The sequence below is a fragment of the Coffea eugenioides genome, chromosome 4 (assembly GCF_003713205.1).
Source record: "Coffea eugenioides isolate CCC68of chromosome 4, Ceug_1.0, whole genome shotgun sequence".
Lineage (NCBI taxonomy): Eukaryota > Viridiplantae > Streptophyta > Magnoliopsida > Gentianales > Rubiaceae > Coffea > Coffea eugenioides.
The window spans coordinates 42,711,256-42,782,434 of record NC_040038.1 but is presented as its reverse complement, the minus strand read 5'-3'; the positions used below and the strand labels follow the sequence as shown (position 1 = coordinate 42,782,434).

At 34.4% G+C, this 71,179-nt stretch overlaps 6 protein-coding genes across 6 annotated transcripts; 1 reads left to right on the top strand and 5 right to left on the bottom strand.

Annotated features, from left to right (window-relative positions):
- The first annotated feature begins 14,503 nt into the window (after positions 1-14,503).
- Positions 14,504-21,767, top strand: LOC113769511 (plasma membrane ATPase 1). The gene is made up of 21 exons (XM_027313972.1): positions 14,504-14,898; positions 15,023-15,142; positions 15,370-15,468; positions 15,555-15,692; positions 15,782-15,916; positions 16,011-16,190; positions 16,292-16,498; positions 16,585-16,704; positions 16,802-16,921; positions 17,004-17,126; positions 17,206-17,310; positions 17,463-17,607; positions 18,119-18,283; positions 18,400-18,638; positions 18,779-18,811; positions 18,989-19,070; positions 19,466-19,626; positions 20,237-20,422; positions 20,510-20,692; positions 20,785-20,963; positions 21,398-21,767. Exons 1-21 carry the CDS (start codon positions 14,845-14,847, stop codon positions 21,492-21,494), a joined length of 2,871 nt encoding a protein of 956 aa, XP_027169773.1. The 5' UTR covers positions 14,504-14,844; the 3' UTR covers positions 21,495-21,767.
- A 441-nt stretch (positions 21,768-22,208) lies between these two features.
- Positions 22,209-25,250, bottom strand: LOC113769512 (protein NRT1/ PTR FAMILY 2.11-like). The gene is made up of 4 exons (XM_027313973.1): positions 25,017-25,250; positions 24,638-24,855; positions 23,824-24,380; positions 22,209-23,260 (listed from the first exon to the last, which is right to left on the bottom strand). Exons 1-4 carry the CDS (start codon positions 25,144-25,146, stop codon positions 22,360-22,362), a joined length of 1,806 nt encoding a protein of 601 aa, XP_027169774.1. The 5' UTR covers positions 25,147-25,250; the 3' UTR covers positions 22,209-22,359.
- Positions 25,251-30,555: 5,305 nt separating this feature from the next.
- On the bottom strand, positions 30,556-34,435 carry LOC113768561 (protein NRT1/ PTR FAMILY 2.11-like). Its single transcript, XM_027312967.1, has 4 exons — positions 34,350-34,435; positions 34,031-34,248; positions 33,321-33,877; positions 30,556-31,861 (listed from the first exon to the last, which is right to left on the bottom strand). Exons 1-4 carry the CDS (start codon positions 34,423-34,425, stop codon positions 30,958-30,960), a joined length of 1,755 nt encoding a protein of 584 aa, XP_027168768.1. The 5' UTR covers positions 34,426-34,435; the 3' UTR covers positions 30,556-30,957.
- Positions 34,436-39,923: 5,488 nt separating this feature from the next.
- On the bottom strand, positions 39,924-42,424 carry LOC113769423 (protein NRT1/ PTR FAMILY 2.10-like). Its single transcript, XM_027313869.1, has 4 exons — positions 42,343-42,424; positions 42,031-42,248; positions 41,163-41,719; positions 39,924-41,011 (listed from the first exon to the last, which is right to left on the bottom strand). Exons 1-4 carry the CDS (start codon positions 42,422-42,424, stop codon positions 40,111-40,113), a joined length of 1,758 nt encoding a protein of 585 aa, XP_027169670.1. The 3' UTR covers positions 39,924-40,110.
- Positions 42,425-47,109: 4,685 nt separating this feature from the next.
- On the bottom strand, positions 47,110-49,871 carry LOC113768316 (protein NRT1/ PTR FAMILY 2.11-like). The gene is made up of 4 exons (XM_027312616.1): positions 49,758-49,871; positions 49,014-49,231; positions 48,323-48,888; positions 47,110-48,221 (listed from the first exon to the last, which is right to left on the bottom strand). Exons 1-4 carry the CDS (start codon positions 49,831-49,833, stop codon positions 47,327-47,329), a joined length of 1,755 nt encoding a protein of 584 aa, XP_027168417.1. The 5' UTR covers positions 49,834-49,871; the 3' UTR covers positions 47,110-47,326.
- A 16,162-nt stretch (positions 49,872-66,033) lies between these two features.
- LOC113768592 (protein NRT1/ PTR FAMILY 2.11-like) lies at positions 66,034-68,418 on the bottom strand. Its single transcript, XM_027313014.1, has 4 exons — positions 68,211-68,418; positions 67,914-68,131; positions 67,182-67,738; positions 66,034-67,081 (listed from the first exon to the last, which is right to left on the bottom strand). Exons 1-4 carry the CDS (start codon positions 68,317-68,319, stop codon positions 66,175-66,177), a joined length of 1,791 nt encoding a protein of 596 aa, XP_027168815.1. The 5' UTR covers positions 68,320-68,418; the 3' UTR covers positions 66,034-66,174.
- Between the last annotated feature and the right edge of the window lie 2,761 nt (positions 68,419-71,179).

The following is a 71,179-nucleotide window of genomic DNA, read 5'->3' as shown; positions in this document are numbered from 1 at the left end:
GGGCTGCAGTCACCTCCAAAACAAAAGTAAAAACAGTTAACTCAAAAAAGGCTGCAGTTAAGAACACTGCAATAATTCGATTGGTAGCATTTGATAGAAAAGCTGCACAGTTCATTTGCTTTTCAATTTTTTTTAACAATATAAGAAAAAAGGTTAATATACAAATGGTTTGTCTAGGGCATATGTTAAAATATATTTTCAAGTGTTATATTTTTGCAAATATAAGATTAATTAGAAAAAGTAAATAAATATAAATCAGGGTATGTAAAATTAAATAAGAAAAGTATATAAATAAAAGAGAGAATAATAATTGTTAGTATGTATATATATATATATATGGTAGGTTATGTAAATATTAATGGTATTACCCTTTAGAAAAACTCTAATAAAAATCCTTCCCACTAAAAATAACTCAAGGTCCTCCTTTGAATTGGATCCATTCGCTCCTATGGCATTTGATCCTTTCCGATGAGGTACAATCAATACAAAATTAAGCCCAATTTCTCTCTAAATTGTTCATGTGAGCATACATGACACTGTGTAAAAGACTAAATTAGCCCTAAAAAATTTAGATTGACTGCACTTCAACACATCCTGGAGTCTAATAAATTAATACACATACATGATACAACTTTGGATATAAATTCCAAAAATAAAAAAGAAAAGCTAGAAGATTGAATACACGCGGGTTTCCTCATCTCTTCCACCCATAGATGGAATCCCTATAATATTTTTTTTTTCCTTCAAAAGAATGAAATCCTTGAAACTATGATTTGTTCTACATATATATATATATATATATATATATATATATATATTTTGTACACACAATTGTTGTTTGTAATGCATTCTTTAGACTCGAGGGTATAGTTTTTGGGGGTAATTTAGTGAGATATTTGTAAATCTTATACCAGCATTTTAGTGAGATATTGGGCTTACTATGTAAGCCGATTGTACGTGATTGGGAAAATAAGTCTAATCAAATTGAACACCCTAGTGTTCAAGATTGTTTCACTATTTTAATGAATTTAAAATTTTATTTAAATTTGACTTGTTTATTTGTTGAACCGAATTTAAACAATCTTTTTATTGAGTTTGACTATTATCAAACATAAAACATTGTTTAATCTTAACTTAACTAATTAACGAACTAAGATTGAATAAATTTTTATCAAGCTAAACTCAATTCGAGGATCAAATAAATTGACTATCTTTTAGGCCTACCAATTCCACATGATAAGTAATGTAACGATGGTTGAGACAAGTCATCCCACTTTGAGTAAGAAATGCCCCACACGATGAGAATCCCCCATCAATCTCACCATCAACATCTCTTCCTTGCAATATGATATGCCCCACGAGATGCAAATCTCTCATCAAACTTACCATCAATATGATTAATATACGGGTTTGATTTCAACAGTAATTATTTTACTCAAACAAAAGCACGTATACGGCAACCACCAGGTGATGATCCATTCATGGCACATGAGATGAACAAATAAGCCAAGTGGAATTCGGAATGAGATCCCCGGCAGTCACTGGTGCAGTTGAAGGTGGGAGATGAAGTGCTTTGAAATTGAATGGAGGAGATTAAATGTAGATACCAATTTTAATATATCAAAAATATTTATTATTTTTTTCATTTTATTGTGTTAGTGTCCATATTTTTCATATTAATGTCCATATTAGTCGTGCTATTGTCTATATTGTACCGTGCAGTTGATACTGACGATGACAGAAGCTTATATGTGGAGAATGGAGATAGTTTAGGATTACAGGTTCAACAGCAAACTATCGTGATTGATATGGTTTTGTTTGGGTCTGCCGAAATGGCAGTATTAAACTTTGTTAGATAACAATTAAGTTGTGACCTGCCAAATTGAATCACATCAACTATAGCTCAAACACAGCAAATTAGAATTGGCAGACTCTCAATTCCCTCCAGCAAGATTCATCCCTTTAAGTAGGTCAAGTCTTATCAAAGGTGTAAGGTTGCAATGCGTATAGTTTTTGTTTTTGGACCTCTCTTTAGTAGCTAGAGGATTTCGACATGAACTCTTTTGCTTTTCGGTAAGAAAAGGAGTTCATTTGCATAACACAACATAAGGTTTAATTAAAATTGACAATGTCCACACCTATTTTTTGTTATGATTACAAACCACAGGGCAAAAGATAGTTCAACGGCCACGGTCCTTAAAATTCTGCCAAATTAGTAATGACAAAGTTAAAATCCGTCCACCCCAGTCTTTCTTAAAATTGGCTCTAATTATTCCATAGTTATTAAATCTGGCCCGACCTGGCGGTTCAACCGGTCAATTCGGCGAATCGTCCATGAAACCAGGCCGGTTTTGTAATTGAATCGTTTGTGCAAGAGAACCGCTAACTTTTCAAGGGATCGACGGTTCAACCGACCAACTCGGTTGAACCGGACGATTTTCTAAGGAACCCGATTTTGGGTAAAAAATGTTTAGCAAATGTTGCGGTGCTGATCCGAATCTCGGATGCCAAATATAAGGGTTAAGCGCGCTTACCACTAACCCATCAGCTCATTTGGTGCTTGTTTGTCCCTTCTATATTATATATTAGAGTTTTACTCTTATTTTGTTTGGAATTTTTTAATAAAATTTTATTATTCCCTAAATTCTATAAATTATGAAATGGATTTAAAAAATAACATATTACACAATTTATTTTAAAGACAAATATTATTCTTAATAACCTTTTGCACTTAAAATTCGTAAATAAACTAGATAATTACACTTCGATAAAATTTTACACTTGAAGTTTGGTGGATTACTAATTAAATTTAGGTTTTGTTAATTCTTATTAGAATTAATGATTCTATAATAAATTGGACTAATTGAGTATTTACTATAACACAGTTTATTATAGTTTCAACCATATAAAAAATTATAAAACATAATATTTAAATATATGTAGTGACCCACCGGTTGGACCACTCACCCACCGGTTGAACCAGTAACCCGTTGACCCACCTCTTTCACCAGATTCCTCTCCGGGTTGGGTTTAATAACTATGAATTATTCTCTTGCACTAGTATACGTGTGTATCAAAAAGGCCTTAATTTAGTAGCTAAAATTGAGACCCCTGAATCTAGAGATCTTGAGTTTAAATCCACCTACTCTCTTTTCATTTTTTAAATCTTACCCCTCCCCCACTAAAAAATAAAAGTAAATCATTAAATTAAATATAGGGTCTGTCTAGCGAGTCCTCATAAGGCACCCGTTAAAATATATTTCAGACGTAATATTTTTAAAAATGTAAGATTAATTAAAAAAAAAAGTAAATGAATACAAGAGAAAATATGTAAGATTAAATAGAAAAAATATATCAATGCAATAGAGGATAATAATTGCTAGTATGCGTATATACATGATAGGTTAGATGAATGTCAGATATGTTAACGAGTGTCCAATGAGCATCTGTTAAAAAAACCCTTAAATATATACGTGGAAATGGTAAACTTTTATAAATGGTAAGAATCTGGGTAGAGCAACAGCAACGAAGAGACACATTTGTACAGTTACAAGCCGCAATTTAATTAGTTTCTCAGGCAGGTCAATCTTGTGCTCTCTTAGATTCCCTAAAACATGAGGTTAAAAAAATTACATGCATCGACCAAAAACCTGCTGGCCCTTCAATTCCGTGTAACTTATCTAGCAATAGAGTATTTACGGCTATTAAAGTTTTACGTATCCCATCTCCCAAGTTTGTTTCGACCACATTTTGACTGCATCAAGTTCATGAAAAGAAAATGAGCACTTTTATTAGTTTTGCACTAAGTCACAAGATCATAATTGGATCATAATTGCACAAAGTCACAAGATCATAATTGGATGATCTTGATGTTTACAACTAATAAATTCTGAATTTCCAATGTTCGCAATGACACACCTAGCAAGATTCATTGCACAAGAATCCACTAGGGAGAGTTCTCTATGCAACTACAAAACCCCATAATTTTAAAATGCTGTTGTGTTTGGATTGCATTTTTCGTCATTTTTCATGAAAAAATTACTGTAGCGATTTGATATATGTAAGGGAAAAAGGTGATAGGGAAATGTGATTACGAAAAACGATAATATTTTTCGACGGAAACAAGCAATCCAAACAAGGCGAAATTTGTTTTAGATGCTTAACATTAAAAGTAAAAGGACAACCATCCTCAATATTTCAGCGTTTTCATTATAGTTTTCTCGGTATAATGTCTAACTATTTCTGAAACGTGACAGCAAACATGTTCAAGTTCAACTTATATCTATTTATAAAGGCAGAAAGAAACAGAGATTACATTTTTCCTCTATTTAAAAAAATTAGCGATTGAAATCTCAGTTTTGCCCTTGAATTAGTAGGCATATGAAAAGGGCATGCTTTTTTTTTTAAAAAAAAAAAAAAAAAGAAACATCCTTTAAGAAGTAACGAAGAATGACCACAGTACAACTTCCAAATTATCAAAGATTCTTAGATAATTTCATTCAGAATATTAGCGAATGAAATGAGATAAGAAAATTTTGTTAGGGACTACTTGAGCAATTCAGGCTGCATGTGTGTTGAATAGCTAGCCCCCATAAACATGTCTTATTAGGACCGGAACGGGGTGGTGTGTTACGGCCGAAGTACGGATGGTACGTTGGATGATGTTGGGGAAAGAGACAGATGCCATGTGAAGTGATTTAAGCAAATTTGTTTGTTTGTTTGTTTGGGGGTTTCTGCTTCTGCTTTGTGGCTAAGAAGTCCGCCTCAATACCTGTGCCGGGTTTAGCTCTACCTGCCCTTCTTCCCCATATATCCTTCATTCCCCACTCTACCCCTCTACTATTTTTTTTTCACATCTAATAATTCTATTTTTTTCACATCTAATAATTCTATCCATTGAGTAAAAAAATAAAATAAAATAGGGATACATGATGCCTTATTGCTTATTGGCATATTAAACCTCTCAGTGTAAAATGTTGGTGGAGGGTGTGTATGATAGTGGCAGAGCCAGGAGCCTATGATAATGGGGGCAATAAATTAATCACTTAGATAAATAATAATACGTAGTTTAAGTTTTAATTGTTGTTATACGAAAGTAACATTAGACAGAGCTTAAATTAAGCTTGTTATCATTAGTTTCACAATTCTTTAAATTCCTATTTATTGAAATTGTATTCTTTGTTTACTTTTCAAATAGGGTACTGTAAATTGTACTTATTTTGATGCGGTCAATATGAGAGAAAATGAAAATTTCACAAATTTTAGGGTATGAAAATGTGAGACAAATTGAAAAATTGAAGAAACTCGTAAGCATAATTTTTAAAATTTTTTTATTGGTATACGGCATCAAAAATTTTACTTGGGCACTCGATAAAAACAGTGTAATATTCGAAGTCATGCTATAAATAAATAGACATTTAGCGTCTTTTTAGAGGCGTGTACAACATGTTTAAGCATATGATTGTTCTTAGCCACAACTATATATTTTTTTTAGGATAAAACGAAGTTTTCATTCATTCAAATCATAGATTACAGCTTTGATCTAGCCACAACCATTTCAAATACTTCATGTAAAACATCGTCAGTCAGCCGGCCAAAGTCCATGTATTTGTCATTTCGTTTCCATTTTTTGTCTCAAGAGCTAAAACTTAAAAGGAGTTATAGTAGTAACATTTAAGCTTAAAGGATGCAACTTGTGAACCTAACTGGTTTTCAGCTATTTACCCCCCTGTCATAGTCTTCATTATGAAAGTTTAATAATTAGAGTAGTTGAGCTGGTAAATTAAGTCCTAATATATAGAAAATGGTAGTGGCTCCCTTTTTCTACACTTGCTTGTATACAACAAATCCAAGTGTGTTTGGATTGCCAAATTATCTCAAATAATATTTCGCTTGCATCGTAAACACATTTCCCAATTCACCTTTTTATATTCCTAATTACTTTTTATCTCACATACATCACATCACAAAAAGTGCTACAGTAATTATTTCAAATAATATTTCAAATAATACTCTATTTCAAGTAATTATTCCCAAAATTGTTTCAAGTAATTGTTGATTGTTTCAAAATTGCTATTTCTAATGAGATGAGACATTTGAATTAATGCATACATATGCAACCCTATGTATGCATTGCATATGGGCTGCATCAGCTGAAATGCATAATGGATTGATTGATTGATTGATTTCTTTTCCTTAATGAATGTTAATGGAGAAATGAGGTAAATTAAAGAACTAGCAATGTTTTCCATTAAAGGCCTATTCTCGTGTGCCTTTACTTTTTAAAGTAATTGAAGAAGTGATTGCAAAAGGTCTAATAAATGCAAAAGTTATTTTACCAAAAGCTCCTCGAATGTTTTTTTTTTCCTTTAACCTTTTTTTTTTTTTTTTGGTCTCAGCTTAACAAGAAAAACAAATTCCCACATTATAAGATAAAAGGAAACAAAAACACACAAAGAAAAGCTTTCATCTTCAAAAAAAAAAAAAGAAGTTAAAATTAGCTTCTTTTCGGAGATCAAAGAAAAGGGTCAAATTATTTCTTTTCAATTAATTTGTCAAAAAAATTGTTGAAGTAAAAATTAAAAAAAAAATTCTTGAACTATTAGGTAGGAAAAAGCTTGAGGGCTGGTAAACTAATTGTGTTTGCTTATGTATTTCGTTTTCATTCAACAATTTTTGATTGTCATCAATGGAGTGATAGGTAGAGCAACATAGTATATGAGAATTACGTATTCCTAACACTTGGAAATTGAACGAGTCATAGTATTACTTTGCTGCCATCGTTAAGTCCAAAAGAGAAACAAGAAACGAAAGAAAGAAGATTCATGCATGTGCAGCATTGCCATAATCAGCAGTCCTCCTAATTAGCTTTAGACCATTTTTTTACTTGTTAAGGGAAAGATACGAGAAATTAATGGACGAAGCTGCAAATGCAAGGAAAAAAAAATAAACAGGAAAAACCAAAGAGACAGAGACCAATTAAAACCATCAAGACTATTATACACATACACACTTGATTGACCTAACAACCAAAAAAAAGGTCCACTGATAGGTCACATCCAATTTTTTGTTGAGCACGACATCAGAAAATGTGAACGCCATCGCCTACCAACATGCATGCCACTTATTTCATCAAGCAAATCACGTTCACAAACTTCAGAGAGATATTTGAAGATAATGGAAGATTGGAAGGTACGAGCAAAAAACTTGCAACCCTGGAGGAACACTCCACGTTGCCAATTGGCAGAGAATTTTCAAAACCTTTTTTTTTCTTTTTAAATTTGGCAATCTTTTTGTAAACTTGGACAACAACCATCTCCTAACATGAAGATACTTTTGTCTTCTTTTTATTCTCAAATGCTCAAGAACGTTCCTCAAATATTTTAAAGGGTAAATTTTTATGCACTGTTAACGTATATAGGTGCATGTTTTACTTTAAATTTTGATGTTTAAACTTAAATTTAGACGATGTGGTATGTATTTGCATCTGTTAGTTAAGGTATGCATTGACAGTATATGAAAAATTAATCCATATAAAAAGGCAAAAAAAGATATTAGCTTAAACTCTACCTCTTTAGATTTGCAAAATCGTTTTCTCCACTTAATTAGTTGACCATTTTGTCAGAAAGAGATGTAATCTGTAAACATCACCTCTTTTTTTTTTTTTTAACACATTTGGTGTTTAATAAATTATATATACTATAGTGTGTATCAAAATCATGGTCTTAAATCAACCTATAAAATCTTTGTTAATTATATTTACCCGGTATTAGGTCTTAGCGTTCAGTAGATCATGCCTCCTACGTACGTTGTGGGCAAGATATCTGTCTAAAAAATTCAATAGATTCAGAAAAAATAAAAGAATGAATCCATTGATTTTGCACGAATAACTAAATGTATACTACTATAAAGTAAGCAAAAAAAAAAAAAATATATTGCCGAAGTTGGTGGCTTTGTGTGGAAAGGATAAGATATTCTCCTAATTCCTAAGCATGGTTTCTAATTCCCATGTTTGACTAGTAGTGGCAGTATTGACATTAATCGATATTTCTCGACTGTAGCAAAAGCCAGTGAGGATAAGACTTGTTGGTAAGATGATGAATATATAATGGTTTGCATGAACGCCTATTATGATAGTTCTTGAAAAAGGAGTTTAAATGAAGATCATTTATTCATTTGTATGTACCAAAGGGTCAAAGAGTGTTCGTCCTTTGTTTTCAATTAATACTTTATTTTCTTTTTTTTTTTAGGTTGAAAAAAGAAAAAAAAATTACTATTTTGAAAACAAGAGAATAACACTGACTTTTATTTTGGATGTATTCACGTTTAAAGTAATTAAGCTACAAATGCAATTACTCCATAAATTTAGGGGGACAATATAACGGAAGAAAGAAAATTTTAAAATTTTAGGGAGTGCAAGTGTAAGATAAAATTAAAAATTTTTAAAAATTCTTGCAATTTAATTCTATCTCTACTCCCTCAGCTTCTTAGAAAGGAAGATAATATGGCACAATTTAATTCTATCTCTTCTTCCCCACTCCTTTATTTTTATACTAATCTTGAAAAAATTCTAAACAAAACTCTTTGCGAGAGCAAACCCTAGACTAGTATGTACGTACTCATAATAGATGAAAGTTTTTCGTTCATGATCAAGCAAAATTCCATCAAACCAAGAAAAATATATTATCATGCACTTTAAACACATACGCTATAGAGTAAGAATTGTACATACTAGTTCATATAGAATCTTCTTCTTTTTCTTCTTCTTCGGCAAGTCCATTGCAAAATCTTATTCCGTGCTCATTGTTTTTTAATCACATCCACATATGTAAATGAGATGTATGCAAGTGAAATTTTTGCTTCACATTATATGGAGGGTGGCTTCTGAAATGAGACTCCTAAAATATTATTGTTGTCTCAGACAACGTAATGTGAGGCTTATTGTCCCAATAATATGGGAACGAGTAATTGAAAGTACTTTTTTTTTTTTTTCCAAAAATGATAATTGTAGGATATCCTAATCTATCATACATTAAGGGACTGAACCACCACCGGATCAAACGGGTGCACCACGTACCCGCTTAAATTTTTTTAAACAAATCCACATTTTAATGTGGCGCAATTGAACCCTTGCCTCCCACCCCCACTAAGTCTTAAAAGCTTGATGGTGGTCACCAACCCAAAGGCTGGTGGTTAGTAATTGAAGGTACTAGATCTGTAAAAATTGTACAAAAATGAAGTTTTTTTTGTCGCGCAATCTCTGTTTCTCCATTTTTTTTTTTTTGGCTAAAAAAGTTTAGATGATTTCGCCTTTCACAATTAGTGACTCATGTCCTTTCATATGCGCGGACAAATCCTAATGATTTATTCCATTACTTGACAAATAAAAACAGATGCTTATACATCAATTTCCTTTATTCCAAACTATGCCTTTCACCATAAACAAAAGGTACCAATATGCAGTCTGGAAAAGGAATCTTATAAAAGATTATGAAGGAGGGACCAAAAACAAAGGAGCAAAAAAAAAGAAAGATGATAAAGCCTAAACGTTTCTTTTAAAAGGTACGAAAGGATGGAAATCAACATCACGGGAGCGACCTTAAAGATTTTGCGTTCAATTCAGAATCAGAATAATAAAAGTGTATCAACAGCAGCTTTCACTTTCTTGGCCTCAGTCACCAATGGATTTCTACAACTTGGCCGAATTATATGATACTGCCACCGTTGTTTAATCATACTTGGGAAATGGGATACGTACAACAAGGCAAATATAAAAGTCCGAATTGACAAAGTAGATGGACAAAGGAAAGCTGAGTTTGAGGAAAGCAAAGTCGTTCACCCAACCCTTCAACATTTTCTTATTGTGTAAAATAAAAGTTGAATCAATTGCAAGCCAGGTGGCCAACCTCCCATGCTTTCTTTTTTTTTTTTTTTTTGGTTGAATCAATTCAAAGGTAGCTTCGCTTGCTCAAAAGAAAAAGAATGGAAAATTGAATTTGGGATAGCGAATTATTTGGAATAATGACTGTAACATATCTTGTAATGTGCTGTATGTGAAATAAAAAAATGATTGGAAAAATAAAAAAAAATGCATCGGAAGGAAGCAGTGTTTATTATACAAGCAAATAATTTTTGGTCAAATAGGTATTATCCAAACACATAGAAATGTTTTTCTTTAAGATAGCCCAATATTCCTTGCTTTCTCTCCTGCACATTTCTTGTCTGTCTTTCTTTTTTGTTGGCTCCTTTGTTGTAAGTGCTTTTTAACTGTTTGAAATAGCATAAGTTTTTTTTTTTTTTAAGAGCATATTTATGCGTGAATGATTATACCACGTTTGGAGAGCTTGTAGATTCCAAAAGCTATACTTCATGTTTAACATAATAATTATTTTTTTACCAAAATTTCCAATTGTTAGTAACAGAAAACTAATGAACATAAATTTTGTTAAACGTAATTCAGTAACTATTAGAATCCATGCTCTGTACCTTTTAGCCCCCCCCCCCCCCCCCTTTATTGCAAATTACTCAAAGGTGACAAGCTAATATCTAAATTTTCCCATCTCATATCGTGGATAAAAATATTTGACATATCAAAACTAATATCCGCACTGGTGATTAAAAACTTAGAATATGAGAGGTGATGCTAATAGTAAACATTGAAGCATGAAAGCTTTTCGCCTAATAAATAAATTTTTTTTCCGAGGATTTATTACATGGAAAATTAAGTGCCCCTACAGGAATTTTTTATTTGTTGGTGGTGAGAAACACCTTTTTGTTAAAAAAAAAAAAAGAGTCTCTCCTCAAAAACACAATCTGTTTATTTACATGTAATATTTTTGTGCAAAACTTTTAATCGTATTTCGGAAAAAATTTGATATAATATAGGTATATATTATATTTTATACTATATTCGTCCCGTATTTTACTAACTATGTCCGAAGCATAGTTAATGATCATTTGTGCATTATTTTCCTAAATACCATAGTACTCTTAATTATAATGTCTTTAATTTTAGTAAACTACAAAGTTCAACATAGTTTAAGTTGTGAAACTTTGCCTGAAGACTAATGAACAAGTATAAAATTAATGGACAATTTCAAACAGCAAAGACACAAAAACTTTACTCAAAACTATTCAACAATCCCCACTCACACAACAAGAACTAATTAGGTTGAATAATTACCTAAACAAAGTATGGTTCTATATGGCTTCACATTTTGGTACTAGCATAGAAATTTCTCCAAGCTATTGTTACTTGCAATGATCTTATCTAATCCATGCTATCTATAAAATTATTGTTATTAGAATTTTGCTCTTTTATTAGTAGTATAATATAATTTAGGACTGATGTAAGAATAAAAAACAATAAGTTAATTGAAGAGACGAAATAGGAAGAGTTATATGTACACATTAGGACATACATAATGGGGTAGGTGTGACAGTTTTGACACCACTTAATCCTAACACATCTTTTGTGGAACTTGGTCAAGATTTTACGAGTTTGAGTTTAAATCATAAAAAAAAAAATTGCATAGATTAATAATAAACAAGTCAACAGTTGACCCTTTTAACTCTTTTAACCCGATTATTATGACATCTATTAAGTGGTCATTTATTTTATAACTTTTTGGAATTTTTGGCTTGTATCTGGTTGTTTTGGATATTTGTATTTAATATTTTATAACTTAAAGCATTTTGTAAATTTGATATCTTGATTATGTCATTTATTGATGTGGTCAATCATTTAATATCTTGTTAGGATCTTTGATTAGTAATCATTTGTTTTGGAAGGTTGGTGATTAACATGCATTGTAGAATCTAAAATTATTATTGTTGTTTACATAGTTTTCTCAATACATGAGTGACAAAAGGAAAAGAAAAAAAAAACTTGCCTTATTTATCAAATAAGTTAAAACAACCCGTATACATTTTGGATTGTTTTAAGATGAGTTATAAAAATTTCAAATCGATCTTGAGTCAAGATATCTGACACGAATAGTTAAACAGAATGTGTTCGAATTAACAGATTACCTATAGTACTTGGTCCCCGAGTTTAGGGGTGTTTCACGAATCGAACAGCTCGCGAGCCGATCGCGAGCGGCTCGAATACGAGCTCGTCAATATCGAGCTCGAGCTCATTAAGTCGATCTCGAGCTCGAACTCGAGTTCAAAAACATTAAACTCGTTGGATCGCGAGCGGCTCGCAAGCTCAATTATATATATTTTTTTATTTTTTATTTTAATAGTAAAATTACATATATATCTCTAATATTTTATTATTTATTAAAAAATTATTATTTCATTTATTTTTTAAAAAAAATAATTATTTTTTATTTTTTAAAAATAAAATAATAATAATAATTTTTTATTTTTTAAGAGCTCGAGCTTGATATTTTGAGCTCGAGTTCGAGCTTCACAAAATTAACTCGAGCTCGGCTCGATTAGCCAAAGCTCGACTCGAGTTCGGCTCGATTAGCCAAATCTCGACTCGAGTTCGGCTCGTTTGCACCCCTACCCGAGTCGACCTATGGACCCGTGACCTGATTTTCACTCCTATAGAGAGGTAATTTCGTACTCAACACTATTTTTAGGTGTTAATAATGTCATTTTATGAAACAGAACAGAAGAAAAGAGCAGTCTGGAGTGCCTGAAGTTTTTCTCCAGTGCCAACCATGGTTGGCCTAAACAATAACCAGATAGACAAAGGATGTGAGTAGTAAATAATTCATAACCATGATGGTTTAAAGATGTTTAAGGATGTCCAAACTTAAATGCAGTTAGCACAACACTATTTTGACTTCACCTCAACATGACAAAGAAACATCGCATGTAAATGAATATGTCCTCTATTCTCTAACTTCTTACAGGGAGTTTTTCTATCAAAAAATCTCTATGTTTTTCGTGAACATATTTTTCAATTATCTTTTTATCTTATATATATATCAAATCGCTACATTATATTTTCTACAAAAATTGCTTGTTCTTCTTTTCATATGATTATGTTTGATGTATATGCCATGAATTGCACTTATTTAGTTCCCGTCACAAGCAAAACTGGTAACATCTAAATTAACCAAACAAAAGAGAAGCAAGTCTTTCGTCAAAAAAAAAAGAAAAAGAAACAGACCATGCACTTTTCTTGTTAGTTATTAAAGACAAAGTACTACATATGCTTGAGAACGATTTTACAGGAGTTACAGTATATACATTAAAATGATGTGAAAATTAGGCCTGACCAAGATCAACTTATTTCGTCTAAAATATCTTTTTCAGATGCAAAATGATAATCTTACAAAATTTCTTTTTCAGACCGTCATGGAGTAGTTTTTTGTCATTTTGTGTAGTTAGAAATTATTTTCCTTTTGGAAAAGTTCCTTGGTTCTGGAGTGTACATGCTTTGATGCATTATTACACGTTCAAACTAACCATTAGAACCCATAACATTTGCAAATGCAAAATCATTTCCTTGACAATAAACAGCATAAATACTCTATATGAAAATGATATCCTCTCGCAGTTCACGTATTTTAATCTTGCGTTGTTACATGGTTACTGGAATTGGATAGTTTCCAGTAGCATTAGACCCTGGCAAAATGTATTTTTTTAACTACTAAAAGCATTTCTAGGATAGTAAATAATAACTCATTTTTCATAAATTAAGTAGTCTAATTTTAATATTTTTAAAACCTTTTTTTTTAAAGTACTTCTGTTAAAAGTGCTTCTTTTTAAGCCACAATAATGCCAAACGGGACTTAACCCGGTCAATTATTTGTTTGGTAATGATTGATACGAGAAGAAAAAAGATTTACTCCTACATCACTTGGTCTCCTTCAAGACTGCCAGTCAAACAAGTTGATAATTATCATTTGTTATTATTTTCTGCTGTAATTTGAGTCAAAGAAGCTGCAACTACAAATTGACTGTTGTGACTCTTTTCCAACCCCAAGAGATAAATTACTGCAGAAAAGGGAAGAAAAATAAAAGATTCAGGCAATAAAATCTTTTGTGACTTTTCTTGATAATCCAATGAAACAAAATAAATTGCTCTAGGGGCCCATCTGCATTTAATGCTTCTTGGCCTTTTTGCTTCTGACATACCCCCCAAGAAAAAACAAAAATTATCTCTTCTATATCCTGCAGTAATAAAAATTCAAAGCTAAAAATTTACCAAAATTACAATTGGTTCATGCACTTTTTTCTTTTTTTTTTTTTTTAACATTTGCCCTTTTCATTTAGCAAGTAGCTGGACTGGGTACTTTGTGGGTCCCACTTTTAAAAACAAATTTTTAATATATTTCATAAATACATCATCATCATCTCAACTCTTCTTCTGTACTGACTCCTGTTGTCTTGTGTGGTCACAGCCGTTTCAGAAATGTTATAAGATGGTCTTTTTTTTTTTTTTTTTTTTTAACTACTCCTGTAAATTACTCCTACAATTAAAAAAAAATGCTTTTTGTAAATTAAAATAAAAAGAGAGAAATGGGAAAACACGAAAGGCAATGAACTTTTTAACTGTTACAACTCCAACCTCTTTTCAGCGGTTCAAGTTCTTGTAGATTTGGTGTTGGTGGGTAGTTCTCATTTTGGCCTATAATTCCATTTCTTTTTCTTCAAAATCCGATCTTTGTCACTGGGTTCAATCTTGTTTTTCCTGTCTTAAAGTTTGTGTGCTGGCTTCACTCTCAACCATCCATCCAACCATGGTGGTTCGCTGATTACTGGGTTCTGATCTGAAGCCTGATTTCTAGAGAGAAAGAAGAAGGAAAAGAAAAAAAAGAAAAAGAAAAAGAAAGAAAGAGCTCAGGTTGATAGCAAAAGAGAAAGTGAGTTGAACTAGTGAAGATGGCTGACAAGCCTGAAGTCCTCGAAGCTGTAGTGAAGGAGACAGTTGATTTGGTAATGGATCTGCGAACTCAAGAAAGCAAGCTTTTTCCTTTTTGGTTTTTTTGTTTTGGCTGTTGCCCTGATTTTTCTCATTCGGGTTTTTGATGGGAAAATTTTTCGTATGTGGGAACTGCAGGAAAACATTCCTATCGAAGAAGTTTTTGAGAATCTGAGATGTACCAAGGAGGGTCTTACTGCTGACGGTGCTCAAGAAAGATTGGCCATTTTTGGCTACAACAAGCTAGAGGAGAAGAAGGTACTCATTTTCAAGTTACCTTCATTTTTTTTGTTCTTTACAAGTTTCTGAATTTATCCCCTTTTTAAGTAGTACCAGTACAATTTAATTCTCACTTTGTCATCTCATGTATGTTGCAGTTATTAGTATTCCGCTTTTGAATGTTGTTTGAATTGGACTTGTGTTTTGGTCTGTAATAGCTATTGATCAATGTGTCCTGATGTTGGATTGTAAAATCTGGATTGTAGGAGAGCAAATTGTTGAAGTACTTGGGTTTTATGTGGAACCCTCTTTCATGGGTCATGGAAGCTGCGGCTATTATGGCAATTGCACTTGCCAATGGAGGGGTGAGAGCTTGTCTTTTGAGGTTGGAATTGCTTGGCTTTTGTTCTGCTTCTTGAGCTCTTTTTGAGCTCCGTGTCATGTGTTGCAGGGGAAGCCTCCGGATTGGCAAGATTTTGTGGGTATTATTACTTTGCTTCTGATCAACTCCACAATCAGTTTCATTGAGGAGAACAATGCTGGCAATGCAGCAGCTGCTCTCATGGCTCGTCTTGCTCCAAAAGCCAAGGTATTTGATCTAATTTTCTGACATTAAATTCATGCACCTATGTCTAGACATTGAGTTATGTTGGTCTGAATCTCATTGTTTTTGTTAAGGTTCTTAGAGATGGAAGGTGGAGCGAGGAAGATGCTGCAGTTCTTGTGCCCGGGGATATAATCAGTATAAAACTTGGTGATATCATTCCTGCTGATTCTCGCTTGCTCGACGGAGATCCTTTGAAAATTGACCAGGTTGGTATCCTGTTTTGGTTGCTCCTTCTATTTCCAAGTCATCACTTTTGCAGCTCTGCTCGAGGTACTGAAAGTACAATTGTGGAATTTGCAGTCGGCTCTGACTGGTGAGTCACTTCCTGTAACAAAAGGACCTGGAGATGGTATATACTCTGGTTCCACGTGCAAGCAAGGAGAAATTGAAGCAGTAGTGATTGCAACTGGTGTTCACACCTTCTTTGGGAAGGCAGCTCATCTTGTAGACTCCACTAATCAAGTGGGCCACTTTCAAAAGGCAAGTATATGGGCTGTTTATATGCATTTTTGACAATGCATATCCTTTTGAATTTTGTTTGTTTCACATTTTGTCTCATTTTCCCTGGTCATCTTACTTAGGTTTTGACTGCTATTGGGAATTTTTGCATTTGTTCTATCGCCATTGGGATGATAATCGAGATTGTTGTTATGTATCCAATTCAACATCGGCGATATCGTCCTGGGATAGACAATCTTCTTGTGCTTCTCATAGGTGGAATTCCAATTGCCATGCCCACTGTTCTCTCCGTGACAATGGCTATTGGGTCTCACCGTTTAGCTCAACAGGTTTGTTTGTTGGTTTCCTTGTACTTTGTGATCAATGGTGGTTCTTAAAGTTTTGCATTTATGACAAAACATTTCTATTCTGACAGGGAGCTATAACAAAGAGAATGACAGCTATAGAAGAGATGGCTGGGATGGATGTGCTCTGCAGTGACAAGACAGGAACTTTGACATTGAACAAGCTTACTGTTGACAAGAATCTTATTGAGGTTAGTGAGGGGGAAGTAGTTCTTAAATCATACATGCTCTTTTTACACCATAGGTTTGTTCAACGTATGGTTTTCCTAATTCTGATCCTATCTTCAGGTTTTTGCCAAAGGCATTGATGCAGATACTGTTGTTCTGATGGCTGCTCGGGCATCTAGAACAGAAAATCAGGATGCGATAGATGCTGCTATAGTTGGCATGCTGGCTGATCCAAAGGAGGTATGTTGCTTTTGTAGTAGGAATGTTTATACAACTATCTTTCTTACTATTCTGAATTGGCTTTCAAAATGTCCATTAACAGGCTCGTGCTGGCATTCAAGAAATACACTTCCTTCCTTTTAATCCAACTGATAAGAGGACAGCGTTAACTTATTTTGACAGTCAAGGCAAAATGCACAGGGTCAGCAAAGGTGCACCAGAGCAGGTAACAGTCTTCTGGCTTTTCTGTTAACTAGTATTCAGTTAATAGCGTATGCTAATATGTAGTATAAAATGGATGTTAGATTCTTAATCTTTCACACAACAAGTCGGATATAGAGCGTAGGGTTCATGCGGTGATTGATAAGTTTGCAGAGCGAGGTTTGCGGTCACTTGCTGTAGCATACCAGGTAAATTGGCTCAGATATAATCCATTTTGATCACCGCATTTCTGATTTTCTGTTCATATTGCCTGTGTAGCAAAACTGATTTGTGTTGCCTCTTTAGAATCTTGTCTAAATTGTACTTTTCTTTTTTTTTTTTCCTGCTTTGCATTGTGTAGGAAGTTCCAGAGGGAAGAAAAGAGAGCCCTGGAGGCCCTTGGCAATTTATTGGTCTCATGCCTCTTTTTGACCCACCCAGACATGATAGTGCAGAAACAATAAGGAGAGCTCTGAATCTTGGAGTCAATGTTAAAATGATTACAGGTGCATTGCACAATATGCCTTTAAGCACCAATTGCTTTACATGTAATATGTTGCAAATGTTTTGGTGAATGGCATATATAGAGGTTATAGGGAGGTTTACTATGGGATCTCGCTGAAGTGAATACTGAGACTAAACTATCTTGTATGAACAATTGTATTGCTGTATGAATAGCTAGAACTTACCTGGTAAACTTTAAACAACTCCAAGAACATGATATTACAGCTTCCCCCAGCCTCTGTATTTTAGAAAGGCACCCTATGAACTGGCAAAAGTGAGTCTTTGGTGGTCATTGGTTTGAGAAGATGGAAATAATCTAAAGTTTAGGCAGCCATTGCCCTTCCAAATAATGCATTCTTACGAGAAAAAATGACATGTTGCATAAGTATCTATAACATAAGATTCTTCCTGGCTGCTTGTACATTTTTGCTTTGAACAGCCTACCATCATTGTCTGCACCAGTTTTTTTGTCGTGAAGTCCAGTGTTTAATTGGTTGACTCTTGTATTACCAGGTGATCAGCTGGCAATAGGTAAAGAAACTGGGCGACGGTTGGGAATGGGAACAAACATGTATCCTTCATCTGCTTTGTTGGGTCAGGACAAGGATGAGTCTATCGCTGCTTTACCCATTGACGAACTGATTGAAAAAGCTGATGGATTTGCTGGTGTATTCCCTGGTAGGTTCTGATGTAGTTTTTGATGGTTGGAATTGCGTATCCTGGCCTTCTAGATCTTTTATATAGTATTATATTTTCTTGCTTTCCTTGCTATATTCACCGGACATTTTGTTCAGAACACAAATACGAGATTGTAAAGCGCTTGCAAGCCAGGAAACATATTTGTGGAATGACTGGTGATGGGGTCAATGATGCTCCTGCTCTGAAGAAGGCTGACATTGGAATTGCTGTCGCCGATGCAACTGATGCAGCTCGTAGTGCTTCAGATATTGTCCTTACAGAACCTGGGCTTAGTGTTATCATTAGTGCTGTTTTGACCAGTCGGGCCATCTTTCAGAGAATGAAAAATTATACGGTACTGCACCAAAGAGGATAATTTTGATGTCTTGGTTATTGGTGTTTGGTTAACTATTGCTGTCTTGCCAGAGTTCATGTGCCCTTTCCTAAAGGCTGTTTGCATAGACTTTAACTGATTACACTGTTCAATGTTCGCAGATTTATGCAGTTTCTATCACTATACGTATTGTGGTAAGTTATAGTACTTCTTTGTTCTTGTAAGTTTGTGCTCATATTCTCGTTTTCTTTATCCTTGGCAGATGCTTGCTGATCTTTCATCTGTTAACAATTATATGTCATTGGCACTTCTGCACTTCTGCTTTTGTTTGACTTTTATTCGACAGTTTCTGATTTTCTTGAACATTGCAGCTTGGGTTTATGTTGCTGGCATTGATATGGAAGTTTGACTTTCCACCTTTCATGGTGCTTATTATTGCAATCCTTAATGATGGTTAGTTCATAAAACTGCTCTTCACCCAAACACCTCCCCTGTCTGGCTTTGTTGCTTGATGTACACACAGTAATAAGTCAACCAAAATAAATGCATCAGAGAATAGGGCAAACCTTTTTCTGTAGAAGAGAATAGGGCATACCATCTTCTGTAGTATGGTACAGAAGTATGGTACAGAAGCTTTCCAGAAATAACCTCAATATTTTACTGGATTTTAAATTGATGATATTGCCTAACCTGCAAGCATTAGTTCTTCATTTTCCTCATAGCATCTTTTAAGCAGTGTCATATATTACCAGAGGAAGGGTATTTGTGATTGATGAAGCTAAATTGTGCTAGAGGTCCCATAGGATGGCATCCGTCCTTTCTATAACGATCAACTTGTGGTATTTCAGGCACTATTATGACGATATCGAAGGATAGGGTGAAACCATCTCCACAACCAGATAGCTGGAAACTGGCTGAGATTTTTGCAACTGGAATTATTCTTGGAAGTTATTTGGCTCTGATGACAGTTATATTCTTTTGGGTGGCCTATAAAACAGATTTCTTCCCTGTAAGCAGACCTGTACTACAGAAACTGATGGTTTACATTTTTCATTGCAAAGCTACAACTTTTGGATTACTTTTCTTGTTTGAAATTTTAGTTTTGATCTACAAGTGTCAAAAGCGCTGCACTACGTGTGGATTTGCTCCTTGGATTTAAAATGTATCAATCTATGATTGAAGTGCTTGCTTTCAACAATTTTTTCCTCTGTTAAGCTGATTTCTGAAATAGCTGATTATTGAAAAGCTTTTGAAAACCCTAAAAGCATGTGTTTGTCTTGCCTGTTTTGAAAGCTAACATCTGTTTCCAAAAGTACCTCAAGCGAAAGGCTGAAGCCAAAATCTGTTTCAAACACCTGAAGAAGTTTTAGCTTAAGAGAAGCTATAATCTGTTTCCAAAAGTACCTCAAGCGAAAGGCTGAAGCCAAAATGAGTTTCAAACACCTGAAAAGGTTTTACCTTAAAAGAAGCTATAATCAGCTGTTTTAATGCGCTTGAGAACAAGCCGGGGGACTGATTTTTACTGCTAGATGTCATGACTTAGGCTTGTTACTTCCCCACCAATTATGGATTTTTGTGCTACTTTATAACTGAAGTAACTCGCATTGGTCTTTTACCAGAGAACTTTTGGGGTGTCAACACTTGAGAAAAGAGCTCATGATGACTTTCGAAAGCTTGCATCGGCAATATATCTGCAAGTAAGCACTATCAGTCAGGCGCTGATATTTGTGACAAGATCTCGAAGTTGGTCATATGTTGAACGTCCTGGTTTGTTCCTTGTGGTGGCTTTTGTGATTGCTCAGCTGGTAAGCCAGGCCTGATCTTTGTATTAGAGTTCCTTTTAGCAAGACTATTGGCTGTATTAAAATTCTTTTTCTATTTAATGCAAATAGGTTGCAACTCTCATTGCGGTATATGCAAATTGGAGCTTTGCTGCCATTGAAGGAATTGGATGGGGTTGGGCTGGAGTTATTTGGCTATACAATCTCATATTCTATATCCCACTTGACTTCATAAAGTTCTTCACCCGCTATGCCCTAAGTGGGAGGGCCTGGGATCTTGTTCTTGAACAAAGGGTACAGATAATAATGCCACAGCATATTTGATCATATCTGTCATGAATAGCTTATTTTATACATATATTTTTAATGTTTTCCCTGTTCTGCAGATTGCTTTTACAAGACAAAAAGACTTTGGAAAGGAGCAACGCGAGCTCAAGTGGGCACATGCACAGAGAACACTTCATGGGCTGCAAGTACCAGACACTAAATTGTTTAGTGAGGCTACTAATTTCACAGAACTCAATCAGCTGGCTGAGGAAGCCAAAAGGAGAGCTGAAATTGCAAGGTAGAGATTGATCATAGCAATAAGTGATATCAGTTTCGTGCTTAGAGTTGTGTTTCTCTTATTATCTTTTGGAACTCCTATGGAATAGCATAATTCTTTATAATCTATATAACGATAGATAAAAATAGTTTCTTTATATTGTGCGTTTGCATAACGATGTTCTATGGTTGACCTAGTATTAAGTCCAATACATTCTTGGAACTTTTTTACTGACTTAGTCTGTTGGTTTTGTTTCATTCATTTTATTATTGCATGAGCAAGTTTTACATCATTGGAACCTCAAATGTCCATATTGGTGTTCTTGTCGTTCTTTTCTCATAGCCTTTGTTTAATCAGGCCAAGACATCCATGGATTTAAGCTCGTGCATTTTTTGGGTGGTTGATTTTCCTAACATATATTTGTTTTCCTGATTCTTTGTTGTCTTCATTTTCAGGTTAAGAGAACTACACACCCTCAAAGGTCATGTCGAATCAGTGGTGAGATTGAAGGGTCTTGACATTGATACCATTCAACAAGCCTATACCGTCTGAGGAGATATACGACTACTGCTGCTGCTGCTGGGTGCAACGTGTGCTGAGAGTAAAAATTAACCCATAATCCACACTTAGATGTGAGTTCCCTTTGATACAGAGAGTTCAAAGTGGACTGTGATTGTTGTTTTCCAGCACATTTGCTAGAATAACATTTTTAATTTTATACCTTCCCAGGCGTTCTCTGGAACCCGAAGTGGGATAAATCAACGCTTGTTATGCCATAGCGTATTGTCTATATCCATCAAGTTTTTGTTCTCATGGTTCTGTCTCTTTTTAGCTTGACTTTTGCGTCTTGCTGTTGAGTTGTGAATTTTTTTCCGTCGAGCATAGGAAACTACTCTAAAAAATTTTTCATCTAAGTGTATTTTCCACGAAGTGATTCTCTATTTGCTGTTGTTGTCGCCGTATTCCGTATGTCACTTGGTCGTTTTGCCTTGCCGCAGGCGCAACAACTGACTAGTGACAAGCATTGCGTTTGGTCATAATTCAGGGTTTCGTAGTTTGGATGATATCTTTGAATGGATAAGTTGGCTTTTTCGCAAATGGCATAGGCGAGTTATGACTTGCGAACCTCCTTTGCTATGTAGCTGTTGAATTTCAGTAAAATTGAATTGTAAACCATAGAATGTGGAATTTGAGCTGATGCTTTCCCTTTTTTGTATCATATTATTCTCCTAATCTAAGTGTATTTATCCAAAGACAAGATCTTGCTTGACCAAGGAGACTGTATCAGGTGGTAGTGTACTCGGTGGTAGAGAAAGAAACTGGAAGTTTTAGATCTTTATGAACTTCCAATCTGTAGAGAACTGCTCTTGTTTAATGTTCAATATCAGTTTCAAGAGGACTGACTTATTGATCCATCTTAAACTACAGCTTTTTCTGACTTTTTAGTTTCCATTTCCACAGCTACAGCAGTGCTACCCTCACCCTTGTACCTATACCACTTGGCACAAGCTACAAAGTAGCAAACATTTAAGACCGCGAGAGCAGTGATGAGGAAATAGAAGTAGTCTAGTCTCCCGTTGTTTAAATCTTCTGGCAACCAATTTCCAGAGCGAGAACCTTCAGTTGTGTGATGCACTATTGATAGCAAAAAACTATTCACATAACTTGAAGCAGCCATGCCACAGAAGAAGAGTGATCCTGCAAAGCTTCTCATGTTTTCTGGGAACTGCTTGTAGTAGAATTCCACTTGGCCAATGGCAGCAAATGCGTCAGCAAGTCCTGCTAGAGAGAGCTGAGGAACCAACCACAAGGCATTCATGGAAGAAACCGCCCCCCTTGGAGAATGAACTCCTAGCGTTGGCCTTGTCAGAGCCAATGTCCTCCTCCGATCTTCAATGAAGGCAGCGATGAGTGATGAAATGATGACAAGGAAAAATCCAATGCCTATTCTTTGAAGGATTGTTATGCCCCCTTCTTTTCCTGTGAGCCTTCGGAGGAATGGGACAACGAACCGATCATATATGGGTACCCAGAGGGTGAGGCTTAACATGGAAAAGATAGTGTAGGTTGAAGCAGGGATTTGGAAGCTGCTTTTGCCTAGATGTCTATTGGATTGAAGTGCCTGGAAAACTACATATTGCTGCTGTTGAATGATTGCAACATGGTATATTATAGCTGCAGCCCATATAGGAATTACTCTGAACACACATTTTGCTTCTTCCACTTGCTGAATACTACAAAGCCTCCAAGGATTCGCAGCTGTTCCATCCGATTTGATCTCATCTTCTGGAGTTATAATTGCAGCTTTGTCAAGAAATCTGAAAACAGCAAAAGTTTATTTAGGATTATAAAAGTAATTGCAAGTGTATGGAGAATCTTGTCGGCTTTCATCCATCTAGAAAATTTGAAAATAGCTTTTAGATGCCGGAGTCCACATCCATCCATTCACTTGTTTGCCAAATACATGCTCTTGATGCTGGCTGCTTTGTCCGGGCATGTCTTACTAGTTTTGCTTTAGTGACGTGCGGAATTTTTGTTCACACTCTTGATGCAGACGGTTCGGTCGAGTGCGTATTAGTATCTGGATTTTTTGTGATGTGTGAAAAATCATTCACACTCTTGATGCAGACAATTCTTTTGAGTGTGTATTTTACTAATTTGGTCTTATTGCTACGTGGAAATTTTTGCCAATAGGATTAGAAGTTAGTCCTCTAACTTCCATACAACTATCTTGGCGAACTCAAAAAAATGCAGCTGCTTTTAACTTCCAACGCGACCAGGTCAACTTGGCATATACTCAAAACGAAGATGCCATTAAAGATCAATCAATGTAATCAAAAATCAAGTTCCAAAAATCAAGTTGCTTCAATCAAACTGTTACCTGAACTGGTGCGTGTACGAAAGCTTAGAGTTGATGGATTTAGGAGGTGTATAACTGAAAAGGGACACCCATGGTTGCTCCGGTAGCTTTAGCTGCCTCTTCTTGACTGCAACCACTATGACTTGGACTATACTTGTCAAGGGACTTCCCTCAGGCTTCACAATTACGTATATTTTTGTACCGACGAAGAAGAGAAAACATGACACCAACATAAAAATAGCTGGAATTGCTAATCCTATTGACCAACTCACATCAGATTGTATATAAACAACTAGCGTTACTGATACCATCTGGGCAAAGGTTATGGTGAAGAAGTACCAGTTGAAGAAACTGTTGATACCCCTTTTTCCAGATTCAGTATTAGGATTGAATTGGTCAGCTCCAAAAGCCAAATTGCATGGCCTAATGCCACCAGCCCCTATTATCATGAGGGCAAATCCACCTAGCAAAACAGCTAACTGCCCTGCAGTTGGCCCAATGCAATGGCTTTCTTCTGATCCACAGTGGGGAGGATGCAGCTTCTTCACTGCTGCTGTTAATGATATCAGAAGCAGCCCCTTGACCAAAAAATGTAGCACAATTTAGTAGATGAAATACAATAATCAGAGCATTATCTTCTCATATTCATCTCGCAGTTTGAACTCAAAAAGAATAAATCATTAGCGTTATCGAATCTAGTTCGTTTCCTTGTCCAAGAACAAGGGTTCAATTCAACACTTATGTATTCCTTTAGTGCAACATTGTAAAGCTCAACAGAAGGGAACATTTATAGAGGAAGTTGATAGGAAGTTTATTTGCTAGTTATTGGTAGTACCAGAAATGAGGCAATTGAAGCAAATCCCAGTGTCTTGTAACGACCGAAGTAAGTGTCACAAAGGAAAGCTCCAATTAAGGTAGCAAAGTTGGTGGTACCATTGAAAACATTGATGAGAGTTGTAGCTGTAATATGTTTCAGGTTGAAAACTGAGGTGAGATAAACCAACAGGTTGGACAAAGTTCCTATAGCTCCAAGCTTCTCAAAGGTCTCATTCCCTGAAAAAAAAAAAAAATCCAAATCAGTTCAGAAAAAATGCAAAAGATGCTACACAATTGAAACTGCAAGTTCTTGGGATGAGCCCAAAACCCCCAAAAAAAAAGGGGGTTCCTGGAATCATAACCAATTGATAAATTAGGTATCTTTTCTTTCATCAAACCTATGATATAGGGCATGGCCTTGATTCCTCTGTAGTTAATCTCAGGCTCATCTACTTCTTCCACAGCAGCAGTTTTCTCATTCTTTTCCATGCTCACTTTCTGGTTCCTCTCCATAATTTTCTCACTCATTCAACTAATGTGTTTGCTTACATGTTTTTATGCCTTGATGAGTGGGACATGATGACAGAATTGAGAGAGTACCAGTCACATGTATTAACTACAGATGACCCAACTAAAAGTGTGTGCCACCAACTCAACTGCATTTCAAACTTTGCATCTTTTCTGCCAATCCCATACTGACACATGCTTCTTTATTTCACTATTTTGGTCCAGCCTTTTTCTGCAACTGGCTGGTATTTGTTCACACCAGCTAAATTGTGATCCTGCTGGACCACAATTTCAGTCGGTAATAATTGTCGATTCTTAATTTCTTTTTTTTTAATAATCACTTGTCTATCCTATTCTTACTTTAACATATTCTGAAGGAAATGATTCAATTGAGCTATTAAAAAATTAATCGGATTGAACCATTATCGAAACGAGCATATAATGACAAATGATAGAAGATAGGATTTCAATCTTAACCTCTCACCCTACCAAACCTAAGAGAAAGGTCTATGGTACAGTCCATTGGTTCACACTGCACAGCCGGTCTTTAGTCTAAGAAGGGATGCTAGTTTTACACGGGGTCCCTATATTTTCCAAACGACTACTCGTACAAGTTTGTAGTAAAATCACTTGACTTTGATCTTGACGTGGAGAAGTCTAATTTCCATCCTACTTCGCAACCATTAATGCATGTTCTTGACCGTGTAGTGTCTGTGTCTTACGTGAAATTGGTATTTATGTTGTCATACTTTTATCTCTCTCTCCCTCTCTCTCTTTAATATTTTCCTAAGCCTGTAATTATGATATTGATTTTGGTAAACTAAAAACAAAAGTCAGTCATAATCAGTGTTGTTAGACTCGGATCGGACTGATTGGTTCGACCAATTCGATTGTGAATCAGCCTTTTTTTTTGAGTTGGTTTGTAGCGCAAAATTGCTTTGGTAAACAATCAATCAAAACCGTAAAAAATCGGCTAAACTAATGATTCATTTCAACTGATTGACCAGGTCCTCAAACTTTTCTTTCTTGTTTTTCCCAAATATAATTTGAATTACCTAAATTGTAACACTTTCATTTATTAATAAGAATAAGAAAACGCCACCCACTTATTCCTTCCCTGAATGATCTCTAAATCAAGATGTTTTTTACCCTATCATCTTATCAATTTAGCATCTGTGATTCCAACTTGCATTAATTTGTTTAAATTATGTTTTTCAAGTAGTTTTGGAGGACAGACATATTTTAGCCATGAATTTATATTTTTATATATAATTATTAGATGTATATTTGATTGTAAGTCTAATATTTCTGGAACATTTTGTATGATTGGCCGAATATAACCAAATTTCAATATTTCTAAAACTTATAAAAATATAAAATAATTATGACATCATACTGATGTCAGCGAGTTTTTGAGAAATAGTCCGACTGATCTGACCAGTTGACCCCTAATCCAATAGTTTAGCTGAATCACTATCTAGTCCGAGTCTAACAACATTGGTCATGATGATGTGCATTTTAGTCTTGTTCTTGCACTTATATTTTTTCTTTAATTTTTGATAGAAAAAACAATAGTTATATTAAGGTAATTATTCGGTCACGATGACATGAGATACATTGTCTGGAAAATTAGACCACCAAATTGCAAAATCTAAAACATATTTTGCACGTTTAGCTAACTCACGTGCCACTCTAATATTACTACTTTTCCTAGTCCAAACAAACCGAGACAAATGGAACGATCTAAATGTCATTATCTAATGATGAAAACATGCTTATGAACATGTTTCGTTAGTCGCAAAACACATTGTATACCACTTTGACTGCATATTGGAGGGAAATATTTATTGTCCATTGTTTCCCCTCCAGTTGTGTGTTCATGATGAATGACATGTTAGTGTGACCTTTTGCATGGAAGGATGATAAAAAAAAAAAAAAAGATATCTAGGATTAAAGTGTGATTCGACTAATTTAAGGATCAAAATTACTTAAACAAGGGTACGTTAAAAAAAAATAACAATAATAATAACACAAGAAAAAAATCGAAGGATCATTTTTTTTTTTTTGGTGCTAAAATTTGGACCATATCTAGATTTGGATCATAGCTTCTCAAACTTGAGTTGGATCTAGTGATGATTCAACCTACTTTGTCATCTATTTCTCATGTCACCACTTAGGAGTTCTACAAGAAAAAAATTGCGAGCAAGCAATTAAGTTTGTGGTTTCTGTTTGGCACTTTTCTTGATTTTTCTGTAAACTCACGTTTCCATTAGATAAACTTTTCCCTGCAAAACAACAAAATCTCCATATCTCGAGATAGCAAGTAAGACAATGAACGTAAGCATCTTAGTGTTTTAACAACCTCACCATCTCAGATATCCCTTTCACAGCTGTGCCCTTATGACTACTGATCACTCTTGACCAGATTGCCATTTTCACACAATGAAAGTAATCATCTTATATTTGCTAATAGATGTTGGTTCTATCTTGTCTGAATTCTTAAATCTTGACATTTTAAATGAAATAATTTTGTCTTAAATCATTTAATTTTGTTCAATTCGAACGGGAGACTTAACTAATCTGCCTACTAATACAAGGCAAAGGGGTTAAAACCTGAATTCTGCGTCTATAACTGGAGACAAGGGTAATGAATTTACTGGAGAATAAAGTGGGTTGGCCTTAGGCTCTTAGCTTACCCCAACAAGAAAAAAAGAAAAAGAAAAAAAAGAATTTGTGGTCTTGTGCAAAAGAATAAATAAACAGCATTATATATGCGATATAGATAGCCCAATTAGACCAATCCAAAAATGACGAAGGGCAACGAGAAGGGTTTCGTGTCGGATTGGATGTTCTTTTGTTGGGACATTTGTGGTCTTGAGATTTTTTTGGGGGTTCTATAAATGCTAGTCATGCTCAAGAAGGATACAGACAGGGGCATGGACCGCTATTAGTGATAATCGTTCAAAACAGTGTGATATTTTTTAAAGAAGTTATAACTACATTTTAACCGTTTGTATATGTTTACAAAAAAAAAGTGTAACATTCTATCATTATTCATATGGATTCTATGTATAATAATTATGTATTTATTATTAATTATGTATCTGTTATAAAGTTTTACAAAATAATTCACGTAGAGTTATAACGTATTCAAAAAGTATTATATTAGTGTTTCGGGTACGAAAATGCATCCCTCCTTGCAAGACATCAAGTATTTGAGTAGGTTTGTAAAAGAATCATGCCAACTCACAAGTTGGTCTGATGAATAGTTAGACATCATTTGATAGCGAGTCAACTTTGAGCAGCTTAACCAAACATTCAAGTTGAACTTGAGTGCAAATATTTGCTGCGCTGATAGTTATCACAGAGCACTACCTATTTTACCCATTTTTAAAATATATTGTGTATAGTACTAACTTTATGATTTGAGCTTAATAAATTTTAATCAAATTCCTAAATTAAGTTAAAACTCGATTCCACTCTGCTCGTTTGGTTGAAACTTGAATACTTATTAGTAACGCGGAAAGTATGTTAAAAAGAGTTTGAAAAATGATTATAGTCTTGATTCCACATTTGACATGAACCTACTTCCAAAAATGCTTTAGGAAACTAGAAATGTTTTGAGATCGAGTGCGACAAATTATGACATGAATAGTAGTGGAAAGCTGGCTGGCTCCATGATACATCTTCCTCCAAGACAAACCATCTGCTATTTCCCCAAGGGGAACCACGGTTTCATCATATAATTTCTGGTAAGGCTCATAGCCTCATACCATTTAGGCCTAACGGACCAAGTGAATTTGGCTAACTGTATGCTATAATTTCTACCTAATCCACAGCAAATGATATGTTAACTGAGTTGTCCGCACAGATAAAGTTTTAATTTCTATTCATAAATGTCAATGTTCAAATACACTAAACACACTTATTTACTTAAAAATTTGTGGTCGAGAGACTAAAGTAGACTACATACCATATCAGTGTTTGAATAAACAACACATATACCAAGCTAATTAACAGCCATCGATACATTTAAACACTTAATAACAATTCTCGTCTTCTTACAAGTCACGAGGGTGACATCGATCCCCAAGTGCAAGGTTTTGATTTGCTTACTAGTGTGGTGTATAAACCAAGTTAGTGGAAGGGAGCAAATTGTAATTAAATTTGTCAATTAGGGTGTGATAGTTAATTTACAAACAAAGGACTTGCTTGTTACAATAGCAGAGTTGAGAGGGCCAAATTAAATTTTTCACTAGAATATGGACGTACGTAGATGATACATGAATCCCATTGTTCCAACTTCAAAATATTTTTTTGGGCAACGATAACATTTGTATAATTTAATCCAGCGTAATTGTGACAATACACAAAGTATACTAGTGTGTGGATCCCTCTAAGCCTTTATTTATTTATTTGCATCAATTTGGTGGCCAAACATTATGAATGCACCAACTCAGGTGAGTGTAAATGGTGGTCCTAATTTTAGTGCGGATATTGAAGTCGACTTGCAGATACATTCAATGAAGTATGAACTTTGGTGATACGCTCATTTAAGCCTGTTTGTACAAATCCAGTGCATTCATTTTTAATCTGTATCATGTACTGTACTAACCAAGTTAGTACAGCTGATGGGAGCTTTGGCTCATTTTGTGAAGATTGCACAATTTTAGGCCGCAATGGATTTTTTGTCCCTCTCCTGGTTCTATTATCTGTCTCACTTTTTATTATATTACTTTTGCTTCTTCATAAACATTATATTTTAATTTTTTTTGTTTCCTTAAAATCCAATAACTATTACTAAATAATACACAAAATTTGACAAAATCAAAAAATCAAAATACACAAAAAATGAGGTTTTTTAAATGAATTTTCTGCTATATTTTTTGATTTTCTATTATATATTACTTTTTTGAGATGTTTATATTTATTTTTTACTGTGTTAGTAGTTATTTGATAATAAGACAAAAAATGATGTTTATAGAAGGAAAATAGCAATTTAACAAAAAGTGGAGTAGAGAGTGGAAATAGGACGTGGAACAAAAGATCTGTATTAATTTTAGGCTGTTATCGCAAATTGGCATTTGTATTCACTTTGTATGAAATATGATTTTTTTTTTTGTGTGCATTTACCACAACATTAAATACAAAAGTGAGTACAATTGCACTTGGAAGTATAGCTAAAACTTTCTAATTGAAGTAGATAGAGTTTAATTTTTTTGAGCTGAATTGGAGAGCTTTAGATTTTTGTCAAGCTCGAGCTGAAGCATATTTAGATACTTAATGACTACACCAAGACATTTAATCTACAAGAAAATTCATTTCATAGATAATCCATAAAGGGGAAAAAAAACTGAAAGGACTTTTGTAGCAGAAAAACCATTCCACCATCCCCTTCACAATCTTTTAACAGAATTTATCGAACCAAAACTCAAAGAACATTTTTGCAGTAGAGAAAATCATTCAATCAACTTTACATGCGAGCAAGCCTTACCTTATTCGCCCTGTAATTCAGATTTCACAGACATTGCTTCTCAAGTATAGAGACATGGAAGGGCCAATCGATGCGGGTATTTAACAAGGCTTATTGGAATAATGAATTACTGCAACACATTCTTCTTTATTTCAGGCTGTTGAAAGTAAAACACAGCTCAAATGACATTGGAGCCAGAAAAAATGGCTCCGACTAGTTGCCTAAAAATTGCATTCCAGAAAGACCAGTACTAAAAAAATGTTGTGGCAAATGTAAAATTCCTTTCCCATTTCCCCATTACTGATCCAGGTTGGAGGTGCAAATACTTTATCATCTGCCTGCTCAAGTTCTTTAATTTCTCAAACAACAGCCTTTTCTTCAGATTGCACTCCTTTCTCCATGGCCACCTCAGGGGTGGTGTCTGTTTCTTTGTATTTGTAATACTTGGCGCAGACCAGAAAGTAGATCAAATTCAGGAGCTCCAGCACAGCTATAAAGTAATAGAAGTAATCCAACTTTCCCATATTGAGATCTTCTGCTAACCAGCTTTCTCCATTGCTTCTACTTGATATGCTTTGGACTATTGATGATAATAAACTACTTAAATAACTCGATCCTGCAATCCCAACAAATACAAATGCCATGGCAATACTCCTCATGTTTTCAGGGCATTGCTGGTAGAAAAATTCATTTTCGCCAACGATCGTAAATGCCTCAGTCAGCCCTGAAAAAGCCAATTGTGGAGTTAGCCAAAAACCTGACATTGAAGAAATGGCACCTTTTCGTGGTTCAATCCCTAGTGTTGGCTTAGTAAGGGCAATCGTTCGTCGCTTATTTTCAACCAAGCCTGATACAACCATGGTTAAAATGGACAATGCCATGCCAATTCCCATTCTTTGCAGGATTGTGAGGCCACCTTCATGTCCTGTGCGTTTCCTCAGCCATGGAACCACGATTCTATCCCAAATTGGTATCCAGATTGTAAGGCTTAACATCGCGATTACGATGTAAGAAGCTGCAGGGATCTTGAACTTGCTTTTGCCAAACCGCCTGTCTGCTTGAAGGGCTTGAAATACAGCGTAGTTTTGCTGTTGGACCACAGAAACAAAGTAGATGATGCCTGCAATCCAAACTGGGATCACTCTTAACAAGCATTTCACTTCCTCAACTTGCTGAATATCGCAAAGTCTCCATGGATTGGCAGCTGATCCATCTGGGTTTATTTGATCTTCAAATGTTATGATTGCAGCTTTGTTGAGAAATCTGAATTCAAAACCATCTTGCTTGTTAATGCAAAACATTTATCCACTGATTAAGCCAAGATATTGGTTCGTCTGTAAAGTAAATGCATAGTTCTTCTGTAAACTCTGATCTTTCACCTTGAAATGCATTAACGTTTGATAAAACTGAAGTTCGAAAATTGAAATCTGAAATATAAATTCATTAAATTATTGAATTGTTAAATATTAAATCAAATATATTTGGGTGTACATCACATTTAGTAATAACTGAATACCATATCACTTATTTTTTGGAACAAGTTTTGCTTAGGAAATTCAATGTCACTTAATTAATTCAGATATTCAATTTTTGGTTATCAAATGCGTCTGAACATATTAAGATATGAATCCATTAAATTTAAGTGCTGGATTGAATTATCAAACATGGCGTAAGATTATCAGGCATTAAACAAAATTTTATGAAATTCTCCAAAAGAATTTGTGAAGCAATGGACTAAACAATTGTGGGCAATCATTATTAAATTCACAATTTCAATTCAATTTAATCTGCCCAAGGAAACTTGGAAACTGCAGTATTTAGTGATTACTTTGAGAACTACCTGGCATGTTTGTGAAAGATATTAAGGGCCTTTTAGAGTGATTTGCTCGGATTTGATCATGTATCAAAAGAGATTTGAATCAGTGCTTTTTACTTTTGGTGGACAAAACTAGTAAACTTGAGCACAAGTTCAACCAAAAAAGAAAAAGGAAAAAGATATATAAGAATGACAAATTATAATTTGCTAAAAGTTTGAGGTCCATTGTGCTCATTTATCGAAAATAGGATAGGTGTTAGGCAGGTCCATCTTGAAATAATTAATTCTCCTTTAGACTTTGCAGCAATTTACTATTATCCTTTTGGAGCAACTGATGAAATTAAATATCAGTTCTATCGACAGGGACAGGAGAAAAGATGGTATTTCTTCGTGATTCTGGAAAATTGTCAATTTTCCATACCAGCTCAAGAGTTCCCTCTTCTGAACCAAACAATAAAAGCAGAGCAGTATGAATTTTTAGTTAATTGCATACTGCCCCTGTTGAACTATCAATAATTGGCTCTTTGCCCCAAAACTATTAATAGGTACAATTTCAATTTAATTTATATTAATTACTGCTTGCAATGTGCACAAATCACATTTGTTTATTTGTTCAAATCGGACTGAAGGGAAGGGCAATGGAAGGGATTTCATGGTAAAAGAAAGGATTGAGAATTGTAACCAAAACATGATATTGAAAAGGGGCAAAGAGAATAGAGGTGGGCCTATTTTGGGAACTTTGATTACATATAAAGGCTAAAATCATTATATCATTTTTTTAAAAAAAAAAAAATAAATTTTGGGTTTATATTATATACACTAATTTGATAGTACTAGTAGTACTAACCAGCAGCATGTGATATGAGTTGTAGAATATGAAAAAAAAAATGGTGAGTCCATTATTACCTGAACTGATCTGTATAAGCAAGCCTTGCATTGATGGAACTTGCGGTAGAGAAACTTCTAAAAAGGGACTGCCTAGGTTCCATTGGCAGCTGTAATTTCCTTTTCCTGATTGCAGCAACTACAACTCGAGCTACACTGACCAATGGACTTCCCTCCGGCAAAACTATAACATAAATTCTTGTGCCCAAGAAGAAGAGTGCACAAGACAGGAACATGAGAAACGTTGGAATCCCTAATCCAATAGACCAGCTCATGTTGGATTGAACGTAGACTATGATTGTGAGTGACACCATCATGGCGAAAGTGTAGGTCAAATAATACCAGTTGAAGAAACTATTGATCCCTCTTCTCCCAAACTCTGTTTTGGGATTGAACTGATCAGCTCCAAAGGCTAAATTACATGGTCTAATGCCGCTAGCCCCTATTACTAGCAGTGCAAAACCGCCTAACAAAAATGCCATCTGCCATTGTGTTGGACTGGCGCATATGCTGCCATCGCCGCATGCAGGGGGGTGCAGATTGTGGATTGCAGCTGTTAGCGTAAGTATCAACATGCCCTGCAGAAGAGCAGAAGAGGGTACTCAGAATTGAAATGATCATGTCCTTCAAAATGATCCAAGAATTACAAGAAGCTTTAATTAAAACCCGAACTCGATCGAGCTATGGAGAAAAATGCTATTTAGATGAGTAATCAATGGACTAATGCTTACCAGGAAAGAAGAAACTGAAGCAAACCCCAGCATGTTGTAGCGGCCGAAATAAGTATCACAAAGGAAAGCTCCAACCAAAGTACCAAAGTTGCAAGTGCCATTGAAGATGTTGATGATATTGGTGGCAGTGATGGTCTTCATGTGGAAAACAGAAGTCAAATAAATCAAGAGATTGGATGAGGTTCCAATGGTTCCAAGCTTCTCAAAAGTTTCATTTCCTGCATACAAAATTCATCCCGTGGTTAGGTTATCCAAAGTACGCCAAGACATACACTTATCTATGTGCAGAAATAGTACAAGAAGCATCAAATTTACCAACCTATGACAAAGGGCATAGCTTTAATTCCTCTATATTTGGGCTCTGGTCTTGTGGCCTTTTGCTCATGATTCTTCATGGTTTCTGCTTCAAGATGAGTCCTTTCCTCCAAACAAAACAAATTTTTTTTTTCCCCTTTGCTATCTTAAGAACTGAAGTGCATGTTATGATGACGCAAATAGTCAGAAGATAGATTAAAGAAGTTGTACTGCATGTTGCTGGGACCTTTACGTGCATTATTTATGGGCCGAAATCCCTCCAAATCAAATCAAGTCGAAAATTTTCAACTTTTCTCTTGGCAGGCAGGCTGGGTGGAGTTTGACATTTGCGACGTTGTGTATGGTGTACAAAATCTTAGGTGTGGCGTGTGGGCATGAGTATCAACTTGGACTAATATTGGAATTGTCAACCCGGTTAAATTGACTTGTATACATCTGTTTTTCCATTGATGATAGTAGCAACGTGTAAATAATTGATTCGCATAAAATTTTCTTATATACATGTCAGTTAAACATATTTCTTGATGTATAAAAAATAATCTAATTCTTGATGGACCAATTATTGGCTCCTGTTCTAATGCCATTATTGTTTACAATTTTGTTTATATATCATGATAGAATTGGTTTGCAGATTGAATTCAATATGAAAATCAACATTTTCAAGTTGCTCTGCCTGGACATAGTTATTGTTCTCTTTTATACACTAATACTGATTTGACATGGCCACCATAATGGATCGACCAAACAGAGTAAATGCAATGCTTACCTTACGAGTTACGATGCGTTATGGAGATGGACAGATGTTCAGGTGTAGTAGCAGGGATCATTTAGGAGATCGGATGATCGAGTTCAATACAATTTTGATTTATACTTTTGTTATATATACCTGGGTTACAAACAAAAAAGCCCCCTGAAGTATACATAATATACAGAAAAGTCCTTCTTGGTTCCAAAATATACAAACGACACCTCATGTTTTGAACTAAATTGTAAACTAACAGGATTCGTTAAACTTAACGAAAATGATGGTTTCGATTGTTAAACTTACCGGATTCAATTAAGTTTTTCGTTAAATATACCGGATTCCGTTAAGTTTAACCAATTTTGTGAGTTTACAATTTAGTTCAAAACATGAGGTGTCGTTTTGTATGTTTTGAAATCACGGAGAGTTTTTCTGTATATTAGGTGTACCATAAAGTCTTTTTGATGTTTAACCCTATATACTTTATTCACTTCCATTTTACATTATGGTTCAGGCCATAAAAATTGGCGATGTTTATTGTTCCTTTTCGAAATCCAAGAAGGGTTAGTAGAATTATTGTTGATGGTTCAATCAATTACTTCTTTGAAATGTTTGTTAATGATTTTATTAAAAATATGGTCCAGATCCATTTTTTCCTCAATGATTTTATTCTTTTTTTTCAATAGATACCGAGTTCAAAATGAAATTCATAAAACGTCTAGTAATTAAAACGATAAGATATAAGAACAAAATGATTATTTTAGATTGATTAATGATGCCTGATCAGCATTAATTAACTGAAGTTGTAAATAATGTTAATTACTTTAAAAGTAAAACTAAATAGGGAAAATGGCAATACAGAAGCCAATAAAAAGTGGGGAGGGGGGGATTTTTTGATACTAAGTTATCATATTAACAAGATTACTTTAATCAATTAATGCCTAAGGTTGATTACACTTGTGGTTGGTAATTAATTTAGAAAAATGATTACTCAACTTTAATCAGTTATTGATGCATGTTCATTCTTTTGAATTTTGGTTGATTAATCTATTTGCTATGTTTTATTATTCCTGGTGAAGTTCCCACATGGCAATTAATTTGATACAAAACATTTTGGAAAAGCATATTCTAATATTTTATTTTATTGCCATATATGGACTCCAATTCAGCTAGATGGAAGATGAATATGTTTAACTTCTCTTCGTTCTTATTTTTCTACATTAAATTTGACTAAAATTAAAAGAGTAAAAAATGACTAATTTAATATTAATCATGCTCCTCAAAAATTAGAGGTCCTAGGTTCAAAAAATAATCCCATATAGTGGGATGCTCTATCATAAACTAGTCTTTAGACGACGTCGTGGGAGGTCGTTTTGAGAAGACAAGGTGGGGGGTTCCACCATTTCAGCCACTTCCCTTGGAGACAATGGTTGAAAAACTTTCTACTTCATTTTCACCTTGAAATTTGCTGCCACTAAATATGCATAAGCAAGTGGATAATTTTTCTAACAGTGACTTGTTTGCTCTAAAGAGTTTGAATATGTATGACAAATAATTAAACTTTTTATTTAATTTCATGTGTTATACATATAAACCTGCTTATCAAATGAAATCTTTACAATCTCGCAAAGAAAAAACCAACTCCAATTCCCCTATTAGGGAAAAAAATTAATAAAAAAACTAATTAGCCTTAAAAAAAAAATATAAACCTACTTATACAACGAAATCTTTATGATCTCCGCGTTGAAAAAACTAACTATAGTTCCCCTGCTAGAAAAAAATTTAATAAAAAAAATTACTTAGCCTTTTTTTTTTTAAAAAAAAAACTATAGCCAAGTAATCAAAATGCAAATGAAAACCCTAATACGTTTAGTCCACAAGAATTCTTGTTCTTAGCAAGCTGCGGAGGTAACTCTTATACAATTCATGTGTATCCAAATAGATATAAGAGTTTTCATATTGCCGTAGTGTGTCTTTTGTGCTTTTAGTCAAATAGCATAGTCAAAGTTTACAACTCAAATTTTCTTCCGATTGTGTCATTAAGAGCAGTTTTTGAAATTCTAATATTGTCGTCATGCAGAATAAATTATCACAGTATCAGAAGGAATTTCCCATATCTTTTAAAATTTCACCAATCAAATTCGGACTCGTAAGCTCAGGCAAGCATTTTTTTTTAAAATATTGTTCTGTTTTTAGGTGTCATTAAATGTTTGATTTTTTCAATAAATTTATGGAAAATGCAACTTTTCAACTTCATATTGGCTATGAAAGTGAATGACATAGACATATATGCGCTTTTGATCCGTATTCTGTTAGCACATCAGTTCGTTCAACATTCCAGTGATTACATGAGCTTTGCACTATGTCAATAACTAATCCTAATGATGAAGAAATGGTTTGAACCTTAAACACCACCCAACATGTGTGTGGTTAATAGTGTGGATGATCATATTAAAGTTTTAAAATAGAACCATCTTTCTTATTGATATGCTTATCTTGCTAAGATTGAGAGATGAATCAAACTATTCGATACTCCATCGAATGCGCTTCGACAAGAGCTCGTTCGAACCCGATTCATGAATTAATTAAATCAAACTTGAACAGCTTTTTGTGCTTGTAAAATTTTAAGTTCGACTCCAACTTGATTTGATTAGAACAAATTAGAATTCATAAGTAATAAAAAAAACTCGAGTTACTCGAGTTCGACTCAGTAAAAACTTGTTTGAATTCGATTTGGTAAATAGACAAGTCAAGTTTAAACAGAATTCTAAACTTGTTAATATAATCAAACAAATTTGAACACTAAAGTATTTGGATTGATTAGATTCGTTGAGAGTCCTATATCTCGTAATCATAGACACAATAAAATAATAATAATAAAAAAAAGATCTTTTCCAAAAATCTTGAGGAAAGACTCTGTTCTGCAAACCATGGGATTAGGCTCTAATAAAACAGGGAACTGGTTATAAAATAAGAAATTCAAACTAAGGTCGGCAGGTATCATGGCTCCATTGATATCTCTTTGACTTGCTTTCCATTCCCAGTACCTATTGATAGAGATTATGGTCCATTGCCACCATGTGATTCAACGCAACTTTTTCTTTCTTCTTGGCTTAAAGCATCTGGTGGGTTCGTCTCTGTATACTTTTGGGAGTTATGAATGATCACGGCAACGATAGAATGATGCGTCGTCAGTCAGCGGGTGGTAGGCATCCGTTTAATTCGATGGTATTCAATCCCTCCGCATTGTCCTCAGGCCTTTTCAAATCCTCCCTCAACGTTGACTTGTTATGAGAAATGGGTAGAGGAATATGGGAAATAATAGACAAGCGGGAGCAGTCAATTTGTAAAATTTTTGTAGGCAGAAAAAGGAAGCTTTATAAAATTCCCATACACTACATTTTTCCCAAAAAAGTTGGAATGAAAGATGATAATAATAGCGTCAGTCAAACATCATCCTATACGAATCTGAAACTCCAATGAAGATGAGAAAGGTATTATAGGATTTTCCAACCCTCACTCTTTTTTTTTTTTAATTGTTATATATTTTCCCTTTCTTGCATAATCTCCCAAACTAGGCCTAATTTATAACTCCGTTGACTACTTCTATAAAGCCTTTTTTTTTTTTATAGTTTTTCCCCTCATTTCTGTAATTGATAAAAATGACAATTCTTTTCTTTCATGTTTAAATAGGCAAAGCTGTTTCTAATTGCAAAAGGAAAAAGTGATTGAAAACAAGTCAAGATATTTTTCGCTTAAAGAAAAGCTATTCAACTGATTTTAAGCAATTGCAAACAATCCTAGCAGTAGCATGTCTATATCTATATTTGGACGAAAATGTTAATTGAATAATCTTTTGACCAAAAATACAATATGGGTTAATTTCTTTCTTTTTTTTTTTTTTTAAAAAATTTTAAAAAAAATGCCCATATCTGGTACCTTGGATAGTACGGCAAGTATAGGGTAGGTGGCTCTGAATATTTTTTGTTCTAGATTTACTCGTTTAGAATGTGAAGCTCATATTCATGCTATATGAAGGTTAAACTAAAGTTAAAGAAAGGAGAAGAAAGATCGAAGAGGACAATAAACCACAAGAAAAGTAAAAAAAAAAAAACGAAAAAGTCTATACAATTAATAATACTTACTCCTCTGCATGGATTGTGGAGTTTTTCGTAAATTTGTTTTTGTTTTCAGAGGGTACAGTAAAATACTCTAAAAACACCTCAAAAAAAATTTCAAATACACACAATCTCTACAATTTCAATCGAAAGGTGTGGTTAAAGGTTGATCAACAAAATTGTGGGGGGCAAAGTGAGAAAATTTATAAATGCAGGGAATTGAGTGCAATTCACCCAAAATTGAGTAAAGTTGCTATATAACTTAATTCATTTCATGAAATGCACTTTGGCTCATTTTTTTTCAACTCCAGTAATGACTTTTGTTGAATTAATTAAACCTAATCCCAGATTAACCTCCAAAAGCCGGCAACTCTTGAAGGCAACCAGGGGCTTAACTATACAGCCCAAACCCCTCCCAGACCGATGTGGGACTACTAAACTAGGACTGTAGAGCACTTTGGCTCATTAAACATGCTTGAATTGAGCATAGTCTCAACTTCTTTAGGATGTGCTAATATTAAAACTTGTATACTATATCTTCATGATATTATATATCTATCCATTGACGCATAATGCAGTTAAACTAATAATTGGAAAAATAAATCTCCAATTCAGGTGAATTTTTTCAAATTTGTATACAATATAATCCTTCCATAAGTATAATTGCACATAAAAAAAACCTTAAAGTATGCAGTGATTAGAATTTCAAGGCTCATTATATTGTAGCACTCATGTTGAATAAGCTATGACCTCATGTACACATTGCAATTGAAATTACTACTCAATTTTCACATGTTAAAATTCAAGCCAAAAGATAAATGGCTCTGATTCAAGCCAAATGATTGGTTTGCCTTCTCCCAATCATGAATGAAAATTGGATCCATGTATAAAATCATTTACAAATCTCAAACAATATCTTTCTCTTCAGACTGCAATTTCACCATGGCCACTTCAGAAACGTCCTCTGCCTCTTTGTACTTGTACCACCTCGCACAGACTAGAAAATAAATCAAATTCAAGAACTGCAAAATTCCTATCAAGTAATAATAGTAATCCAATCTTCCCTTGTTGAGATCTTCAGCTAACCAGCTTTCTCCATGACTCCTGCCTGTTATGCTTTGAATAATTGATGATATCAAACTACTCAAATAACTCGCTACTGCAGTGCCAACAAATATGAAAGCCATCCCAATGCTCCTCATGTTCTCAGGGAATTGCTTGTAGAAAAATTCATTTTCTCCTATGATGGCGAATCCTTCTGAAATCCCGGACAAAACCAATGGCAGAGATAGCCATAAACCTGACATGGAAGAAATGGCACCTTTTTTCGGTTCAAACCCGATTGTTGGCTTAGAGAGGGCGATGCTTCTTCTTTTGCTTTCCACCAAGCCTGAAACGATCATAGTCACAACAGAAAATGCAAATCCAATTCCAATTCTTTGCAGGATTGTTAGGCCATCTTCTTTTCCAGTAACCCTCCTCAGCCATGGAACTATTAATCTGTCGTAAATCGGGACCCAGATCGTGAGGGCTAGCATGGCTACAACGATGTAAGAAGCTGCAGGAATCTTGAATTCGCTGGTGCCAAAACGCCTGTCTGCTTGAAGGGCTTCAAAAACAACATAGTTCTGGATTTGAACTACTGAAATGAAGTAGACGATGCATGCTATCCATATGGGAATTACTCTCAATATGCATTTAACTCGCTCCACTTGCTGAATGTTGCAGAGTCTCCATGGATTTGCTGGTGATCCATCCGAATTTATTTCGTCTTCAGGGGTTATGATTGCAGCTTTGTCGAGAAATCTGATGTGACAAAAAGTGATCTTTATTGTTAACTGCAGTACTACGAAAACTAAATCTAGTGCACGAGAATTTTACTATTTTGGACTGAACAATTGACCATTGTCCTTGAGAGAGAAATTTTTTCTGCACAAAGTATATATATCATGATTACCTGAACTGGTCCGTATAAGGAAGCCTTGAATTGATAGAACTGGCAGTAGAAAAACTGTCAAAAAGAGACACCTTAGGATCGTCTGGCTGCTTCAATTTCCTTTTCTTGATTGCAGCAACTACAACTTGAGCCACGCTAGACATTGGACTTCCCTCTGGCAACACACAGACATATATCCTCGTACCCAAGAAGAAGAGTGCACACGATAAAAACATCAAAAATGCTGGAATGGCGAATCCAATCGACCAGCTCACATCCGATTGAATATAAACTATTATTGTTAGAGACACCATCATGGCAAAAGTATAGGTCAAATAGTACCAATTGAAGAAACTGGTGATCCCCCTTCTCCCTGATTCTGTATTTGGATTGAATTGATCAGCTCCAAAGGCCAAATTGCATGGCCTTATCCCGCTAGCCCCTACCACTAGGAGCAGCAGACAACTTATCAGAAATATCATCTGTCCCGGTGATGGACCAGCACATCTGCTTCCTTCGCCGCACGCCGGAGGGTGCAGCTCGGAGACTGCTGCCGTTAGTGTAAGCATAAGCATTCCCTGCACCACAAGGGTCATTAACAAAAAATCATCAATATTCTTACTTACTACATACTCTAATATTAGGATCAAAAAAATTCTTTTCAGAACATGAAGTTGTACTCTTAAGCATGGTAAAAAGGTCTAAATTTATACTAACTGTTAAGGAAATTTTTTTTTTCCTCAGAGCAGGGGGATGGGTGGGATTTAAGAAGTGGGGAGGGGAAAGAGAGATTTAAACCTAAAACTTTCAAATTCTGAGATCTTAACCTTAATCACTAGGCCACGGTCTCCTCAGCTGTAACTGTTAAGAATAATGCTCAGTTGCTCACCAAGAAAGAGGAAACTGAAGCAAAGCCCAGCATGTTGTAGCGACCGAAGTAAGTATCACAAAGGAAAGCTCCAACCAGAGTACCTAAGTTGCAAGTGCCATTGAAGATGTTGATGACATTGGTGGCAGTGATGGTCTTCATATGGAAAACAGAAGTCAGATAAACCAAGAGATTGGATGAGGATCCAATTGTTCCAAGCTTCTCAAAAGCCTCATTTCCTGCATGGTAGAATATTGTTAAAACTCTCATGCTTCTACTACCCAACAAATGCAATTATTTATATCAGAACCATTAAGCATCAAATTGATGTACCTACGACAAAGGGCATAGCCTTGATTCCTTGATAATTTGGCTCATGCTTTGTGTCTTTCTGTTTCTGCGCATGATTCTTCATTGCTCTCAGCTCTAAAGGCAGTTGCTTGATTTCAAGTTTATGTATGTTTCTCAATAGTGTGTATACAGACCGAGCATACAAGCTAGTAAGGGGAATGGTCAACTAAAGTATTTATGAACTTGTACCAGGAACTGGTTTCTTCATCCTAGAAGTACCCTATTTAAGGAGATCATAGCCTCAATTGCTCATGCGTTTAGAAAACATGTTTTAGACAAATTTAAACACATTCTCTGATTACCTTTTTACCTCACATACATATTCTTCTATAAAACTGCTTAATAATTTTATTCCTTGAAACACCCTAGAAGGCAACCATCCAAATTTAAGAGTTTATTTATGATAACAGTATGGAGCAATATCTTTTTGCTCTATGTTGTTTAGTTATTTTCCCATAAATCATTTCATGGATTCTTCTATATTCAATGCAGGCCGGTTAGGACAGTCAACTTGCCAACTTCAAACTATCGGTAGCCTCCTCCAGCCTCTTCCTACCATTTTGATGTCTCAATAGGATATTTGTCCCTTTTTTTTTTTGTGGATGTCTGGTAAAGTCTTTGGACTGAAATTACATTACTCAAATGGGGGTATCCAATCGGTGGAAAAACATCTGTCCACGAAAGCATCAATCATTGAGACTCTACTGAGAATGGACATCAATATCAATAGAACAAACTAATCAATTAATTAATGGTTGAGGTGATTATCTTGTCCTAAATATATAAATAAATGAATAAGAAGACATAGAGATTCTTGGACGGTTGCTCTTTCCAAGGATAAATTCGAGTTTGGCTACCATGACTCACGAGGACATGAAACCCTGTTTCATGGGGTACCACGTGGTATTGTTTTGCTAGGTCTGAGATGAAAGGTTCATTACGTCTAACACACCAGAGAACATCTTTACCTCTTTGGTCGGTAACTTGCTAGTGCTATCCCAAAAAAAAAAAAAAATATTCTTTTTCCTATATTTGATGCCGACTTTGGTTTCCGAGACGTGTTATATTTGTTGTCTACCTTCTTTCAGCGAGTAAAATGTAAACATTGTTTTGATTTAATTTGACACACGCAAGTGTGCAAGGTATATTATTGTCATCAAATCTTCTCATTCTGGCCGTAAAGCCTCATCATTTTTACCGTTAATTGGAAAACCTTATCCATGAAAATGAGATACGAGTGCCAATTCATGTAAGCTAAGTGGTTTTTTTTTTTTTTTTTTCTGACGGAGTGGGTATCCGGGTCAATCCTTACGGACCCCGACTAATCCTACTCCGACCCGGAGAGAAGGCCCCACTCCACTCGAACACGGTAGCAAGGGGGCTCGAACCCTGGACAACCAGGTAAATCCACCATACTCTAAAGAGGAAGAGCGGACCGCTCGAGCTAACCTTTGGGAGCAGCTAAGTGGTTTCATGTCGATCGAATTTGCGGTTTTATGGCAACTTTAAGAAGGCATATTTCTCGAGCATGGGACTGCTTCCATGAGGTCTTTTTTTTGTTAATCTTTTTGTCTAAATTTGGCCCTTGTTTGTTAACCTTTTTATCTAAGTTTCAATAGTTTGCATTAGATATTCACAATATTGTAGATTCATTTGTGAACTTTCATCAACACATGTTTAAAGTACCCCTTCCCTTCATGTAGATGTATCCCGGAAATTGATGCCTGGAGGCAAGCTTTCAAAAGAGGTTTGATCATTTCTGATGGAATGGTTGACTATAAATGAACGAATGGTTGGCGGACTTTCGTATGAAAATCAACAGTACAATGGTGGATATTCCGAATATGAATTGGAAGAATTTAGTGAATTAGACTAGGACCCTTTTCCAAAAGTTGTTCTTCTGGCCTATTTTTGGAAGCATGAAATGGGGACCAAGGATAAATAAAGGAAATTGGTCACTTGACTCTTTATGATTTTCCTCCAACCTTTTCTGTCCACCTCTCCCAACCACACAAACATGAAACACCCCACACCTCCCCCCCCCAAATAAAAAAAAAAGAGAGAGATAGAGAAAGAAGAATATTGTTTGAATTGCAAAACTTGAAGTTTTATCGTGTAAAATTAGAGAAGGTCCCCTCATCTTTCAATTTTCTTTCATGCCATGCCAAATTGTAGGGAGGCACAACACAATGGCTTCATGCTCCGTACACTGACACACTATCATTATTAGATTTATAACATGTGTACAAAAATTGAATTTTAAATTCAAGATTTAAATAGTTGTCATTCATTCAACGCTGATAGTGTATATATTATTAGTGTAGGAAATATTAATCTTTTTTTTTTCTTATTTTGCCTAAACTATGTTGGCGTGTGTCTCAAAGTCCACGCTGATTACTCCACTTTCCCTATTTTTTTTGTTTCTATTTTTTCCTTTTCTTTTATAGGAGGGGCACAGTCGTAATTAACCGACTATAAGTAGTAAACAAAATCAGTGCATTTGACTTCAGCTAGCGTTGTATTGGAGGAGCAGAAAAAAATATTTCTTCATGATGGGATTTAAATCTTAGGCATGATGCTATTAAAGCTCTTACTTTTGGTTCAAAATTACCACGTGAACAAATACTTGTGCTAGTATAGACTACATGTTTGATGGGATATTGAGAAAAAAGAGTGACAGTAAAATGCATGGGAACTTTTTTGTGTTCTATAATTTTTATTTTTTTACACAAAAATTAATATAAAAAGAACTCAAAATGCTATTTCACAAAATTTAATGTACTAATGGTAAGACAAACATTAAAGTTAAACATATTAAAAATGGTTAATTTATAACAACTTAGCAATTAATACTATGTATGAACAGTGCTGGGCACTAACAGGAAGCAAGAAACAAGAAGAAAAGAAAAGTTTTGGAGGGATACTTTTAATTTCTGTTGTTTGGGAGAAACCGTGGGAAAGAAAATAAAAGAATTGGACAGATTTCTTTCCCTCCCATTGCCAAAATGTTTTCTGCCCTAATTTATGGCCAGATTTGGATGGAAATTTGAACAAAGCTTTGTATAATTTTTTCAAAATACCAACTTTGTCCATTATAAAATTTTTTTGAATGACTTCTAAACTTTTTTTTTAAAAAGTGGAATGTTTTGAAATCAAGACCTCCTATTTATAATCTCTCTCATCTTATCATCTATGACCCAACTCAACCCTTCCCAAAAAGAGAAAAAATTAAAATCATAAACTCCCAAAATCACAAAATCATCCCCAAAATCGTCTCATTTCTTCTATAAATTTTCAAACAACATTAAAATCTTTGCGCTTCTTTGCTCACCCTTTCTTTTCTCCCATAATTTAAGATTTATCTTGTTTTCTTTTCTGTCTTCAACTCCCAAACTAGCCACAAAAGAACGAACATTATAAATACTCTCATATATGATACATGCAAGGGTAAAGGACTTTTGATTCACTCTCTCTCCACACTTACATTTAGCTTGCTTTCTCTCTCTAAAATCTCTAACTTGTCTGTGGAACATCATCCTACATAGATAAGTGCAGTGCCAAAAAGTGCTTGTGACATCCCACATTGGCGCACGCTTGAACTTTTTACAACAACCATATTAGATGGAGTCGCCACTGGTCATTTGGTCCGGTGGTCATCCTCTTCTTTGGGATGCTGGAGGTCAGGGGTTCAACCCCCGGCACCCTTTCCGGGCTACAGGGGATTAGTCGGGCCCCGTCAAGATTGACCCGGACACCCCTGTGTCGACAAAAAAAAAAAAAAAAAAGATGGAGTCCGTAAGGCCGGGCAGTCTCAACGGTTTCTGATACAGTTATATAATTCTACAAATTTCGTTAAAATATCATACAATTGACTTAATATAATATACACTGATTTTACTTTTATTAAACAGGTCATATTCGACCAATAGTATGGCACTCTAATCAGGAAAGTAGTTTGTCTATACATTATTGTTCTATTTGATTCCAGCATCTTCCACCTCATTAGATACCAACCTGATTTGATGTTTAGGTTTTTATTGCGCATAGCTGTATTATTTATTGGATCATATATATAATCTTTACTCAGTAACTAGAACAGTATTATTATGATTGATAATGTATACACCGGTAGCGTAAACATTATCACTATTGGATGTATGATAATTAATTTAAATTTAAATTTAAATTTGAAATCTAAATTTTACAAATGTTTCGTACCTTTAGTGGTAACAATATATATGCTGTCAGTGTATGTAAGATTAACTCTTATTATTACAGGGGTTTATGCACCAAATAAGGTGAGGTCCAATGTGATAAATTTCTTGTTCAAAAGTATTGCAATTCAGAGGTTGGTGACAATTTTAAAGCATTAATAATTTATCCACTTTGCATTTTTTTAATGTGCTTATTTTGTCACCTAATGGAAAAAAACTTATTATAATTACTTGTTTTAGAAAGAGGCTTCGATACAGAACATATACTTGTTGGCCATGAACAAGGAACATCATGTCACTGGTAATTAACCTTAATATTGTGCAGTCAATGTTGTCACTCGACAAAATTTCTCCTCTTTGGTGCTGTGAAGTATCAATTATTTTTGGAACGATTAATTTTACTGCTCGTGATTTTTGAGAAATCAAGAAGGAAAATGGCCTCACTAGGAGATGCACATCATCTGCTGCAGTTCCTTATTTTCTGGCTAAATTAGTAGAATCCTAAAGGAACCAAGCCAAGGATATATGCAGAAAATTAAGACAACGAGATGCAATCAAAGCTTTGAGTGGACATAACTAAGAAAAGTTAATTCTGCTCTTAATTTCTTCTTTGAAACAGTAAATCTTCACTAAACTTATGCAATTCTTATTCAACTGACTAAACTTACGTACAACTGACTGAAGCCTTAGTCCTGGTTCCCATAGCCCGTGAGGCATTCCATGCTTGAAGAAAAAATATTATGGCATTTTCATCAGACTGCAGGAATTTGTTCATGTTGATTATTATGGTTTATTTCTAGGGTCATCACACCAGGATTGCTGTCTGATCCTTTGTACTTGTACCACTTTGCACAAATAAGAAAAGAGACAAAGTTAAACATTTCTAGAGCTGCAATCGAGTAATAGAAGTAATCCAATCTCCCCTTGTTAAGATCATCTCCCAACCATTCTGTTGTCCTGTGAATCACTGATGAAAAGAAGCTACTCAAATAGCTGGACCCTGCGAAGCCCACAAACAAGAATGCTAAAGCAAAGCTCCTCATATTTTCAGGGAATTGCTTGTAGAAAAGTTCATTTTGACCAATCAGGGCGAATGCTTCAGAAAGTCCTGATAGTGCAACTTGAGGAATTAACCACATTGCTGACATTGAAGAAATTGCACCTTTGCCAGGAACTGATCCCAGTGTTGGTTCTGTGAGAGCTATGATCCTCCTTCTGTCCTCAATGAAGCCTGAAATGAGCGAGGCAAAAACAGATATTATCAGGCCTATTCCGACTTTCCGGAGGAGCGTCAATCCATCTTCTTTCCCTGTTAGTCTTCTGAGCCATGGAACTAAAATCCTGTCATATATGGGTAGCCAAATTGTAATGGTCAACATAGCAAAGATGATGTATGAAGCAGCTGGGATGTGGAAATTGCTCTTTCCTAGGCGTCTATCAGATTGAAGGGCTTGGAAGACTGCATAGTTCTGTTGTTGGACCACAGAAACATAGTAGATTAATCCAGCAGCCCATATGGGAATTAGTCGTACTACACATTTTACTTCTTCAACTTGCTGGATACTGCAAAGTTTCCATGGATCTGCTGCTGATCCATCTGCTTTGATCGAGTCATTTGATGTTATAACAGCTGCTTTGTTTAAAAACCTGAACATGACCACCACTTATTATTGGAAGACAATTACAGGTGCAAACAATACATACAAAATGAATTCAGAAAACTGATGTGATTCTTGCAAGCATAGTACCTGAATTGCTTGGTGTAAGCGATTCTAGAGTTTATGGAATTGGAAGGAACATGGTTGAAAAGTGAGATCCACGGTTGCTTTGGCAACTCAACTTGTCTCTTCTTGAATGCAGCTACAATAACTTGTGAAATGCTAGTTAAAGGACTCCCCATTGGTATCACTTGCACATATATTCTTGTTCCCGCAAAGAAAACCGCACAGGATAAGAACATAAGAATTGTTGGAATAGCCAACCCTAGAGACCAGCTCACATTGGATTGCACGTAAACAATCGTGGTCAATGAAATCATGACTGCAAATGTATAAGTGCAATAATACCAGTTGAAAAAGCTGCTAATTCCACTTTTCCCTGACTCAGTATTAGGATTAAATTGGTCAGCCCCAAATGGCAAATTACAAGGCCTAATGCCAGAAGCACCCACAACTAGTAATCCAAAGCCACTTAACAGAAATGCCATTTGCCAAGGTGTTGGACTGAAGCATCTGCCTGCCTCTTCACCTCCACTTCCACATTGAGGCGGATGCAGCTTTGAAATGGCTGCTGTTAGAGTTAACACAAGCATACCCTGCAATGAGAACTCGAAAGATACCAAGAATTAGATTTGCATTCAACTATTACTAATTAGATGAATGAAGTTGAGTTTGAAGCAGTGATATGACCACGAAGATATAGCACTGCAAATTTTCATACCAAAAAGGAGGATACTGAAGCAAATCCCAAGGTTTTGTAACGACCAAAGTAAGTATCAGACAGGAAGGCTCCAAGCAAGGTACCGAAATTGCAAGTTCCATTGAAGACGTTGATGATATTCGTCGCCGTAATGGACTTCAGATTGAAAACACTTGTCAGGTAAACCAAGAGGTTTGCTGAGGTACCGATTGTTCCCAGTTTCTCAAAGGTTTCGTTCCCTGCAAAATTTTCATTACAACAATGTTATTCCTGAATAAGAAGCATGACTCCTTTTCAGGCCCTTATGGAAAGAGTTGCAGTCTTTGACTGAGGCAAAAACGCTGATTAACAGCCTTCCTATTTCTTATAGCCAGTAAATATTGGAGGCACTCTGGTGGCTAGCCCTCCATTTGAAAGCCTCCTCTGTTTTCTAGAATACGATCTTCTGTTTGTCCCATAATTTTACTCTAAGTCCAGACAACAAATTGTGATTATTCAGTATGCAACAAATTGGTCGTATTCACGGTCTCTGGCTGACTGCTTGTTCTTTCAGCATTCAGTTGTCAGAAAAAGCGTTTTCTGTTGGGAACTAGTTGTTTTTCTGCTTAAAACTCGTAACATTTTACAGAAATTCAAGAATGACTGGGATGAGGTGATTAACAGGGATGAGATGATTATCATTTTACAGAAACTATGTTTATCATGAAGATTACTTAATGAAAGAAACATAACCTTTTGTATCAGCATGTGTGTGTAGAAACATACCTATGACAAAAGGCATAGCCTTGATTCCTCTATAGTTGGGTCCATTACTAGTAGCCTGGTTCTCAGTCTTCTCCATTGCCACTTTCCAGACAAAATTTTTATCCGTCTGTCAAAATTTTCTCTTTGATCATTGAACTAACTTGCATGGTTTTAGGATTTATATAGGAAATTCTACAAGCTACAATAAAAAGGGGAAGGCAACTTTTTCAAGAACGTGGGCAGACATCATTGAGGTGGGATCAAATTCCTTGTGCATCACAAAAGGCGTATCTTTTGCTTATGGCACTATGTGCGATATACAAATTTCTTCACTTTTTATCTGATAGATGAACTCTTGAATTTGAAGGAACTCATTCGGTCCTCTTGTCATTGGCATGTAATGGTCAAAAACACTCGAAATTCCCAGCCATAAATGGTGTGTGCTCTCTCCTTTGTCTTCATCCTTACGCAAACTTTAGACAGTTCGTCGTACTTGTTGCAGAATCCAATTGATAAGCAAGAATAACATATGCAATGACAAGTCTAACCACATCATCTTTGAAGTTTCTATGAAATTTCTTTGATACAATATAAAGCAATCTTTCTTCTTTTTTTTTTTGATACAAAAGCAATCTTCAGCCAAAGAAGTAACCTAGGAAGTCTAACATCATCTTTTTAATACTTGTCTCAAAATATAGGGCGTAAAAGTCGGCAATATGGGCATCTTTGTGCAAATTAGAGCCTTCTAGGGAATTCTTGCTTGAAATCGACCAGCCAGCGGATTATGTAGTTGTTAGAAAGTCGGACGTTATTTTTTGATGGGAGTCAATATGTTAATATACTGAACATTGGCTAATAAAACAGCGAATATTTTTGCTCATATAAGAAAAATTTGAAGAGAGTGAGACACAGAATAATGTAGAGTGGTTTGACTTGACAGTTCACTCCTGTCTTTCACAATTCTCAAATTAATGGATTGTATTAGTCAAGTGTGGAGGCTGCTTTCCACTGTGGCGAAGCTGTCTCTCGTAATTGGATTTTGCAATTTCTGCCCAAACCTAGAGAAGACCCAAAAACAACAATTTATTTATAATTCAATTTTACAACTCAAACTAGATTACCCACCTTCCATAAAAATCTACTTTAAATTTGCTGATCAACTAGATTACCCTCAATACCTATAGAATAACAAAACAAATAGACTAGAAGAGGCAATTGATAATACTACTAAAAATTGAAGTTTGAAATATGAAAAATAAAATTTAAGTGTTGAAGTCTTACATTACTGAATTCATAAAGTCAAAACTGTCTCGTAATCAGTTGTATGGGAACACTGAATTCAAACATTTAATTCCATTTACATTACATAATTTTATACTAATACTACGTTTCATAGTATATTAGATTAGTTTTTAAATACGAAGTTTTTAACACTAATAGACTCTATATTAATATAGAAAGTGTGTTTGATTGTGAGAGAGAGAACAAAAAAGAAATTATCACCTGAATTAGTTGTGAGCTCGTGCAATTAGGGATGGCAATGAGGCGAATTTGGGGCGAGGGAGGCACCCTATTGCCAAAAAACTCACCCGCCGGCCGACTCCGCTCTATTCCTCGCCCCACTCCCCCAATGGGTGTCAGCAAGTGACAATTTGATTTTATTTTGTTTTTCTAAATTGAGATGAACTTATTCCACCTTGAAAGAGTGAAACATAACCTAACTCCCAAACCCCTCTCCAATAGCTCAAGGCTAAATTCGATGAACAAAATAGAAAAGAGAGCTAAAAAGTCGGAAAAGGAAAAAATGGACAAGAAATATGTTAAGAAAGCACAAGAAAATTAGAAAGCTTAATTAGATTGTATAAATGACCCTTGGGAATGCTCATGCAGGCCACAAATATGCCTATGCCAAATTTGAACTGTGAATTTGGAGTTTCTAAGTCAATGTCTAAACACCTCTATTTCACAATCTGATTCTTTACAATGACGGTTATTTTAAAAAAATCAAGAAACATCCTGAAAAAAAAATGTCAAACCTTCATTCTAATATAACATAGAACAAAATAAAACAAAAAATAGAGATAACCAACATCCTAAGTAATAGGCACGTACACAACTAATTAATATTTTAGGTTTACTATTATTAGATTATGTATTATATTATATTTATTTGTATTAATATATTTAAGCAGGGGACAGGACAGGGATGAGACGGGGGTATCGTCCCCTATCCCAGCCCCATTTAAAGTTGGGGGGGGGGGGGGGGGGGGAGAAAAATCACTCCAGAGTCCAGCCCACCCACTCCCCCGCCCCATTGCTCTGCCCGTGGTGTCAACCCTACATGCAATACAGAAAGTCAAGTAAAATAATTATAATCTGCATATTTATGTTATCAGATAATTATATATGATTTATAAAGTATATATTTTATAAAGCACGCACAATTATATAATATATGATTTATAAAGTATATATAAAGTATATATAAAATATAATTAAATATATTATCTATAAAGTATATAATATATTATCGATAAAGTATATTATATGTAAAGTATATACTAATATATTATCTATTATATAATTTATTTTTTATGTGTAAAATTGTTCAAGCTGAGCTTTTGTCTGACTAAAACCTACTAAGGGTCAAACTCAATTGACAACCACGTCGGATGGGTCCCAGCTATGTCCAGCCCGTAACGAGCAATGCTCCGGTCTAACTTTTCGTCAAGCGGGCTGAGACCGGCCCAACATGGAGTAATTGACAGTCCTACCCTTAAGAAGCATATTTTCTTCACCAACTTTTCAGTTTTCAGTTCTGCACTACGTATTTCCCTAGAAGCTTTTGGTACTCTCTACATAAAATTTTAATTTCACGGGTATTTCAACTCCTGAACTAAAACATCTAGGAAAATCAATAAATATATATATATATATATATATATATAGAGTTGATTGACTGAGAGTAATTTTAGCATTTAAATAAAATTCGCTGTGACAGGAAGATAATTAATCTAATAGTATCGTTTGCTCAAAACCAATCCTAACATTTTAAAATTAAAGTAAGGATTTGGGGTGACAACGAAATTTTTTTTTTTTATGGCAACACACAAATATTAAACTAGGTGCAATTATGTAAGGATGTTTGTTACGTAGCCAGCTCATTATATTCGTTAACTTTCCATTATTCTTAATTTGTGTGCATCTGTGGCTTAACTAATTAATTGAAGTACGTGGAATACACTCGAATGCTGTGTGAAAAGTTGTGAAAGTGTTGCGGAAGATGCTGTAAAAGTACTCACAACCTCAAAGGATAATAAAGGTACTCAGAACTGCCAGCTAAGTGCCAAAAATGAATATATATATATATATATATACATACATATATATATTCTTATACCATATAAAAGCACTTTTCAATAAAATCAAACTTTGGTGTGGCCTGTATCAGCTTTAGGGCTGAATTATAAATCAAACTTTTCGATACTCGATTTATTATATAGAAGATTTGAAAATATTGTGGAGTTCTCTCTCTTTCTCTTTTTTTTTTTTTTTGCCATTAAGTTGTTGGAGCTGAGGCTTCGCTTGATAAAATTCAAATTTGAAATTTGAAATTATTAAGTTATTCAATTATTAAGTATTAAATCTAATATATTTGAGTGTATCTCACATTTAGTGATAAGTAAATAACTTATCACTTATTTTTGTGAGCAAGTTTTGTTTAGAAAATTCAGTGCCACTTAATTAATTCAAATGTTCAATTTTTAGTTATTAAACACATCTGAACATTTTAAGATTTGAATCCATTAAATTTAAGCATTGAATTTGGTTATCAAATAGGACCTTAGTCTCAAGTCATGTTTGCAAACCTAGAAGTAATCAACTAGTTGGGGAGGGTTGTTCGGTAGTAAAAAAGGAAGAATTGCAAATAAGAGAATCTGAGTTCAAAATGTTTCCCTTACAATGAAAAAAATGAAAAAAAAACTAGTCGAAAACAAACTGGATTAAGGACATTAAACAAAAAAGATAAACAAAGAATCATCTAATGTGCTAATTCTTTGCAATTTGAATTCCGCTATTGCATATGTCAAAAGGTACTCTTTGATTAGAAGTAAAAACTTCACCCTAAAGACAACCAGTTTCTCTTTTTTGGGATGTTTCTATATAGTAGTTTCTTTTATGTGTGCCTATTGGCAAGATACCAGCTTTGCACAACAAAATTTCGATGGTTATCTCCAGCAAAAATCTTTTAAACGTCAAGTCTTTGGAAATTTTCAGTAACATCGACCAAGTTGGAGTTAGCAATTTTCAGGAAATTTTCAGGAAAATGCCGCCTTGACCATTCCAAATCCAAGGGCATCACTGGTACATTAGGGCAGGAGCAAAATTTACGTACTTTTTGCAATGGATTTTATGTACAACCAATTACTTGAATTTAAGTATCTTCGATTGGGAATTTAAGTATCCGTTGAAATCAATTTCTTATTTAGATATGTATTTTTCTGCGTTGGGCGGATAGTTAATTACTTCTCATATATGCTAGACATTATATTGAAACCGACTAAATATTTTAGAGTTAATCTTATATACATTGATAGCGTATACACTATCAAGTTGGATAGATGACACATATATAAAATTTAAATTTTAAATTCAAAAATCAAATTAGTTGTGATACATCTAATGATGATAATGTATATACTGTCAGTGTAAAGAAAACTAATTCAATAATTTAATGTGTTCAATTTGGAATGAAAAGTTTATCATACGTTGTCGCATTATGCATCAAAGGTATTTCTTGAATAAATAACTATTATGTTTAGTTAACATAGAGGGATACATATATCTTAAAAACAACGACAATTTCATTACAGTTTTTTGTTTTAACCTTTCATTGCCTCCTTATACCTTTCCTACTCTCGAATTATTAGATTCAGAATTCGAACTCTGAATCTGAGAGTGGAGAATTCCACTATGATTAATGGTAGCTGACAAAGTTATAATTGGTGATAATCTATTACACATTAAGTTAATATGCAATCGAGGTCTTTGCAATCGCTGTTAAGTGCAGATCATATCGAGAGGCACATACTGTCAAATGTCTTCTAAATTTCACGTAACCGTCATATGAGTTACTTTACATAACAAATGCAAGTGCACTTTCCATTACAATCCGTACAACATTGGGTCTTAAGTTGTTCAAGCTGTACAGTTACAATTGGTAAAACTGAAGTTTGAAAACTAAAATTTAAAATCTGAATCTGTTAAGTTATTAAATTGTTAAATATTAAATTTAATACATTTGAGTATATATTACATTAAATTATAAGTGAATAATTTATTACTTTATTTTTTTTTGGAGCAAGATTTGCCTAAAAACTTCACTGCCACTCAATTAATCTAGATTTTATATTTTTTGTTATCAAATACATTTAAATATATCAAGATCTGAATTCATTAAATTTAAATGTTAAATTAAATTATCAAACAGGTGGCCTAACACTTTTAGTTTGCTTGGTTTCCATTAATTTTGCTTTTTGTATGTGTTTTTTCATTTTATCTTCTTTTCCTGATTCTGGTTTACTAAACGAATATTTATTGGGTTTTTGAACCTAATTAATAAATAGGTGTTGACGAATATTCAAGAAGCCAGTCAAAACTGGTTTAAATTTCCATTGGCCTAACTCAAGTTCATAGGGAGTCAAGTAATCATAAAATATCCCTAATCCAACTCTTAAACCCTTCTTTCTAATTTTCCTTTTCCTTTGTAAAATTTAAATTGTGACTTGAATGCAATATATATATATATATATATATATATATATATATATCCACATTGATTGCACGTTGGGTAGTTTCTCCATGTAACTCAATAACTTTGGCTTGCGAGGAGAAATTTCATCCACTTTAAAGACTTATAGGTAAATGCGCATACGTTTGGTTGAATAGAAAATAGGGATAATTTCAGAAACCTCCTCTGAGATTTCTGATTATTGTAGGTAGCTCCCCTCTAGTTTAAAAAATTACACCTACCTCCCCTATCATTAGGATTTCAATAACAATATAGACCCAATATGTTAGATTTGTCCTCAAAAACCCTAAAATACCCCTTTGTTAGTTAGAAGGGGAGAAAAACTGACTCATGAATTTTTTCCATGTGGCAACTATTGCAAACGGCATAACTACCACTCTAATGAATTCAATAAATCACCTAAACTTAATCCCCTCTAGCCCCCATGGGGGTAGTCTAGTGGTAAGCAAACTCTTAGGACTCGCTTGGTCCTGGGTTCAAATCTTACCCTGGATTTGAACCCTCGTGACTTACTTCGGGTGCATGTTCTGGATCACCAAAAAAAAAAAAGAAAATCTAATCCCTCTATTCTCACAATTTTGACAGCCCACCTTGCCACCTCAAAACTTCCTATGTAAATCAACTATGGCACTTGAAGTTTGCACTCAACCTAATTTTTAGCTTAAATTTTTTTTTTTGCCTAAATTCAGCATTTGAATTGACCAGTGTTACTATCCAAACTCAATCCAAATGGCTACAATCTTGTTGATGCTAAAATAATCTAACCCACGAAAAATACCAACACAGAGTAACGAAAAGCAACACTAGAGATCACGTTCGATGCCTCTAGACCAATCTCATTGCAATTTTTATATCCAAAAATTCTTTTTGCACAATTAGCATAAGCGTAACCTTCCTCAATCCATGTTCCTTTTTTAGCCATCACTTTTATTTTCTTGTCTATACTCTGTATCACCACCATCCTTTTCATTTTCATTTAGTTTGACAACAAATGTATTTCGGTAACTTTCGTTTAGCAATTTCAATTCAAAAATACTTACAAAAAAAAGGAAAATAAAAAAGAGAAAGTATCTATTTAGATGGTTGTGTAAATGGTGGTTATGAAAAAGAGTAGATTACGAGATGCAAGAAAGAGAAGATAGGAGAGAGACTTAGAGAGAGAGTTTAAAAGTTTGTTATGTGTGGCAGCCATTGCGTTAGAATGAACGATTAATTGTAGTTTTAGGGTTTTTTTGTAAGAATTATCTATAAGTGAAGGATATTATAGTCATTTTACTGCATGAAGGGAGGTTAGTGTAATTATTCAAAGCTGAAGGGAGGTGAGTGAAATTGTCAAAAATCTCAAAGAAGGTTTCTGAAATTATCCCTAGAAAATATCCCTAGCAACTTTGTTTGAATTGCCTTTTATTTCAAAAATTTTTTACTTTTTTTTATAAACACATTTTTGAATTACGCTTTTATTTAACATATATCAAATCATTACATTACATTTTTTCTATAAAAACTCTCAAAAATAGTAATCAAATCACTATGATACATTATGCTTGAGTTATGTGACACATTCTCCTTCTGATAGGGTGCAAAATTGTTATTCAATTTATAATTATTTTTCTCTTAATTTTAGCCGAATATTATTTTAATTGATAGATTCTACTTATATTTGGTTAATTGTATTAAGTGTAGGGAATTATGTTAGACGTGATGAAAAGAAGCAATTTTTCAGCATTCTAAGAGTTACTTTGATGTTGATGCGTTCGGGGCCGGTTTCCAAGTCCGAGTCGAACTCAGGGCAATTTTTGAAGGAAGATTTTAAAGACTTTAATTTTCATTATTAGTTCTAGTATTGGATTAGGGAACTTGGAATATTATCTTAGTAGTTACCTTTTTCTATTTAGGAAACATGCGGTGTTATTGGTAGTAGAGATCAAATAGGAAACAAAAAGAAAAAGCAAAAGACGGACCGTTTGATTAATAGTTCTGCCAGCTACAATTTCGGGCGTGACTCTTTGAAGTACAACACATGGCCATCACTTGCTTTGGCACTTCTCCTAGCCTTTTCATTAGTTTTAGAGGAAAAATCATATGCTATTGTTGTCAATAGAGTCCTGCAGATTTCCCTTGAGGATGCGTAGCTAAATCTTCTTTTCTAGTCAAGAGTTAACTTGAAGATGCGGTTCCAAACATCTATGAGATCGAATTATTTTTATTTATTTCTTTTATTCATTGGTATTTGTGCATTTTTTGATTTAATTTCTTATGATTGTTTTGTTATTTGAATATCAATGGTCTGATATCCGAATTAACCTAATAATCTACTACCAAATTAACTGGTTAATCCGTAATTATTTGATTGGTTAATACCAGTGGCTACTAGTGTAATTGGTCCTATGTTAGGGAAACGTATTAGCTAATTTAAAAAAAAATGGGAAAAATGCACTTTTCATCCCCAATGTTTAAGGCGTTAACCAATTTCATCCCTAAAGTTTCATTCCAAACATATTTCATCCTCATAGTTTTATAATTTTGATCAATTTTGTCCCTAAAGTTTTTGTAGAACACATTTCATCCTCATAATTTCATAATTTCTACCAATTGAGGACAATTAAATGATTGTTAACCAATTTGTACATAATATCATCACATGTCTCATTAGTAATTGTATTATTAATACTTAATTCAGTTATTGATTAAATGATAAAAATAACAAGTGCTTTGGATAGGAGATTATCTCTCTGTTTTTTAAAATTATGATATGATGTATTTGAGATAAAACAAATAGATTGAAAGATAAATAGATGATTGAAAAACATGTACATGATGCAACTGTTGGTGCAAAATACACAGCAACAAAACAAAGTTTTGCGAATAAATGACAATCCAAACAATTTTTTCTTTCACATTAATATTTTTCTCCAATTAGTTGTAATGGGGTTGTTCGACATTTTTTTCCAATTGGCTATAGTGAGGTTATTTGTTTTCCACGACTTCCTTTTCTTTGGATCTTCTTGTTCAATTGTGATTAAGACGAAAATAATGGTGGCTAAAAATTTCTTAGGTTTGTTTTGGTTCTAAAACGAGAAAGTGAATTAAGAAAAGATTTTTAACCTTTTGGTTAATCCAGTGTTTTTTTTAACGAATGGGCATGCTGTGATCAAATGACGATATTCTATTTAAAATCCTTGACAATCCGTCAATTGTCCTCAATTAGCCAAATCTATTAAACTATGAGGATGAAATGTGTTCGTGTGAAACTTTAAGAATGAAATTAGTCAAAATTATAAAATTACAAGGATGAAATATGTTTTGCATGAAACTTTAGGGACGAAATTGGTTAATACCTTAAACATTAGGGATGAAAAATGCATTTTTCCCTAAAAAAACCCTCGTAGCGTGTTTGTTGCTTAGGGTTGGATTTTTCTAATTCTTAATGCAATTGAGAAATTAAATCCTATGGTCATATCTAGGGTTATTTCTTAGCTAGAAAAATAGTTAACGGTCTTACCTTGGCTATCGAAAAAGTAAGGAAAATTTGGTTGTTTATTGCGTGTATGGCAACTATAACTAATCTATTAATGAGTAATTGAATTATCTTTGTATCGATGATCAGTTGAATGGATTATGTATGAAAAGTTACATTTTTGGCTAGAGTTGTATCTATTGTTGATTTATTCATATTTATTCTTGTGTTGCTTTGATTTAGTTAATTATTTATTTTATATTTTTATAAAATCCCCCAAATGTTGAACTCAAGGAGAAACAAATTTTTTCAGTCCCTGTAGATTTGACCATACTTATCACTATATACAAAATTTCTATTTTATTTAAGCAGGTATTTATTATTGTACAGGTTTGACATCTGTTAATTTTTGGCGTTGTTGTTAGGGACTGGTGTTTGATTAATTTGTTTCTTTTTGAGTTCATCTTATTTTTTCTCTTATTTTTTTACTAGGTTATGGCTACTAACACTCAATATTTTGATGATAGACTGGATTTTATTCCTAAGAGAGGTGTGAGACTTGTGTCTTTTTTAATGATCAACATTTAGATTCACTGAACTCTCTTATAGAAAAAATGGCTGTTGCAACTTGTGAAATTTGTTATGCCACGGATCATTCAAGCATTATGTGCCTTGAATTTCAAGATTGCCTGAATACCTCAATTAATAAATTTGAAGATTTTTCACCCCAATCTCAAACGTGGTATGACCCTTATTCAAATGGGTATGATCAAGGATGGTGGGACAACTCCAATTTTAATTATGCAATAGAGCCAATTGATTTTCAACATTAATATCAACAGCAAGAGTCTCAAGAACTATCATCCATGTCAGGTATGTCTCTTGAAAAAATGATAAAATTACTAACTGCTAATACATATCGATTTGAATAGGAGACACAAATGAGAAATAGAGGGACTGAGGATGGAATGCGTCAACAACCATTATCTATATCAGTTATGTTTATTGAAGAAATGATATATCATTTTTGACAGGAGACACAAAGGATGATTAAGGGATGGAGGATGGAAGACATGAATTAGCATCTACAATGAGCAAATTGATTTTTTCAATTTGTGAAGAATTTCTCTTACAGACCATCATCGACTTTAAGGAAGATGAGAGTGCAATTATCTTGACAAGTGATATGGAACTGCAAGAGTCTTGAGAAAAAGGATCTAAAAATGCAGTTGAAAAGGGAGTTGAAGTGCAAGAAATGAGACTTCAATATCAAATTGCTCAAATGAATGAATCCAGTGAACAATCTCTAAATATGGTGATATCCCCTCCATTCCCTAGCCAACATTCTCTTAACTCTTATTCTGTAATTTCTGTTAGTGAAATTGATTTTGTTATATCGGAAGATTTTGAGTTTCATGATAAAAATAAATTAGGAATTGCTATGGCCAAATATTTTGAACCAGTAAGTGCTCGTGATGACGGAGTTGGTGAAGAATTAAGGTCATTACTTGTTTGTTTGGCACCATCAACTAGTCCATATAAGACCGTAACTCATGTGCTCAAGAATTACTCTATTTACGAGGGTTATTAGAATTACATAGAGGATAAAACATTGAAACGAGTTACAAGATTTTATCCTCCGTGAACAAATATAACAATGTCTGGCCAAACACATTAGAAAGGCACTTATTGGGAGGTAATCCAATTCAATTTTTAGTTTATTTTTATTATTAGTTTCATTATATTTATCTTAGATTTTTCAAATTTGGTGTGTTTAATCTTTATTTTTGATGTTTTCTTAGTTAGAAGACTTCTTCCCAACAGGACGCGCCCGCATCTTGAGGGCACGTGATAATGCGCTAATTCTCCATTCCACCATCAGAACCGTTTGGACCAATATGAAGTGTCCATGCTTACTTGTCTGGAGAGTTCATATTTCGATTTTGGAATAGACTTAACAACATGACGTGCCTGCGCCTAGAGGGCACGTGGTAACTAGTAATGCACCAATTTCACCATCAGAAGGGTTTCTACTAACAGAACGTGCCCAAGTCTTATTCTAGAGAAGGGTAAAAAAAAACAGAAATATTATTTTCATTTTCCTTTTCTATTCCTTTTTCTTTCTTTCTTTTTCTTTTTTTCTCTTTTCTTTCTTTCTTTCTTCCTTCCTCTCATTTTTCTTTCTTTCTCCCCTATTTCTTTCACAGCCACCTGACTGTCGCCCTCATTTTCGCCATCCATTGCTGGTTCATCGTTCGTTGTGGATTGCTTCCACCATTCACAGGCCACCGCAGCCATCCATCGCTACCCCTGTTCGCTGGTTCCACCGATTCTAGTGCTGCTGCCATCTGTCGCTCGAGCTCGCAACCACCACTGCCAGCTGCTTAAATGCCGACCAAAGTTGCTCGTCCGTTTATCATCCAGTACCGCCAACACCATCCATTCCTTGCTAGCCGTTCGCTGTCACTTCACGCTGTCCTTTCCACCCATAGCTGTCCACGATCCTCCTCAATTATCAGGAAAGTTTCATTGTCCCTTTTGTTTCGTATTCTATTCTTTATTTTTTACATTGGGGACAATGTAAGGTTAGATGTGGGGAGAGTAGTATATTGGTAGTATATTGAAAAAATATAAGTGTAGGCATTTTTATTGAATTTTTTTATTTGACTTTGTCGACTTTTATCCAATTTTTGCCACATCTTGTGTATCTTTGTGGATTTCCTAAACAATGACTAGATGTTTCAAAATTTTCATTTGCCAAGATTTTTTTAGTCTAATGGGTCAAGTATGAAATGGTTAGATTTAAGGGTGTTTCTCTGGAGAATATTTGAGATTTTGTGACTTTTACACTTTTTGGTCAACTTTTCTATATATTGTAAATATTTGTCTAGCATTTTTCATATAAATTAGTTCAACTATTAATCTAATTAGTTCTCCATATTAGGGAAATGAAACGGGCTTATGTGGTCTTTAATTTTATTTTGGTACTTACACACTACATAATGTTTTGTTATACTCCGCTAGTTATCGTTGCCCAATAACCGAGAGTCTTTACCAAAAATGTTGACTTCGCATCAAATAATGGTGATAATAATGAATATATGGTCTTTAAGAGATAAGAGTTGAGTAACCGGCCTCCTTCATTTGGTAGATATTGGAGTTCGCGTCAAAAGATTTGAATGATTGAGAACTAATCTTTTCCCTTGAAAAAAAAGGAGGGAATAAAAAAAAAGAGTTCAAGTGTGGGGATATTAAAAAGAGCTCAAGTGTGGGGATATAAAAAAAAAAGTGATGAGCTAATAGAAAAAAAAAGATATGTGCAAGTATGTGGTTGATTATATTAGCCTACTGATCCGGGGGTTTTAATGTTGAGATTTTACTTCATAGTTGAACCATATGCTGACAAATGTTGGTTGAATATTTTATATTCTTAGATTAGTTAATCAATAGTTAGAAGAGTCCTGAATTTTAAAAACTAACTAGAGAGATATTTCTTGAAAATTAGCCAATAATGCTTGACATGTGTTTTAATTATACTTTGGCAATAGATTATTTGAGCAATAGCCATTGTTTGAACTCAATTGCTTGATTAGTTGTTCTCACGCTTAAGGACAAGCATGGTTTAAGTGTAAGGAGAATTAATAGGGTGCAAAATTGCTATTCAATTTATAATTATTTTTCTCTTAATTTTAGCCAAATATTATTTTAATTGATAGATTCTACTTATATTTGGTTAATTGTGCAAATTATAGGAAATTATGTGAGACATGATTAAAAGGAACAATTTTTCAGCATTCTAAGAGTTACTTTGGTGGTGACGCGTTCATAGCCGATTTCCAAGTCCGAGTTGAACTCAGGGCAATTTTGAAGGTAAATTTTGAAGATTTCAATTTTCATTATTAGTTCTAGTATTGAATTAGGGAACTTGGAATATTATCTTAGTAGTTACCCTTCTCTATTTAGGAAACATGCGATGTTATTGGTAGTAGACACCGAATTGGAAACAAAAAGAAAAAGCAAAGGACGGACCATTTGATTAATAGTTCGGCCAGCAACAATTTCGGGTGTAATTGTTTGAAGTACAACACACGGCTGTCACTTGCTTTGGCTCTTCTCCTGGCCTTTTCGTTAGTTTTAGAGGAAAAACCATACGCAATTGTTATCAATGGAGTCCTGCGGATTTCCCTTGAGGATGGGTAACTAAATCTTCTTTTCTAGTCAAGGATTAACTTGAAGATGCGGTTCCAAATATCTGTGAGATCAAATTATTTTTATTTATTTCTTTTATTCATTGGTATTTCTGCATTTTTTGGTTTAACTTTTTATGATTGTTTTGTTATTTGAATGTCAAAAGTTTGATATTCGAATTAACCTAATAAACTACCGTCAAATTAACCGTAATTGTTTGATTGATTAATACCAGTAGCGATTAGCGTGATTGGTTCCATATTAGGGAAACGTATGATCTAAATTAAGCAAACTCTCGTAGCATGTTTGTTGGTTAGAATTTGATTTTTCTAATTCTTAATGCAATTGAAAAATTAAATCCTACGGTCGTATTTAGGATTATTTCTTGGTTAGAGAAATAGTTAATGGTCGTACCTTGACTATCGAAAAAGTAAGGAAAAGTTAGTTGTTTATAGCGTGTACGGCAATTATAACTAATCTATTAATGAATAATTGAATTATCTTTGCATCATTGATCAGTTGAATGGACTGTGTCTGAAAAGTTGCACCTTTGACTAGAGTCGTATCTATTGTTGATTTATTCATATTTATTTTCGTGTGTTGTTTTGATTTAGTTAATTATTTATTTTTATATTTTTATAAAATCTTGCATACGTTGAACTCAAGGAAAAACAAATTTTCCCAGTTTCTGTGAATTCGATCTTGATTATCACTGTATACAAAATTTATATTTTATTTGATCAAATATTTATTATTGTATAAACTCGATACCTGTTACCTTCCGCCGTCTGAAGGATATATCGTGTGGTTTACGTACAAAGATCTTCGCCACTGGTTGTGAGTAGGTACACAGAACAAAGTCAAATGCACTGGCTTTAATATTTGTTGGTACTCTATCTTCTAGATTAAATGTCACTTGATACAATAATGTTATTTGTTAGTCAAAAAGGCGTTCCTGAGTTAGCATGAATTCTAGGTGGACCTTTTAATGTTTGTTTTTCCTAGTCAAAGTTCAGAACGACAAGCTTTTGTTATGCACTTCAAAAGATCTTTTAAGGACAGCATTATCTAGAAGATATCGACACGAGTTATCAATTAAGCAATGTAACATGGAATTAAAAAATCCAAATGATCTTCAGAATGTCTTCTTCAAGTGCAAACCCTTGTGACACCAACAAAATGGCTTGGTAAAAAGTGTAATGTCATGTCAAAGTTGTAGTATTAGATAATGATCAATTCCACTTTGCACATTTTATAACTGTACCTATATTTCTATTTTGATCTTCAAACTTTAAAATGAGAGACTTTAATCCCTATTTCAGTAAAATTATTGACGGAAATGAGAGAGATTTTATCTTTAAGTCAGCCAAATTTTATACCTCGAAAACTAAAATAGAATCGAATTTATACTTTAGGAAGTAAAGTGAGATAGATTTTAGAAAAACTTGAAGCTGATTTTGAAATAGGGATTAGATCAGGAATGCATCAGGAATTAAGTTTCTTGTTTAATGTGTGTATACTTGTATAGTGCTAGTATAGTATAGTGTTATACTGGTGAGTCTGATTTCATTTGTAAAGCTTCTTTCTGATCATTAATGAAAAAATAATGCATATTGGTATTTGAAAAAAAGTGAGATATATGTTACATTTTAGAGATGAAAGTAGAACAGACATTATATTTTAGAAACCAAAATATCCCATTTTTGAAGTTTGAGAACTAAAGTCAAAAGTTGAAGAGTGCTGAGTGGGAAGGGGAAAAGAAACCACAAGCTGAAACGGGGCTGTAGAAAGAATGGATTTTGCTCACAAACTCTTAGCCTACCATGCCAGCAGGATAAAATCGTTTTGGTTCCAGGCCGATTTGTTGGGAAGGTTAGATATTTTTCGGGCCATCAGGATCTACCTTCAATAATCGTGTAACTGTGACACGGTCTGCATGAATCCGTGCACCTGACCAATCAAGACATGCACTACCCTGAAAAGTTTTTGTATGAAAAATCAGGACCGGTAGTAGAAGTAATAGTCGACCTGTGACAATTGGAGGTTAGTCCTTAGATTCATTCAATCTTTTTTTTTTTTTACAATTGTTTTTTTAAAATTTTCAGAAGAGGATCAGTAGTGATTCTAGTTCCTATATTCATTCATTGCCTATTTATGCTTCAAAATTTGTTGGTTAAGTCACTTTTTCGCATCAACATGGCTAATATTTAAGTGCAAAACCTACCAACAAATTTTTTTTGGTGACAAGTTATGATAAAGATCGATATGATAAAATAATATACGATCGATATGTTTTTTTTTTTTTTTTTTGCTTACACTACACTTGTTTGTTTTATATTGAAAGAGATGAAGATCGGTACAATTCTTCAAAAATATATACATAAAGTCATAAACAGTTATTTAATATTTGCCTCAATATTTTAAATAAAATTCATAGATGACTTGTATTGTTTGCATTAAAACTTCTAAAAAGTGTAAATTTAAGTTGGATAAAAAAAAAAGGGAAGTTGGATGGAACCCATCCCTAATATTTTCACCAGTTTTAAATCTACACCCAAAGACTTAAAATGTAAGATTGATGTCTACATGGACACATTAGACATGGTGTATCCATCTTTATAGGAGACAATTCAAGAAAACCACAGGAATCACTATTTACCAGAATTTCAGAGCCTGTTCCAGCTGAGAGTTGTGAATGGATTGCTACCTTAGAAGCAGAGGCAACATTTGAAAAACATTAAGCTACAGAAATTGACTACCCTTTTGATTCCCAACACCCCCCAACTACTCCCCTTTAAAAAAAAAAATGAGACTATTCTTACTACATTACCCATTCTGTCCCCTCTTAAACCCTTGTTTTTTCTTTTAAAATTATTATTATTGTTAAACTGTTGTGTTTGGGTGGGAACATGGGGAGGAGTAGGTAGCTGCTTCTTGGTCCTGCCTCTTGAGACCACATCAATCAGATTGCAGAAATTGGATTATACCATATGTGCTCTGGAGCTTAAATCTTCCATGGCAACATCACCGTTATTGCTCTTGCCTTGTGTTCCTCTGTACTTGTACCACTTAGCACAAATTAGAAAGTATCCTAAATTGAGAACTTCCAAAGCAGTAACCAGGTAATAGAAGTAATCCAATCTTCCCTTGTTGAGATCTTCAGCCAACCAGTCTATTCCGGATGCATTTCTTGTCCCTTTGTGGACTATTGATATCATGAAGCTGCTCAAATAACTACACATTGCAATTCCACAAAACAAGAATGACCCTCCAAAACTTCTCATGCTCTCGGGGAACTGCTTATAGAAAAATTCAACTTCAGCAATGACGGTAAATGCTTCTGAAAGCCCTGCTAGAGCCATTTGAGGGGCTAACCAAAAGGCACTCAAGGAAGAAATGTCGCCTTTTTGAGCTACGACTCCTATGGTTGGCTTAGTAAGAGCCACCGTTCTTCTCCAGTTTTCCACTAGAGCAGATACCACCATGGTAGCCACTGCAATTACCATGCCAACACCCATCTTTTGGAGGACAGTTATACCGGCTTCTTTCTTGGTGATTTTACGAAGATACGGGACAATGATCCTATCATATATTGGAATCCATGCTGTCAGGCTCAACATCTGAAAAATTGTGTAAGATGCTGCTGGGATTTTGAAGCGGGTATTTCCAAGGCGTCTATCAGCTTGGATGGCCTGGAAAACCCCATAAGTCTGCATCAAGTTCAGAACTATAGAGTATATAACTCCTGCAATCCATATGGGAACCACTCTGATTATGCATTTCACTTCTTCCACCTGCTGGATGCTGCAAAGCCTCCATGGATTGTGTGCTGAACCATCCGCGTTGATATGATCTTCAGGGGTTATGATTGCTGCTTTGTTCAGGAACCTGAATTAGTATTTCCACTCAATTAGTTTTAGTTTGAAACTATACTTCAAGTGTTACATATAAAAGATTGATCAGAATTTGAAAGTCTTAAAGTCGATACCCGAACTGATCTGTGTAAGGAAGCTTAGAGTTGATTGAATTTGGAGATATGAAATCAAAGAGAGAATCCGGTGGCTGATCTAGCAAAGCCAATTTCCTTTTTTTCCTTGCAGCGACAATTACTTGTACCACACTAGTCAAGGGACTACCCTGTGGCAGTACCATCACATATATTCTCGTACCCACGAAGAAGAAAGTGCAGGATAAGAACATCATGAATGCAGGGATTGCCAATCCGATAGCCCAACTGATATTGGATTGCACGTAGACAATGATTGTCAAGGATACCATCACGGCAAATGTAAAGGTGAAATAATACCAATTGAAGAAACTATTGGTTCCCCTTCTACCGGACTCTGTATTGGGATTAAACTGGTCTGCACCAAAGGCCAAATTACATGGTCTTATGCCACTAGCTCCAATCACTAGGAATCCGAATCCACTCAATAGGAAAGCTAGTTGCCCTGCTGTTGGTCCAACACATTTGCTGCTGTCTGTTCCACAAGGAGAGGGATGCAACTGAGGAATCGCTGCAGTTAGCGTCAATATGAGCATTCCCTGTGTTTCAAAAAGGGGAAACAAAACCAAGGATCAGATTCTAGTTCTCCAACAAATTATCTTCAATCAGGTTCTTATTTGCATTCAGGTATAAAATCAAAACATTTCTTAAAGAACCGAAAATTTTCTTTGCTAGCTAGTTGGGAAACACTAAGATCAATGGTAGAAATTTTACCAAGACAGAAGCCACTGAAGCAAAGCCTATAGTGTTGTATCGGCCGAAGTAAGTGTCCGAGAAGAAAGCTCCAATCAAGGTTCCAAAATTGCAGGTACCATTGAAGATGTTAATGAGATTAGTTGCACTAATAGTACTCATGTTAAAGACAGTCGTCAGATACACCAACAGATTGGATATAGTTCCGACTGTTCCCAGCTTCTCGAACGTTTCATTTCCTGCAGAGCTCACATGTTTAATACCGTAGCTGACAAAGTTAACAAAATTCTATGTACAAGTCACATATAAATTTGTTACCTATGATGAAAGGCATAGCTTTGATTCCTCTGTACTTGACTTCATCCTTCTTGACACCAGTATCATTCTCCTTCAGCTTAGTATCATCCATTGGTGATTTGATTCCCATTTTTTTTTTTTTTTGGAATCTGTCTTTTAAATGTACTAAAAATTCGGCGTTCTTTTGCTTTCCAAACTCTATAATGGTCAGAGCAATTATGAAGCTAGGAAGGGAGCTATAACTTCCTGGAGCTTCACAATCTCTTTGGAGGTAACCTTCTAACCGGAGAGTTATATAAATATATGTGGAATCACTATCACATTATGTGTCAGCAGACGTCCTAATTACGATGTGGACAAGCACATAAATTTTGAACGCCCAACATCTTGGGGTGTCCAATTTCGATGTTTCCAGCCTGATAATTGGTTGGGGACAAAAATCATCTCTCTTTCATTGTTAAATGAAAATGTACATGCATGCATATGTAGATATGGCTGTATGAGCTATACCTTATTTAATGGTCTCTTTAGGTGTTTGCCATAATTGTAGAAACATCTTCTTTTGACTTTTAGACTTACATTTAAGTGTTTGTAAAATCTTTACGATTAATAGTTCGAGCTTGAGTTGTATATCTTAAGAAGATGTGACTTTCTATCTTAAAAGAAGCATTAAAGAGATTAATCTATTCTATACTGACTACTAATTGGACCTGCTAATACATGCAATCTTAGTGTAGAAAAAATTTACCAAATCTTTAACCTAATTTATACTCCCTCCGTCCCATTCATTTGGTTATGTTTGGGGAATCCAACTTTTTAAGAATAGTGGTTTGATTATGATGTTTGTGCTTCTCTTTCCAATTTTACCCTCTCAAATTCAAATTTTAAATTTGAATGTATGATTAAAAAGAAGGGTTATATTAGAAAGAGAGTGTAAAAGTTGCTTTGACTTTTCTAACATGACAAAATGAATGGGACATCCCCAAATGGAAAGTATAACCAAATGAATGGGACACGGAGGGAGTAACTTTAATTCATTTTGTTCTTATTGAACAAGGATCTATATTCATCAAAGGTTAAACTAATTAATAATATCGGGTTGTTTGGATTAGCTGTTTTTGAGGGTGTTTTTGAAAAAAATTTATTGCAACAGTAGTAAAAATTTTTTGAAATATTTGATATATTGTATGGATGAGATGTTTTTGGAATTATGTGTATTATTGTAGCATTGTATTTGAAAAACTTATTTTTGAAAAAATGGCCAATCCAAACAGAGCTGAGATCTAAATTTTTTGAAAAACTTATTTAATTTTGAGGATTGTTTTCATCTAAATAATAAACCGTGATGAAGCATGATATGTTTTTTTAAAGCCGAAGATCAATAATGTGATTCTTCCAAAATATACGGGTATAGGTCCAAAATTTATTTGCCTACACATCTTAAACTAAAGGGACAATTTTAGAAACCTCTCCTGAGATTTCTAACTATTTCACTTGCTTTCCTCCAGATTCTAAAAATTACACTAACCTTCCTTAAGGTTTATTATCTTATAACATTTAGGTCCAACCAACAATTAAAAAGTGATACTAGGAGAGAGAAGATAATATGATTCCACCATTATCTCTCATCTACTAAATTATTTAATTAATCTAATTCCAATCTAAACATTAAAGAAAATACTAAAATTTGCTATTTATCATCAGAGATTCAATCACATATGGCATCAAAAATAGTATATCATTATATATATTTCACTTAATATAAGATTCATACTGTTTTTTTTAGTTACAAACTCATTGTCAAACATGATCAACAACAAATAATCAAAAAATATGTAATCAAAATATTACAAAGAGCGACCTTTAAAAACCTCAACAACTAATTTAAATATGTTGACAAGAATATTTATGATGTTAAAGTTTGTTCTCTATAATATTTTGGTTGTAAATTTTTTGATTATTTGTTATTGACCAAGTTTGACAATGGGTATGTAACTAAAAAGAGTAATTTGGATCTTATATTAAATAAAAAATATAAAATGATACGCTATTTTTAATACTATATGTGATTTGATCCCTAATGATACACATTAAATTTTAGTGTTTTTCTTTAATGTGTGGGTTGGTATTAAATTAATTAAAGTAGATGAGGGGTTTGATGGAATCATATTATCATCTCTCTCCTAATATCACTTTTTAATTATTGATTGGACCTAAATGTTACAAAATAACTAATCTTACAGGAGGTTTGTATAATTTTGAAAACCTGGAGGGAGACAAGTGAAATAGTCAGAAACCTCAAAGGAGGTTTCTGAAATTATCTCTAAACAAAATTCTTGAAGTTGGAGCCCTGTCCACCTCTGACGATTTCATGCAAAAATTAAATATGCGATAATTCAATTACAAAAAAAAAAAAAAATAACACTATAAATTAAGTCAAGGATTCCTCGAGTAACAACCTTTGGCCTATGTCAAGCAAACTATTTATTATGTGTTTGAATAAAAATAAAATGAGATTCTTATCAGGAAAACCTGCTGTTCCCATCACTGTCATAATGCCGGGGGTGGATCAGAATATCTTTTCTAAACGCAAGTATTTATTTCTCTACAATGATAAGTTTAATCATTGGAGCCGTTTCCTCACGAGTCAAAAGTTCGGTTTCGTATTCACATCCATTCCTCTGACTAGCTTGGCAATGTGTGTTCATTTTCTACTATAACACCAGCCGACATGTCATTTTACAAAGAAATAATGGAGCAGATGACGAGCCATTAATGGGATCAAACAGACGTGTGGTATTTTCAAACATCAAGTGGCATTTCTTACATATTTCACTGCATAGTAATGTGTCAATTTTACAAGTAATGACAAACAAAATAAAATTAGATCATCTCTGGTCTTAGAACGAGGTTCCAGCATTTCTGGCTGTTGCCAACTTGCCGTAACTACTTCTTTCTCGATTACTCTATGGGTAAAAGTACAAATAAAA

Coding starts and splice junctions, on each gene's coding strand:
- LOC113769511 (XM_027313972.1), top strand. CDS start 14,845: ATGGCTGACAAGCCTGAAGTCCTCGAAGCTGTAGTGAAGGAGACAGTT. Junction 15,917..16,010: donor ATCCTTTGAAAATTGACCAG/GTTGGTATCCTG, acceptor TGGAATTTGCAG/TCGGCTCTGACTGGTGAGTC. Junction 18,284..18,399: donor ATTTGCTGGTGTATTCCCTG/GTAGGTTCTGAT, acceptor CATTTTGTTCAG/AACACAAATACGAGATTGTA.
- LOC113769512 (XM_027313973.1), bottom strand. CDS start 25,146: ATGAGTGAGAAAATTATGGAGAGGAACCAGAAAGTGAGCATGGAAAAG. Junction 24,856..25,016: donor GGCCATGCCCTATATCATAG/GTTTGATGAAAG, acceptor TTTTTTTTTCAG/GGAATGAGACCTTTGAGAAG. Junction 23,261..23,823: donor TCGTACACGCACCAGTTCAG/GTAACAGTTTGA, acceptor TGCTGTTTTCAG/ATTTCTTGACAAAGCTGCAA.
- LOC113768561 (XM_027312967.1), bottom strand. CDS start 34,425: ATGAAGAATCATGAGCAAAAGGCCACAAGACCAGAGCCCAAATATAGA. Junction 34,249..34,349: donor AGCTATGCCCTTTGTCATAG/GTTGGTAAATTT, acceptor TTTTGTATGCAG/GAAATGAAACTTTTGAGAAG. Junction 33,878..34,030: donor CTTCAGTTTCTTCTTTCCTG/GTAAGCATTAGT, acceptor GCTCTTCTGCAG/GGCATGTTGATACTTACGCT.
- LOC113769423 (XM_027313869.1), bottom strand. CDS start 42,424: ATGAAGAATCATGCGCAGAAACAGAAAGACACAAAGCATGAGCCAAAT. Junction 41,720..42,030: donor CTTCAGTTTCCTCTTTCTTG/GTGAGCAACTGA, acceptor CTTGTGGTGCAG/GGAATGCTTATGCTTACACT. Junction 41,012..41,162: donor CCTTATACGGACCAGTTCAG/GTAATCATGATA, acceptor TTGTCACATCAG/ATTTCTCGACAAAGCTGCAA.
- LOC113768316 (XM_027312616.1), bottom strand. CDS start 49,833: ATGGAGAAGACTGAGAACCAGGCTACTAGTAATGGACCCAACTATAGA. Junction 48,889..49,013: donor CTTCAGTATCCTCCTTTTTG/GTATGAAAATTT, acceptor TTCTCATTGCAG/GGTATGCTTGTGTTAACTCT. Junction 48,222..48,322: donor GCTTACACCAAGCAATTCAG/GTACTATGCTTG, acceptor GGTCATGTTCAG/GTTTTTAAACAAAGCAGCTG.
- LOC113768592 (XM_027313014.1), bottom strand. CDS start 68,319: ATGGGAATCAAATCACCAATGGATGATACTAAGCTGAAGGAGAATGAT. Junction 68,132..68,210: donor AGCTATGCCTTTCATCATAG/GTAACAAATTTA, acceptor TGAGCTCTGCAG/GAAATGAAACGTTCGAGAAG. Junction 67,739..67,913: donor CTTCAGTGGCTTCTGTCTTG/GTAAAATTTCTA, acceptor TTTGAAACACAG/GGAATGCTCATATTGACGCT.